The sequence below is a fragment of the Arvicola amphibius genome, chromosome 12 (assembly GCF_903992535.2).
Source record: "Arvicola amphibius chromosome 12, mArvAmp1.2, whole genome shotgun sequence".
NCBI classification, from domain to species: domain Eukaryota; kingdom Metazoa; phylum Chordata; class Mammalia; order Rodentia; family Cricetidae; genus Arvicola; species Arvicola amphibius.
Genome location: NC_052058.2, coordinates 88,261,848 through 88,331,696, shown reverse-complemented (window position 1 = coordinate 88,331,696; position 69,849 = coordinate 88,261,848). Strand labels below are relative to the sequence as shown.

The window sequence follows — 69,849 nt, the reverse complement described above, 5'->3', positions numbered from 1 at the left end:
ACCCACTGTGGACTCTTCACCTCCTTCCTTCTAGATGGGCTTGGGCTTCATGCAATTTGGCTTTGTTGCCATTTACCTCTCTGAATCCTTCATCCGGGGCTTCATGACAGCTGCTGGCCTGCAGATCCTGATCTCCGTGCTCAAGTATATCTTTGGGCTGACCATCCCCTCCTACACTGGCCCAGGCTCCATCGTTTTTGTGAGTTCAGAAACACTCTTTGGGGAGGGGCAGGATGGGAGCAGAGTTCACACCCTTAGGAAGTGGTAGATTAATTTATTCTGATAGCTGGCTGGGCCAGTGAGCAGAGGGTTTCCCAATGGGTTCTCCTTGTGGGAAAGAGGTCTAACACAGACCCTCACGCACTCACTCGGGCTCTGTAGTCAATGCCAGCAGAACAGGAGACCCCATTCCTCAAAGGCCTGAACCTCTTTACCCGGGAGCCCCTTCTCTTTTTGGTTTAAACTCTTAACAAGAGAAAGAAAATATATCATTTTGAAGTCCCCAGTCCCCACATCAGGTGGACCACAAGCCCCTGTAACTGTAGCTCTAGAGGATCCGACCCTCTCTCTGGCCTCCACAGGCACCCACACATGTGTGGCATACACTTACACATGCACACACACGAACAATATAAGAAAGCGTAACACCTTCGCCTTCACTCCTGACACCCCACTTTGGGAGAGGGTAGTGGGAGAGAGGTTGGTATTCACAACCAGGGCTGTGTTCTGCCTTTGTATGTCTCCAGCGGCATGTCTCCCCTGGGCCAGGCACCCAAGGGCAGGGCAGTATGGGAAGAAAGGATGGGAGCCTGTGATGCTCTCTCCCTTAGACCTTCATTGACATTTGCAAAAACCTCCCCCACACCAACATCGCCTCGCTCATCTTCGCCCTGGTCAGCGCCGTCTTCCTGGTGCTGGTGAAGGAACTCAACGCTCGGTACATGCACAAGATCCACTTCCCCATCCCTACAGAGATGATCGTGGTGAGGATCCTGCCTGCCTGGAGATGGGGTTCTGAAGGTCAGGATGGGGGGGCAGTGAGTAGAGGAGCCCCTGTCCATTCCTCTACCCACTCCTTCGGCAGCCAGCGGGACAGGAAGTCACATGTGAATACGTCGCATGGCCCTCCATGTGAATCCTCAGGCTGCCTCATACACACACTGCCTTAAGGTGGCAAGACTGTAGGATCCGGGAGTCCCAGAGAAAGGATTTAGAAAAGACCCCCGATTTAGCCCCAACTAAGAGTCAATATCCATTCTCCACTTTGGGGTTTGCAGGTGGTAGTGGCAACAGCTATCTCTGGGAGCTACAAGATGCCAAAAAAATATCACATGCAGATCGTGGGAGAGATCCAACACGGGTGAGTCCAGATCACTCAGAGGCCAACCCGGGCCCATTCTCCACCAGAGCCGGGGATGAGAGGCCCAAGTGAAACCGAATTGAAAACTGACTCAGAAAAGCCACATAACCAGCCCATAGTGGCCACTTCATGGAAAAGAAGTCCCAAATGCTACCCTCCCAGCCCCTGAATTTCATGCATTGAACACAGTCAAACAAACCTCTCTCAGGCCCACTCATAGCTGGCTTTCAGCTTTGCTCTCATGCATAATCTTTTACCCACGCAGAAAGGGAGCCACTGGGGTGGATCAAATTCTTTAAGCATCTGTTCTACGTCAGGCACCATACTGGATCTGGGACGGCTGGGACAAGGCTTGCCCTACAGGCTTGAAACAGGGGAGGGGGAACAAGCCCTCACAGCACCGCAGGTCTGTGGGCCTAAAAACTAGTGGACAAAGAGTCAGGATCTGGACACAAACAAATGAAGCCCCCCAGTTGACCAACTTGTTGACCTGTACAAGTTAATTCCTCCTTTCAGAGATAGGACCTGCCTTCTGATTGGAGTGTGTGAGATCACGTGGGGCAAGCCATCCAAATAAGACCCTGGCATAAGGTGGGGGTTCAGCTCCCCTCCTCTCACACCCCTGGGCCCTGCCTCTCTTTGGATCCTCTGCAGGTTTCCCACTCCAGTGGTCCCAGTGGTTTCGCAGTGGAAGGACATGGTGGGCACAGCCTTCTCCCTGGCAATTGTGGGCTACGTCATCAATCTGGCTATGGGCCGGACCCTCGCCAGCAAGCATGGTTATGACGTGGATTCTAATCAGGTATCTCCAGTTGCCCTGGCAGGGCTCAGGGGTAATGGGCCCACAGAAGCCTACCACTGACAGCTCAGGGGCGGTGGTGATGTGACTCCATGGTAGAGTCCTTGCCTAGCACACAAGAGGCCCTGGGTTATACCCAGCTCCTCAAAAAGGGGAGATAAAGATGTCTTGGGGCTCTGTGCTGAGTTGAGACAGTAAGGCTTGGGGGACTAGACCTAAGGGCTGGTGGACTAGACCTGTGGTTTTAGCTTTCTTTTTTCTTTATTTCTGTGGGGAGTCTTAGGGTGAGAGTTTACATGTGCATGTGTGTGCACATGTATATGCAAGTTCATACACATGTATGTGTGTGCTACATATGGAGGCCACAGGTTAACATCTGATGTCTTTTCCTGGAACTGCAGCTCATTGCCTGGTTACGTTGCCTAGACAGTGAGCTCTGGGAATCCTTCTGCCTCAGGCTCCTCAGCACTAGGATAACATGTTCACATTTTTTACAGGGGTGCTGGGGATCTGAACCCAGGCCCTCACGCCCATGCAGTAATGTTTACCTGCTGAACCCCGAGGCTGACCTTTTGAGTGGTAGTGTGTGGTCAGGTGGCATCACGGTCACTTCCACACCAGGCCTCAGAATCCCCCTTACACAGATGACGCTCCACATCTGACCCCTACTCCCCACCAACCCTGCCCTCTCTCCACAGGAGATGATTGCCCTGGGCTGTAGCAACTTCTTCGGCTCCTTTTTCAAGATCCATGTCATTTGCTGCGCTCTCTCTGTCACCCTGGCTGTAGACGGGGCTGGAGGAAAATCCCAGGTGAGCCTTGACTCAGGGGACTGGGGTAGGAGTGGAAACGGAGCAATGCCAGAGAATTCAGATGCCACAAGTGTGCCATCCTCACCCAGCTAGTTTTTAGTCCCTGGGAAACGGTAGAGTCATGAGACGTCCGTAGCCATTCACTCCCAGCAATTTCTCTGACTAGGTGGCAAGCTTGTGTGTGTCTCTGGTGGTGATGATCACCATGCTGGTCCTGGGGTCCTATCTGTACCCTCTCCCCAAGGTAAGAGCCCAACCCAGAGCAGGGAATGATGACAGCCTCCAGGAAGAATAACCCATACAAGTGGGAGGAGCATGTGATGGATTGGGGAAGTGGGAGGAGCACGTGATGGACTGGGGAAGTGGGAGGAGCACTTGATGGATTAGGAAGTGGGAGGAGCACGTGATAGATGGGGAAGTGGGAGGAGCATTTGATGGATTGCCAAGTGGGAGGAGCACTTGATGGATGGGGAAGTGGGAGGAGCACTTGTGGATTGGGAAGTGGGAGGAGCACTTGATAGATTGGGAAGTGGGAGGAGCATGTGATGAATTGCAGGCAGCCACTGTCACCCTTGCTGTTAGTTGCCCTATGAAGTAAACAACAGAGTGGTTTTTCCTCCCTTGTACTGGTGAGGGAGACTGAGGTTGACAGCCTGACTTGTCTGGTGAGGCAGCTCACCGTGTAGGACTGGTTTCTGGGAGCTGGATCCCTAGGCTGGAGGATAAAGGGCAAGGTGTCTGGGAGTGCACCGCACCCACACCCGCACCCCCACGGCCTCTTACGAGGATGTAAGGTGTGGGCCGCTCAGGAATGTAGGAGAGGGAAATACAAAGGCAGCCCCAGAACAAGTGGTGTGGCTCAAGAGGCTTCACTTCACAATCCTAGGACTGACGGGGGGGCTTAGGAAAGAAGCCCCAGAACTCTAGCTTTGTCTTGTGGGGCTCCAGGGTCAGCTGTGTGTGGGAAGGACAAGATGAAGGGGAAGCCTCAAATGACACAATGTTCTCCTCCTCTTCTTCTGCTTCTCCAGGCTGTGCTAGGAGCCCTGATAGCTGTCAACCTCAAGAACTCCCTCAAGCAACTCAGCGACCCCTACTACCTATGGAGGAAGAGCAAGCTGGACTGTGTAAGTGTGGGATGGTCTCCCGTTACCCACAGATGCCCCTGCCCTCCTCTCACCCAGCAGCTCTGGCCTGATGCAAGATGCTCTGATGTTCCCTAGTCCCCAGGGGCTGAGAAGCAGGCTCTGGAGAGAGCCTAACTCAGCCACTCCCTGGCTCTGTCGCCAATAGCAAATTCCTTTACCTCTCCAAGCCTCGGCTTCCGTGCCTGTGAAGTGGGCACATTCGACTTCGGGATGGCTTTTGAAGAAGATGGGATTAGAGAAGTGTGTGCGGTCTGACTTGACTGTGTGATCATCGAAATGCAGTAGCTACTCTTTCCATAATTTACTACCCACATCTCCCTGTTCAGTAAGAAAACTTAGAACGTAAAGCCAGAAGTCCAGGATCCTGAAAAATTGTCTAGCCTTTTCACGAGTTCTACTTCCTCACCTGTCTGTGGGATGGAGCTGTGTGCTGCGGCACGTGCTGGCCCTGAAGACGAGATAAATCCCCATGGGAAAGTGCCATGCTAACACAGGCCTCCTGCAACTGTGGCTTGGTGCTTCGGCTGCACAGATGAGGGCTCTAGCGTGTTGACAGGGCTGCCTCGGGTCCACATAAGCCCACCCACAGGCGCCCAGAGAGGAGACTGACTAAATACTGTGGAGGATGACAAAAATCAAGGCTCAGCATGGTTCAGTAAAAATCATCAGAGGCAGTGCAGGAAGCAAGTGCCAGAGTCTGGCTGGAAACTCCCTGCTGGGTTCCAGGCTTCTGGACTGTCCTGCCTCTCACAGGCAGAGGCTTGCCCATACCACGTATGGAAGGAAATCTTTTATGTCAGGAACTGTGTGGTCCCTCTGAGGACTCCCAGTGCGAGGTGGAAACGGGAAGAAATGAAATGCTCCCACCCAGCACATGATCTGATTTTACCACATGGCTCCTACCTCCTGGCTATGGCTGCAGTCCCTCGTAGCCAGATGGTGCCCTGTGACTTGATCTTCGCTGCATGTCTCCATAGAAATCCCAGCAGAGGCTGGTTCCTCCAGAGCTGTTTAAAGGCTTCTGAGGACCCTTGGGGGACAACCAGCACCCCTGGCCCACATTTTCTCTGTTCAGGGGTTGAGTTCCCATCAAGCACACACAATCCACTGCTAGGCAGGAAAAGGACTCTATTCACTCTATTCACTCAGGAGCACACTCCGTGACCCTCTGACCCTTCAGTCTTCTTGCAGAATGGACCTCATTTTCCCCCTATGAACCAGGAAACTGGCTCACACAGCCACACAGTCCAGAACCCAGCTTTGAACCTGGGTGCCTCTTACCCAAGGGCATGCTCTTCTTTCTTGGCTCACGCCGTCTCTCAGTGCACACTTCCATCATCTCTTAAAATAGAAGGCTAGAATTCTATTTTTAAAACTAGGCCGAGGACTGGGGTGGGGGTGGAGCTCAATGGTAGAGTGCTTGTCTGGGATGTGAAACCCTGCATTGAATCCCCAGCTCTGGGGGGAAAAAAATTCAAGAGCTGCACTCAATGTAAGAGAAATGGGCAAGGAAACCAAAGTCCCAGCACGTGACTCACTGCAAATATGAAGTAAGAACGGAAGGAGAGATCTGAGTTAGGCAGGCCAACTAGGGTCTTGGCTAATCCCAGGAGACTTCCTGAAAAGGGCGGTTTTACTCCCCCAGAACGCCTTTGACCTCTCTCTCTCTCTCTCTCTCTCTCTCTCTCTCTCTCTTTCTCTTCACAGTGCGTCTGGGTGGTCAGCTTCCTTTCCTCGTTCTTCCTGAGTCTCCCTTATGGCGTAGCAGTGGGTGTGGCCTTCTCCATCCTGGTTGTGATCTTCCAGACCCAATTGTAAGTGACAACCTCATCCCTTCCTGGCCCAGCATGGGTTTACTGGACCAGTCTGCAAAGATCTCCCATAGTACACTGTAGCTTCTGCCTTCAGGACCCAGCGAAGGGACATGCTGCCAGACCACAGAAGTACTTAACCTAGCCAGGACAGTGGGCATAGACTAAGCTATCTGACTTTTGCACCCTAAAACCCCAGAGCAAACCAGCATGGGTTCAGAGGGCTGGGGATGAGGAGGAGCACACAAGGAAGGGTGAGTGGGAGAGCCCTTCTGTGAGACCCTCAACTCAAATGGGACCCTCCCCCGGAGAACACTAGGTCAGAGCATGGACTCTGTACTCATCCTCCAAAAGAAGCGCAGGCTGAGGATGCCTCAGAGGAGATCAGGGTGGGGCAAGGGCAATGTTGGGTGTAAGAGAAATCAGGAAGTCCTGGCCTTGTCACCTGTGCACCCCTCTCCCTCCTCTTCCCTGAGCCCCAGTCTGGGGGATACACCAGCACATGCTGCTTATAAATTAGTCACAGACCACCAGGCCCACGACCCCAGGGCAGAAAGACTAACAAACAAAACCTGCATAAGCACAGGAGTCCTGGCTGGTTTTTCTCGTCCCCCACCCCAGCATCACTCCAAGCTACCAGCTTCCTTACTCTCTATCCTCCTCTTCCTCATCTAGTCGAAATGGCTCCACACTAGCCCAGGTCATGGACATGGACATCTATGTGAACCCCAAGACCTACAACAGGGTACGTGATCCAAGCTTAGGACCTCCCTGCTCCACCCTGTCCCCGCTCTAAGACCTATCTGCGACCTGAGCTCAGTCTCCCTGTCACAGGTCCAGGAAATTGAGGGGGTTAAGATTGTCACTTACTGCTCCCCTCTCTACTTTGCCAACTCAGAGATCTTCAGGCAAAAAGTCATTGCCAAGGTAAGCCTCCATCCTTGATGACCAGAGGGCTGAAGAGAGAGTAGCCAGAAGATGGAAGCAGAAAGGGAATAAGAGCCCAGTGCAGGCCACCCCACAAGGGGCTAGGCGCCCAGGGCAGGCTACCCCACAAAGGTAAAGGTTAAGGTTACTATTGGCCCTCTTCCCACAGACAGGTATGGACCCCCAGAAGATATTACTCGCCAAGCAGAAATATCTCCGGAAGCAGGAGAAGAGGACGGTGAAGCCCACACAACAGAGGAAGTCCCTCTTCATGAAAACCAAGGTGAACTGAGGCTGGAACCACCTCCATGCCCATTCTGGTCTTGCCCCTGGCTCCTAGCCTGCAGCAGCACATTGAGAGGCAGGCAGGAAGTCTCCGAGAGCACTGCTGGACACTCTCCTAGGGGAAGGCTGCCAGCTCCCAGAGGACCCACTGGCCCCCATCTCCAGTGGGAATTTTCTAGGTGCTCAGGCCATGGAGGGCGAGAGGGTAGGAGAAGCAAGCTTAGGCACAGGGAGTCCTACTGTCCCTAGAGAGCCTTCCTCTCAAGCGGAGTGACAGAGGCTTCAGAGAACTGGAGCCCCCCCCCCACGCCACTTGGATTGGGAGAGAAGCTAGCAGGCCTCCTATGGGAAGGGGCTTTAGGGGAAGCTGCATACACTACCTGCCTCTGCTTGGGGTTCATTGTCACAGTCCCTGACTGTCCCTTTCCCACCCACAGACGGTCTCTCTGCAGGAACTCCAACAAGACTTCGAAAGTGCTCCCTCAACTGACCCCAACAACAACCAAGCTCCTGCAGGTGACGCCAACATATCCTACATCACCTTCAACCCAGAAACCTCAGTGGCTGCCCCGTGTGAGCCGCCCACCTCCGCTCAGTCTCCCAGGGAGCCTAGTGATGCTCTAGCCAGTGTCCCGCCCTTTGTCACCTTCCACACCCTCATCCTTGACATGAGCGGAGTCAGCTTTGTGGACTTGATGGGCATCAAAGCCCTAGCCAAGGTGAGGGCTCATGGGGCAGGAAGGAGGGTGTGCGCCCTACCCCTATTCATGTCCCTCATTTGGACTAGCTGAGGGAGCATCCAGACCCTAGGGACCCCTGGCCCCAGATGTGAGCAGGGTGGATACATTGTTTAGGGCAATGAGGTGCTGGAGCAAGCTCCCTGAGCCTCCGCCCACCAAGGCCATTCTGGTTCTTTCTCAAGCCATCAGTCTCCAAAACCCACTTTGGGCCCTCTGAGTGAGTCCAGTTTGGCCCCTGGCTCTGCTACCCCTTCCTACACTCACCAGAGAAGAAAATGTAACGCTGCTGTGTCTCAGACTTAAGCCAAACAGAAGGACCCATCTGATCACTTTTCGGTGACCCTGTAACAGTCAGTTTGACAGCAAATCTCAAAAGGACTCAGACAGAGGCAAAACTAGGAGATCAGGGAGCAAAGACTATGTCAGGCCATTCTCGGGTGTTGAGCTCAGCTGGCTTCTCAAGGCTGGACCTGGATTCCCAAACTTCACTGACCTGCCTAATTGAGCCTTGGTCCCGAGCATTGTAAAAAGGCCATGTAACTTTAAGTGCCCGCCACACTGGCAAAGCCCCATTTCCGCCCCACTTTTCAGAGAGGCCTTGGGCCAACACTCCAGGGAGACGTGGGGTGCTCTCTGCCACTCATGCCTGTGGCTGCCAGGGCCCTCAGGGTTGCTTGCTTGTTTTCCCTTACCTCTGAAGTGTGTTTCGTGAGTCACTTTTAAGATCCACTCAGAACATTCCTTTCCTTTCTTTCCTCCCCGTTTCATTCCCCTCCCCTCCTCTCCCCAACCCCTCTAGCTAAGCTCCACCTATGAGAAGATTGGAGTCCAGATCTTTCTGGTGAACATCCATGGTAAGAAAAGTGGGGGTTGGGTGGGTTGGAGAAGGGATGCAGTGGGGACCGGTTGGTGAGCATCCTGGGGTGGGGTATGCTCACGTGGTTGAGAGCAGACAGGATTATAATCTGCTCACCACTAATCTGTATGCATCCTGACTCTAGTTAGCCAAGTCTCTGTACTGTCTTGGGGTTTGTCTCTACCCGTGTAAATTGGAGGGTTGGCTGGTTGAACCTGGAATCCTTTCCGTGGATCTGGAGAAGCACAGAAAGCCCACAGACCCCAACTTCCCAGGGACTTGTCTCCAAAGGGTGCTTTAAGCAGCCCCAAGAACTCAGAGCAAAGGACACTCGCTGAATTTGCTATGCCAAGCACAGACTGCACACAAGGGCACAAAAGAAACACCAAGGGGGTGCACACGTATCCAGACCCACCCAGCAAGACTCTTCCAGAGCCCCGTGATGAGCGTGCTCATTCCTCTTACCCTCGATGAACACTCCCAGAAAACCACCTCCAGAATGGGCTGTATTAACCTTTCCTTGACAAGCAACAACTCAAATCCGAAAGCTTCCTTCAGCACTAGGTTGAGGGCTCAGCATTTTTAAGATCATACTTCCCTCTGCTGTCCAGAACCGATATTGCAGGGTCAGTTGTCCTCATCTTTGGCAGCACCTCCCTCCAGCTAACCTCACCCGCCTCCTTCCAGCCCAGGTGTACAATGACATCAGCCACGGAGGTGTCTTTGAAGATGGGTGTGTCCAGCGCAATCACGTTTTCCCCAGCATTCATGATGCAGTCCTCTTTGCCCAGGCAAACACTAGAGAAGACCCAGCACGCAGCTTCCAAGGGGTAAGGTCTCCATACCTGAAGAACCCTAGGCTCCAGCTCCCACAAACAGGACCAATGCATGTTAGGAAGAACGGGAGATAATTTGAGCTCCATCACCAATTCTGCCACCTCACTCTCCTGAACCACAGTTTCCCTATCTGTAGAATGGGCACCATCAACCATTGCCCTTGACTGTTTTGTAGTAGTGGTGGGTGCCCCAGCTTGGAGACTTCAGGCTGAGATGGATGGAGGGGCTGCAGCTGAGTTTTGTCTCTGCATCTTGGCATTTAATTTACTAGCCCAGTGAACGGTATGAGAGGAAGACACAAACAACTGTCTAAAACGTCAAAAGCCAGACCCAGCCTCCCCTCACTTGCAGGTCCTGGGAGACTAGCAGAACGCTCTGACTCATGAGCCTTGCCCACAGGGACTCTTGGAGAACCCTGTTCTTTGTCATTACACCAATAATACCCAGCTATGTGGGTCCTGGGGATTAAACTTGGGTTCTTTAGCTTGGTGACACATGCCTCTACCCACTGAGCCATCTCTTCTAGCCTAGTTTTAATATTTATAAATAATTTATTACCTATTATAAATTTCACAAACAATGCATACACACTCCTTAGCGGTGCAGCGAGAAAGCCAGAAAAAGGAGTCTGATGATCCTACCTTTGTAGAATTCCGGAGAAAGGAAAGGAATTCCAAGTTCAGGAAGCCTGTGCCTCCCTGCCTGTAACACCCACAAGAGACACCAGGCCCTATGGGCATCTGCTGTTGCTGTGTTGTCTCATGAGGCCGGCAGAGGAGGACCAGGGAAAGGGGTGAGGGAGACAGCCTTCCCGCCACCGTGCACCCACCTCTGACACCCGGACTCACCCTGCACCCACTTCCTTCCCTTCAGGCTCCAGGAGACACTGAGTTTTCCCTGTATGATTCTGAAGAGGACGGTCCCAGCTATTGGGACTTAGAGCAGGTGAGTAGAGGGGCAAAGGTGGGGGAGGAGAGGAAAGAGGGCCCGTTTCTACAGAAGGTCTCACCCAGTTCAGAGCAGTAACCTTGAGGGGGGCAAGGTTTCACCTTTCTTTTAATAATAGATCTTGATTCTTCTCAGCATCAGCACCCCCACACCTCCCCACACATACACATGCACATACAAACACTCATACACACATGCACACATGCACACACATACACACAGACAGACATCCTGGGGAATGAGAGAGCCTCTGGACCAAGTCCTAGAGAATTGCTATCTATTCTTAACTCTCCAGTGTGCCAACCCTGTGATCGTGGCTAAGCCGCGTGACATCACTGGATCTGTTGATATTATCGGTAAAGTAAGAGACATTTAGTTAATCTGCCCCCCTGCCGCCAGGACTGACAGAAGGGGCCACTCATTTTCATCAACTCATGAGGTGTTTGTGGAACACCTACTGCCTGCCTGACACTGTTGCTGGTGGGCAAACAGCCGTGAACAAAGGCCCCTGTTCTTTGGAAGCTGCATTCTGGGAAAATTGATGTTTGGGGGCATAAATGAATTATTACCGCAACTGGTTAAACATTTAGAACTAACAGCTATGCAATACAAGCTGTTACTGCCTTCTTGGGGCCTGTGAAACTTATCACCATTCCAGTCGCTTGAGTTAAAAGAAAGCAAGTGACTAAGTTTAGAGAAATCTGGATCTGAGTCTGTTAAAAATAGCATCTGTCTTCCCATTCTTTTCTGGTTTGAGTTCCACGATCCTCCGAGTGTGGCACTCAGAGTGTTGATGACAAGTGAGGGACACCTAAGAGCTACCAGGCTGATTTTTGAGCTCCATTGGAATCTCCAGCACAAATAATACAGCTTCTGTAATCTTGACCTTGGTGTTGCCTCACAAAAAAAAAAAAAAAAAAAAAAAAAAAAAAAAGGAGGCAACACTCAGAGAAGAAAGTGTAAAAAAGAAAAAGAAAAACCACATAGCACAGGCCAACGGGACACAATTCACAATTAAATGCTACTAGCACTTTCTCCATCGCCCAGTCAGTTCGCGTCTCATGCTAGCCTGTCCCTCCTCTGCTTAGCTGCATACACCATCTCACTCGGTATGCTTCATTCTGGCCTGCGGTACACAGTGCCCGGGATGTCGGCTGCAGCCTCTGACTCCAGCAGGTCTATCACTCCCTGCTCTCACCCTTCCTCCCTGTGGTCTCTGCAGGAGATGTTCGGGAGCATGTTTCACACAGAGACCCTGACTGCACTGTGAGGGCCCGTTTGGTTCCCATACTGCCTCCTGAGCACGTGGCACCTGGGACTTCCAAAGACGATAAGCCCAAGACCACAGGGAGGGACAGAAAGAAGAGTATGTCCATCCGCCAAGGCTCTCGATCCTCTCTCAACTCCAGTCCTCTCTCCTGACTTGTCCTCCCTCCCCATCTCCCTGGGAGAGAGCCGTCTCAGCCTCTGCAGCCAGAAGAGCCTGTCCTGACAAGGATTGGCAAGGACGAGAGTCTGGTGAACCCACCCCATCACCTCCCCTTCTCATTCAAGCCCGGCCCGGCAGTAGCTTATTCTGCCCATCTACCCGTGCCCCGCCATGGCAGCTGACGGACACCTTGCCTTCTGGTCTTAAGAGCGGGCCAAGCAGAGAAAATAGGGGCAGCTGTGCTGAGCTGGAGTGTAGTCCAAACGGGTCTGTGGCCTGGGTGGTTTGGCCTTGGAGGGTTTCAGGCTGTCATGGGACTCAGGGATGCACTGGGTTAGAAGGTTGAAGCTTGTCCCTCCAATTGCCTTATAGTTGTCAGCTTTGTGCTTCAAAGACACGGTACTGTCCCCAATCCAGGCGTCTCTGTCTCTGTGCCCGCTTCTCTCATTGTCCTAAGACTGTTGAGGCCTTCATTGCTGTCCAGCACTTCAGCCCCAGTGTGGGCAGTGGGCAAGACCCACAAGACTGTCAGCACTACCTCTCCGGGGACAACCCACTGAGGGGCAGACTTGGCCTTTTGAATCATCCCCACCTGGATGCTGCTCCATTCTGGGGAACAGGTGACCAGCAGAATCCTCCAGCGATATGGCAACAGCCATTCTGCACAGAATCTTTCAGAATCCCTCTTTGTACTAGCGACACGGAGAGGGGAACAGGTTGCTACTGCAGACTCAGGACAACCTGGTGGTTCCTGCCCCTCCTTGGGAAATCTGCCATGGTCGTGTTCATTTGGAAAGAGACAGGCGTTGGAACTCTTCCTCATCAGCCTGTAGCCTGGGGTGGTACAGGGAGGTCCTGACACGGATGAGAGAGTCCTAAGGTACTAGCTGCAGCATCCAACTGGGTACAGATGTGAAGGACCAGTTCAGACTGGATCTCCTTCCACAGGGAGCTCTTAACCATCTCAGGACCTTTTTACCCCAGGAAAGAAATTAAATTCTCAGGAAAACAGAGAGGTAACTAGAGACATCCCACCAGTGACTTGAAAATAAATAGGTTCTCGTTTTCTCTCTCTCTCTCTCTCTCTCTCTCTCTCTCTCTCTCTCTCTCTCTCTCTCTCTCTCTCTCTCTCTTTCTCGCACGCACACGCGGTCTTGTAAAACTACCATTTTTACAAGTACACCGAAAATCTGGCCTTTCCTCATTGTTCTCCAAGTTCCTTCAGTAATGACCCCTGTGCCAACAGGCTGGGTTCAGGCTGGGCCGGCTCAACCTGGGAAAGCATCCCACTTACTAACTTGAGCCTGACCTTTGTTATGTGTCCATGTGTTAAGTAAGCTAGAGAGCAAGCGAGCGTCTCCTCCGTAGTTAAAGCCCAGGGCCCCGGCAAACAGCCAGCACATTCTTGGCCGCAGCTGTTACTTCTCAGTGAATCCATTATGCCATCTGGCTGCCAATGGAGCCCAGAACTTGGAAGGCTGAAAGACAACGTTATCTGGGATTCACTGTACCCAGCACTCCAAGTGCCAAATTCCAGGAGGAAGAGAACTCCAGCCAATGACAGTTTACCCTCCCCTACTCCGCCTCCTCCAAAGTCCAAGAAGTACTGGAAGGTCACAGAGCCCCAGGACATTTTATGAGTCCCCTTTGGACTGTCTCAATCCCATTGACCTGCAGGTCAGGCCTGGGACTGAGAGGGATTACTGGTTCATGATGGCCTGGGGTTTGGGCTTGTTTGGGAGGGGAGCAAGGATCTGCCACATGCTATATTCTCTCACAGACCACAGGCAAAGGTGTAATTAGAAACACAGGGGCCAGAGGTACCACAAAGGCGCTGAAGAGAACTCCACAGCTACAGCTCTCGGGAAGGTCGTGAGCATCACACAGACTGCAGCTCTGGACACGGCTGAGGCAGGAAGGGAGGGGGCGAGGGAACAGAAGAACCCAGATTTTCAACAGCTGCGGATGTCTTACAGACACTGACCTGTGACATAGGATCCCAGGAGGGCTGCAAACCTTACCTCTTGAGATATTTGTATAACTTATTTAAATGCCAGTCTCCTTTGTGTGTTTTGGTAATAAACTGGTCTTGAAACGTGGCTGTGCGTACCTAGTGCCGTGGTTTTAAAGAGTGGAGGAAAGAGCCCTCCAAACAAAAGGCTGACTTTTGCTCCGTGCCACTCTGAGAAGAGGTGGAAGGATTCTGAGGCCTCTCCTAGACAGCCTCCAGGCCTGCTTGCCCACTCCTCGCAATGAATGCATTCGCACGAGCCAGTCAAAAAGCAGACTGGAGGGAGGAGACTGAGCAGAGGGGCCACTTACTCCGGTGGGCGTCAGTCCTGCCAGCCAGCTCTGTGCTTCTGTAACCACAAAAGGAGGCTGAGCAGTTTAGTGTAATTGCACACACCTGTAATCCCAGTATTTGGGAGGAAGAGGCAAGGGGAGCAAGAGTTCTAGGCCATCCTTGGCTACACAGTGAGCTTGAGGCCAGCCATGACACACACAGTCAAACTCTCCTCATACCTTCTGTCGACCCCTCCCCTCATCAGCTCTTCTCCATTTGTGACATGACTATCAGAGATCACCACCACCACCTAGCAAAGCCTCCTGAGGGACACGATCTAACCCTGATTTCCCTTCCAAATGTGAAATGTGACACAGATAACAGGGCTTGGGTCTCACAAGCTAGACTGGCTCCCAACTTTGTTTACTAATAGTGGGAGAAAGGAGATGAGAGGATCAGAAGGACGGAGCGATGAAGGAGAGGAGACAGTGGGAAGAGACAAAGGGACCAGAGAGATGGCAAAGCAAAGAGAGCACAGACATGTCAGGGACCATTTTCCTAAAGGATAGATTTGTCAGAGACCATTTACCTAAGGATAGATTTGTCAGGGACCATCGTCCTTACAGGGATAGCAGAGGTCATTGCCCTAAGGATGTTTACGGAGAACCCACCCCTCATCCCAACTTCTTGAGGACATTCTGTTAACAGAACCTGCCCCTTACTCCAATGTTAATGAATCACATGCTTCGGCTTACACCAGGTGCTGGCTGATGACCTTCAGTTACCCCGGCAGAGTTCCTGCCTACCCCTACCTCTACCCCATTCAAGGGTATATAAGCTGTAACTTTCACCCCAATAAATGGAGACCTTGACAATAGAATCTTGCTTGGTTTCCTTCCTCTTCTTCAGCCGATGTCTTGCAGGTTAGCGCCCCTTCAGAGGACCCTGAATAGCTGACCCTGCCGGCGGGGTTACAGTGGCGCCTGAACACGGACCCTGAAGTACGGCCAACTAACAGGACGACGAGGCGCAGTCCCGGGACGAAGGAAAATAAGGTCCTGACCAGCAGTGATACTCGGACAGGTCTGCAGGATGGAGGTAGGCGCAGGTTCGTTGTCGTCTATAAGACATGGGACAATCGCTTCCAAAGGAAGAGAAATTCATATGGGAATTTCAACAGTCACTTAGGGAAAGAGGAGTAAGAGTTAAAAAGAGAGATTTAGCTGAATTCTTTTGTTTTATAGATGAAAAATGCCCCTGGTTAATTTTAACCAGCCCAGGAATCCATCCCCAGACATGGGGCAAGGTAGGGAAAAATCTTAGTAAAATGTTAAAAAAATGGAGACCTTGACAATAGACTCTTGCTTGGTCTCCATTTCTCTCTCCAGCCCATGTTCTTGCAGGTTAGCGCCCCTTCAGAGGACCCTGAATAGCTGACCCGCCAAGCGGGGGTTACAGTCCTGTATGTAAAAGCAAAGAGTCTTTATTTTTAAACAAGTTTGCAAACTCATACTCTCCGTGTGTCCAAGGTATTGGACTGATCAAAAAGCCCTAAGCTCAGTTGGGGCTGGGTTTTTATAGTACCAAAGGTAGGGGTAAGGGATTTCTAAGGTTCAGGACACCCAATTGGATGACAGTTTCTAGGGGTGTCCTTGTGAGTATTAGAAATTTCGTTTGGATGGTCCATCCCTGGGTGGTGCCAGTTTATGGCTTTTCCTGGAACCCAGTGATGTCTGCTGTAGCAGCTGTCTAGCCTGGGCCCCATATGTAGCCAGACTGCCCTGGACCCCCACATGTGTGGCCAGGCTGTTCAAGCTCTCTAGCCATCAGAGAAATGCATATCACAACTACATTAATGTTATTCTGTTTTACAGCCTGGTGTGCTGGAGCATGCCTTTAATCCCAGCACTTGAGAGGCAGAGACAAGTGGATCTCTATGAGTTGAAGCCAGCCTGGTCTATACAGTGAGTTTCATGACAGCTAGGGCTATGTAAAGAGACCCTGTCTCAACACACCCCCCACACACGTGCACGCACACACACATGTGCTCACACACACACACACACACACACACATGTGCACGCAGAGAGAGAGAGAGAGAGAGAGAGAGAGAGAGAGAGAGAGAGAGAGAGAGAGAGAGAGTCTTACCCCAATCATTAAGAAAATATGAGTTGGGCATGTTACTTCCAGAACTAGGAAGGCAGAGGCAAGTCTCTGTGATTTTGAGACCAGCCTGGCCTACATACAGAGTTCCAGGACAGGTGGGCAAACAGGGCCCCTTCTATACTGTTGGCGTGAATGTAAACCTGCTGGAGCCCAGCTCCTGTGGGCATTCAGGCCCCAGAGAGTAGGTGTGGAGATGTTAGGGGAAGGAAGAGACTGACAGGATCTCAGAGTAGATCAGGATGGCTGCCTGTTTATTGAAAAAAAGGTTGCACCTTTTTATACTCTGTAATTGCACAAAGGATCAAATGGGAGAAAAGAGGCGTATGAGTTAGGGTGTGGCTTGTGACGGAGTTGAGGAAGCTAGTATTGACACTGACAAGTTTATAGGTGCCAGTCCTATGTTAATGGAAGGGCCAAAAGTTCTGCTCAGCTGGAACCTCTGTATCATCCCTGTTACAGGATCCAGGAAGCCCCATTTCCCCCCCCCCCTCCTGCCACTCAATCTCTAAACAAAGGAAAGGCTCCAAAAATCCCAGTTCCGCACTCTTAGCAGATACTGTGGCTTCCTCCCCTGAAGTTGCCAGCTGCCGAAGCCACCTAAAGCACTCATCTTTTGACCATACTTGGGCACAAACCCAGTTTGATTTTCTTTGTGGGCATGGCTTCTCAATCTCTGGGACTGGAGAACCCACCCAGGAGTTGCTTTGCTCAAATAAACATGCTATACTTTTCAATTCAGCTTGATCTGGCTTACTATGTTGGTGGAGAAACCATATTATGGTGTTGGGGCGGGGGGGTGGTGTCAGAAAATCTATTAAGTTCCTCTCGCCAGGGATAAAAATGACTCCTTTTTTAGTGAGCAGGAGCTTTCTTCAAACCCCTAAGAGAACGGGGACTTTTGTCTAAATGCCTGACCTTGGGAAAAGGACTTTCTTGGGGGACCAGACTCTCCATTATAGAATATTGCAGTTTTTTGTATGGCTTGGTTTATCCAAATAGCTAACGCTTAAAGTGAGCAAAGATGAAGCTAGACAAATATTACTGCGAGCCTGAGTAGACCTTAGGAATTTATAAATCTTGATTATCTTATCAAATATACCTTATTTATGCTGCCGATCTACATTTCCTAGCAGCTTGGTGCTAACCTGTGTGGAATAGGCAGTTATCACACTATATGGCTCCACGGTGATGAGGATTTTTTCCAGAGAATTATTTTGTTTAAAGAGGCTTCCATTTTATCCATCTTTATCCTTTAAAGTCCACTTGAAATTTCCCAAAGGGAAAGGCATCATAGTAAACTGGGGGTCAGCCGTGATAAGCTAAGTATGGGCAAGCCACCCAAAGGAAGTTCTTTACTTCCAACCATTATCACCTGCCAGAGTAGAACTCAGCCTTAGATAAATCTAATAAGAGGCCAGGTCTCAATAGTTTACCCTGAGGCAACGCCTGGTTGCTGGAGGAACCACAAGCTGAGATTACCCAATTTCCACCCAAGAACAGACCATTTAAAGGAAATGCCTGGCATTCCAACATACTCACCAGGACACCCCTAGACAAATATCAACCTATCAGGAGTCCTGAACCTCAGAGACCCATAACCCCCACCTTTACTACTATAAAACCCTATTCTGATTGAGCTCGGGGCTCCCTGTTTATTCCAATACGTTGAATATGAAGAGAGACGGAGTTTGCAAACGTGATTAAAATAAAGACTCTTTGCTTTTACGTACAGGACTCAATCTCCTTGTTGGCTTTTGCAGGGACTTCATGGATTTGGGCATAACAGTAAGAATTATTAAAAATGAGAGTAAAGGGTGCTGGAGAATTATAATCCACAAGTTCAGAATTCTGGAACATTGTCAAACAGCAATGGTCGCCATTCATGTGGTCCACGCCGTAAACTGATCCAATCTCTATGGAGATTTTTCAAAACCTAGAAATAGGGGCGGCAGCAATGACTTAGTGGTTAAGAGCATTGACTGCTCTTCTAGAGAACCAGGGTTCAATTCCAGCACCCATACAGTGGCTCACACTGTCTATAACTTCAGTTCTAAGGTAGACATTGCCTTCTTCCGGCTTTTCCAGGCACCAAGCATGCACATGCTGCATACACATACATGTAGGAAAACCACTAGTACACATAAAATAAATAAATCTAATTTTTATTTTAATTTTTATACAATATATTTTTATATTCTGGTCATGTTCCTTCTCCTCCCTCAACCCCTCCCCAATTCCCTTCTACCTCCCTACCCATTCAACTTTATGCTCCCTCTATCTCTGTTAATTTTACAGTTTTTTTTCTTTTTTTATAATTTATTCTTCTCAAGCCGGGCTGTGGTGGCGCACGCCTTTAATCCCAGCACTCGGGAGGCAGAGGCAGGCGGATCTCTGTGAGTTCGAGGCCAGCCTGGTCTACAAGAGCTAGTTCCAGGACAGGCTCTAAAAAAAAAAGCTGCAGAGAAACCCTGTCTCAAAAAACCAAAAAAAAAAAAAATTATTCTTCTCCCATGTATTACATCCTGACTGAAGTTTCCCTCCCTCTACTCCTCCTAATTCCCTCTCTCCTCTCCCCCAGCTCCACTCCTCCTCCATTTCCCTTCAGGAAAGTTGATATCTGAGGGATATCAACTGAACACGGCATAACAAAAGACTAGGCACAAAACCTAATATGAAGGCTGGACAAGTCAACCCAGCAGGAAAAAAAGGGTCCTGAGAGCAGGCAACAGAGTCAGAGACACACCCCCTCCCACTGTTAGGAGTTCCACAGGAACGCCAGGCTATACTGTCAAACATATTTGCAGGGGGCTGGAGAGATGGCTCAGTGGTTAAGAGCATTGCCTGCTCTTCCAAAGGTCCTGAGTTCAATTCCCAGCAACCACATGGTGGCTCACACATCTGTAATGGGGTCTGGTGCCCTCTTCTGGCCTGCAGTCATACACACAGACAGAATATTGTATACATAATAAATAAATAAATATTTTAAAAAAACATATTTGCAGAGGACCTAGCTGTCAATCAGTCTTTTGAGTCTTTATGAGCCCTGCTTCGTTGATCCTTTTGGGCTCTGTTCTCATGCTGTCCTTGACCCCTCTGGCTCCTACAATCCTTCCTTCCCCCCTTCTGTTTGGTTCCCTGAGCTCTGCCTAGTGTTGGCTATGGGTCTCTGTTTCTGCTCCCATAGGTTCCTGAATAAAGCCTCTCTGATGACGATGATGCTAGGCTTCAATCTATGAGTATAACAGAATATTATTAGGAATCATTTCATTGACTTTTTTTTACTAGTCATGTTTGGTTCTATCGTAGGTTTCTAGCCTATCCAACCCCTGATTCCTGACTCTCCAGGCAGTGTCAGGCATGGGCTCCCACTCGTGATGTGGGCCTCAATTTAGACCAGTCATTGGTTGAACACTCCCACCAGTTCTGTACCACCATGACCCCAGCACATCTTGCAGGCAGGACAAATTATACATCAAAGTTTTCGTGGCTGGGTTGCCTGATGACAGAAGATGGCCAGTTTGAGCTCTGAGTCTCCCCTAACTAGGAGTATTTGCTAGGGTCACCCTCATAGATTCCAAGGAGCTTCTACTGCTCTGAGTTTCCATTCCACCCCTTCCCTTCCAAAAAAAACTAGGCAAGGTAGCACACGTCTTTAATCCCAGCACTCAGAATGTAGAGGTAGGTGGATCTCTGTGAGTTCAAGGCCGGTCAGGGATATGAAGACACCCTGTCTCAAAACAAAAACAAAAAAACCCACAAAAAGAAGCAAACAAAAAAAAAAACCAAAGAAATGCTCCCCCCCCCCCAATAAACACCACACACACATACAAAGAAGCATCAAGTTTACTTCATGTTGGCTAACTTTCTGGGCCTGGGGCCTGTCCTGGATCACTCCATAGAGGGGAAAAAACTGGATTTCCCTTTGCCAGCAGGGATCAGTTGCAAATAGCTTCTTGATAGGGGTGGGACCCTGTGTCCGCTTCCCCCCTTTAAGGGCTGGGACCCTCCCGGCTTGATAATAAACAACTAGAAATAGATTCGTCCAACGCCTAGCTATACCACTCCTGAGTACTTTCACCTGGAAGCCAGCAAATCAACAAAGGACATGGACACCTACTCAGTGGTGCCCATTGCAGTAACATTCACAAGTGAGGGACCCTAGATGACCAACAGCATAGGAATGGGTGAAAAGTGTGACGTATACACACAATGGATATTTCTCAGTCATGGAGAATAGTTATATCATTTGTGGGAAAATGGATGCACCTGGTGTGAGAGCCAAAGCTACATTTTGAAGATTGAATTACTATGCCTTAGAGATCTTGCTCTGCAAGCCCCTTGCCTGAGGGCAGGCAGTTCCTGAAAGGTTGGAGGCTATTGTTTATGGGAGATAACAAGCCATGTGATTTTCCCCCCCTCAAATTTGTTTGAATCCTAGGCGTCAGATGTGCTTGATCATGTGCGAGCAGGAGGTTCACAGGCAGGAAGTACGTCAGGATATACGTTTGCCCCTGATTGGATGTAGGCTAGATGGCCATCAGGATGTGCTTGCCCCTGATTGGATGTAGGCTAGATGTCCATCAGATGTATGCTTGCCCCTCATTGGATGTAAGCTTGATGTCCATCAGGATGTTTACTTGCCCCTGATTGGATGTAGGCTAGATGTCGACCAGGATGCATGTTTGCCCTTGATTGGGCCTGAGGGGAAAAGCAATGAATTATAGGATTTCCTTCTTAAACCCGTGCCATACTTGATTCTGGGTCATTTCCTGGCAATTTTGGTATGGACTTGGCCAGAGTCCATCTGCCTGGCTAGTATTTAATTAAAACTTGCTTCAAATTTGGCTTTGAATTGCTGTCGTAGTGAGATTAACACCAGAGGTAATTATATTGAGCAAATTAAGCCAAGCTCAGAAATATAAATATATTGCTCATTTGTGGTTCCTACATTTCGTACGGTCTCATAAAATCATGTGTGTATAGTCTAAATGAAAGAACTGAGATTGTCTAAGGAAATCATAGGGATCAACAGAACAGAAACAAGAAAATAGAGGGTAGAGAGTAACGGAGAGGAGATATATATGTTCAAAATACAATACACACCTGTAAGAAATGTGTTTATGGAGATGAACTTAAGAGCTGGGCGAAGGGAGGTGTGCTATGGAATGCTATCCTCCCGGCAACACACAGCCTTTGCACTCTAGACCAGACTGCCTGCACAGAACTGGGCGACATGCATTCTGTCATGGAGGAGGAAGGGATTCATGCAGGATCCCCACTTCTTGAGAAGTTATAAGCTGTCAATATTGCTAGGAAAGGAACAGAAATTTTCTTCAGGTGGTATTCACTGGTAATTTGCCCATGCTCCTTGAGTAGCCTTAATTAAATTCGCTGGATCACACACACACACACACACACACACACACACACACACACACACCCCAGAGGCAGACCAGTTGGGACAACAAGGTGATCAGTGGGGTGTGAGAGGGAGACAGGTCGGGAATACATTTGATCAAGATCCATTACATACATGTATAAAGTGTCATAATGACGCCTATATGATGCTATCTAAGGGCACAGGATGGGATTTCATTTTTTCTGTCAATTAAGAATTATTTTTTGGTTTTGGTTTTGTTTTTTGAGACAGTGTTTCTCTGTAGCTTTGGAGCCTGTCCTGGAACTTGCTCTTGTAGACCAGGCTGGCCACAAACTCAGAGATCCTCCTGTCTCTGCCTCCTGAGTGCTGTGATTAAAGGCGTGCGCCACCACCGCCCGGCTTCAATTAAGAATTAAAAAGAAGGAAAGAGTTGTTACCAGAAAAATTTCAGAGTCCCAGCAGAGAGATCATACCCGGGAAATTCGAATCTCCTCTGGGAATCACACACAGAAGCCAGAGAATTATAAAGGAAGACCCCCAAGGCAGGAAAGCTTAAACTCAAAGCTGTGGGGAAGGGACCTGTTGCCCAGGACTAACCCTTGAGGAGTGTAGGATCCAGCCACCACAAGCTCAAAAGAGACCTGAGTCTCAGTAGTTTGCCCTGAGGCAATACCTGGTTCCGATAAAAACCACAAACTGAGACTACCCAGGCACCACCCAGGAACAGACCATCCAAAGGAAATTCCTAACGTTCTAACCGGTGTAGATAGGATCACCTGCCAGCACACACCCAGCCAATCAGGGGTCCTGAACCTTTAGCAATCCCTCACCCCCACCTTTGCTACTATAAAAGCCCAACTCTGAGCTCAGGGCTCTCCTATCACGTTGGACACACGGAGAGACCGAGTTTGCAAACTTGTGCAAGAATAAAGGCTCTTTGCTTTTACATACAGGATTCGGTCTCCTAGTTGGGGGAGGGGAGCTCCTTAATCTGTGCGTATCAAGGAGAAATAAGGTCACATCTCCAACTACTGGTAGGTTCCATTGTTCGCACATTATTGTGTACAGCTATGCTAAGAAACGGTTCAAAACAGTTCCAGCAAGGTTCCTAAACAGGAGCAAACTGTCCCAAGCTGGTATGTCAAAACACTATCCCGTTAATAGCCATCCTGTGGCAGTTTTTGATGAAATTAAAGCCGGAAACCACCGAGTTCCTCCACAGAACCTAGGGACTAGGAGTCAAAATCTAAATCTAAACATACTCCAGACAGAGAGACTGAGGTCTAATAAACCTGGTTTATACACTCACTGAACTGGTTTGCTCTCACACACAGAAGATTCAGTGTCTCCAAGCCAACAATCAAGAGCAGTGAAGACCTAACCTTTGCCTAGAGCGCAGTATCACTTCATTTTGCTTCCTGACTCTACTCCCGCCTACCGTGGGAAACCACACACCCCTAAAGGCCTTGTGAAGCAAGGGCGGAGCCCTTCTGTTGATTGGTTGGCTGCCGTCCAGACCAAACGATGATTGGTCAGCGGCGAGTCAGGCCTTGGACTTTTAGGTCCAAACTCTGGCCGGACTGGCTAGGCCTCGGGAGAGACATGGCTGGGCAGTGCGTGAGCGTGTTGGCCCTAGTAGCTGCACTCTTGATTTTTCTCGCCACAGTCTCTGGATCCACCGGCCCTAGCAGCAGGGAAATTTGGGGAGCCTCGCGGATCCCTTCCCAGTTCAGCGAGGAGGAGCGCGTCGCTATTAAAGAGGCGCTGAAAGGTGAACCTCCGCCCCCTTGGGCTCAGACGTGGGTCCCTGAGTTCCCAGTCATCCTGGGACTGTCTCCCTTGGCAGAGGGATCGACCGCTGTTCAGGCCAGCGTTCCACCCGCCACACCGCGTGCTGGCCCGGTCAGCGTTCCCGCACACCTCCCGGCACACGGTGCACGGGTCTGGCACGCCCCTCGCGTCGGTGTCCCCTTACCTAGCCTGGAGGCTCCAGCTTCTCTCCGCTGGGCATAGCCAGCGCCCACCCTACCCCTGCCTGCCTCAGACAAGTAGTTTGTAGCACTTTCGACCTCTGAAAGGTATCATGTTTGTTAAATCTCCGAGGTATCTTAAAAGTGATTTGCTTTGTTAAATGATCTTCCCCAGGGCTCCTGCAAGGACTGGGCTCTGGGTAGCAACATTTAAGAATCCGTGAGACTCGCTGACTCTGAGGGGAATGCATTGTTCCTGGCGTGTAATATGTATCTAGTTGCCCGGTAATACGAGGAACCTAACAAGGCAACCAACTCATTGGCCTGTGCCTTTCAGGAGGAAAGAGGAGCATTTATGGGCTCACGTTATGCTTTGTGACCACTGGGCTCAACTCTTTTCCGTTCATTAGATACTGGATTAATAAAAAACTGCATACGCAAACATGTACAGGTCAGGCCGACACAGGGACCAAATGCCCCCACGTGGGAGATGAATTGTGCTTATCCTGGAGTGACCTGGAGTGGCCTGGGAAGAGCTTTCCCATCGTGCCAAAAGCCCTTTGCAAACTGGTGGACTGTGGCAGAGTCCCTTTGCACAGAAGAAAACAAAAGCTTAGCAAGACCTCATAGCATCATGGCATAGAACTCCTTAACAAGATGCAAAGCATCAAAGTTCAGATGTTGGATCTGCTCTCAGGGGCGCAATTTAATCTTTTTGGACTTAAGATTCCCCATCTGGGTAGTAGGCTGTGGCGTGATAGAGTTCATCCTTAGCTAGAGGTGACTGTCTTTCAGACAAAATTTAAGTGACTTAAAATCCAAAATTTTCTTAATGTCATGTTGACCCTCAAATTTTTTTGATTTCATTTTTTTTGTCTTCTTTTTTTTTGGTTTTTTTTTGTGTTGGTTTTTGTTTTGGGGGGTGGGGTTGTTTTGTTTATTTGTTTTTGAGACAGGGTTTCTCTGTAGCTTTGGAGCCTGTCCTGGAACTAGCTCTTGTAGACCAGGCTGGCCTCGAACTCACAGAGATCCGCCTGCCTCTGCCTCCTGAGTGCTTGGATTAAAGGCATGCGCCACCACTGCCCGACTTTTGTTTTGTCTTCTATATGAGACTTTTCTGCTATCCCAGCCTACTGGGATTACAGGTGTGCACTGCTACATTCCGCTATGGTTTCAGGTTTTTTTGATTTCAGGACAGAGTTTCTCTATGTAGTCCTGGCTGCCCTAGAACTAGTTCTGTAGACCAGGCTGGCCTTGAACTTAGAGATCCACCCGCCTCTGCCTCCCAAGTGCTGGTTTTAAAGGTGTGTGCTACCACACCTGGTGGTTTCAGATTTTTTACTAGAAATATCCAACCTCTATCAACTTGAATCCTCCATCTCTGTTGACAGGTGCCATCCAGATTCCAACAGTGTCTTTCAGCCATGAGGAATCCAACACCACGGCCCTCGCTGAGTTTGGAGAATACATGCGCAAAGGTCAGCTGCAAACTGAGGGAAAGGGTGACAGAGACACACTGGAGACTGTCCTTGACAAAGTGATAGGAAATACACTTTGTCACTAATAGAAGACAGCCACATTCTGGGGTGGGGAGTGCTTTTTACCTTTGTACATAGAATGTATAAAAGGGAGACTCTGAAAGTTACACAGTAGAGGATAAAGTGAGGACCGTAGATTCGTCTTTGAAGAACTGAGAACTAGCTGTAGTTCTCTAAATATGTATCTGTCTGATCTAGACATTAGTAGGTAAAGCAAGGGATTCCTTCTCGTGTGCAGATGTCTAGAACTCTGTCCCAGCACCTCCTACTCCTACTCCCACACACCCATTCATCCAGCTTTCAAGGCACTCCACCTAGTGGGCTCATTTATGCTGATTACTAACACACTCTTAAGCCTCTGGGCAGCCAACATCCTTGACCTATCCTAGCACCTCCCCCTTCCTTCATCCCTATGACCCTGGAGCCCAGAGAAGAATGGATTGGGAGGATGTTAGAATCTTAAAGTGAAAAATAAAAAAAAAAATCTAATGGAGAATAGGGAAGCCCCCCCCCCCCCTTTCAAGATGTCAGAGGTGGGAGAAGCCGGCTTAGGAGCATCAAGTAGTCCCCTCTTTAACACGCTGGGACAAATGGATCTAGGACTAAAACATTGTCACCAAACCAGAGGTCAGGCAAGGAGTCATTATCAAAGGGAGGGGATGAGAAGGAGAATAAGCTGGGGGCCTGGTGATAGAGCTCCGTGGTAGAGTGTTTACCTAGGATTTGCAAGACCCTGGATGCAATCCCAGTCTCTCTCTCTCTCTCTCTCTCTCTCTCTCTCTCTCTCTCCTCTCTCTCTCTCTCTCTCTCTCTCTGTGTGTGTGTGTGTGTGTGTCTCTGTCTCTCTCCCCCAAAATAAAAACAACACACTCTTCCTCAGTGTCTCTCTCTCTCTCTCTCTCTCTCTCTCTCTCTCTCTCTCTCTCTCTCTCTCTCTCTCTCTCTCTCTGTGTGTGTGTGTGTGTGTGTGTGTGTGTATCTAGATGTGCACACAGGAATAAGTGCATTCTTCCCAGACGGTCCAGGGGGGATTAGTTAGCCCACCTGCACTGAGGCCTGCCAGTAATGTGAATAATCCACCCTGAGAACATCCACTCCCACATAAAGAAGTATGGCCGGACACAGCAGAGTTATCTCCACAAAATGCAAATAGTGAAAACACTGTTTTCTTTCTTCATGGCAGCATTATGTATTTATATATATATTTTATAAATATATAATATATATAATAGCCTCAAATGGAAAATCCCAAATATTTATTACTTCATGGATGGTCAATTAAAACAAAGTACAGGAGCTGGAAACTCGGTGGTTCAAGAGTACTTGCTGAGTTCAATTCCTGGCATCCTCATGGTGACTCACAACCATCTGTACTTCAGTGTCAGGGGATCCAACACCCTCTTCCTCTCCCCATGAGCTCCAGGCACAGGTTTCCACATGTGGCAGGCACACCAACATACAATCACCCAAAACACACATATACTTAAAATCTTACGTCCTGAATAGTTTAATGTCTGTTTGACCCAAGCTAACATATGTGAGAGGAGAGAAACTCAATTGAGAAAATGTCTATAGGTGGTGAAGGTAGCACACGCCTTTAATCCCAGAACCTGGGAGGTAGAGGCAGGCCAATCTCAGTGAGTTCAAGGCCAGCCTGGTTGGGGGTGGGGGGGAACTTTCAGGACAGCCAGGGCTGTTACACACAGAGAGACACTGTCTCAACCCCGTCTCACCCTGAAAAAAGAGGAAATGCCTCTCTAAAATTGGGCTGTGAGGAAGCCTGTAGGGCATTTTCTTTGTGATTGATGGGAGAGGGCCCAGCCCATTGTGGGTGGTGCCATTCCTGGGCTGGTGGTCCTGGGTTCTCTAAGAAAACAGGCTGTAGCTGGGTGGTGGTGGCACATGCCTTTAATGCCAGCACTCAGGGAGGCTGAAGCAGGTAGATCTCTGTGAGTTCAAGGCCAGCCTGGTTTACAGAGCTAGTTCCAAGACAGTCAGAGAAATCCTGTATTGAAAAACTTAAAAAAAAAAAAAAAAGTATGGCTAAAGGGTTTATTGCATGACTCACTGTGTCACACTGCTGCCTCCATGACGAGAGGGGAGGAGGGAGATGGGTGGGATTTGGAAGCATGACCTGAAAGACATGAAGAATGGATAAAAATAGAGTAAAAAGAGAAGAAAGCAGGCTGAGCAAGCCAGTAAGCAGCTCCCTCCATGGCCTCTGCATCTGCCTCTGCCTCCAGGTTCCTGCCCTGCTTGAGTTATTTTCCTGATTTCCGTCACTGATGGACAGTGTGTAAGTCAAGTTAACCCTCTCCTCCTCCGCTGCTTTGCTCATGGAGGTTCATCACAGCGACAGTAGCTCTAACCAGATACTTGCGTGCATCCGTCTCTGTGTGACCTAATAGCTTCCAAGTCAGGTTCTCCTTCCTCATCCTCCTGCAGGTACATGCCCATGGTGTTTTCTTAAAAGGAAAAGATCCTAGCATCTTTCAAATAGATAGTGATTATGTTTTCCTCTGAATAATTTGGATATTAGGAACTATTACATTCAGATTTTAACACAACCCTCATCTATAAAGGTGTCAATATGTTAGGCTAGAATGAGCCAGATCTTGAACTATTACCCATTGTGTGTGTGTGTGTGTGTGTGTGTGTGCACGTGTGTGTGTGTGTGTCTGTGTGTGTGTGTGTAAGAGAGAGAAAGCGAGAGACAGGGTGTGATGGTTTCCACTGCATGTTTGTCTATGCACTATGTATACAGTTCCCTCAGAAGCCAGGAGAGGGCATCAAATCTCCTTGGAACAGGGGTTACAGATGATTGTGGGTCGCCATATGGGTGCTATTAATTGAATTCGGGCCCTCTGCAAGAGCAATTAATACTGTTAACTTCTGAGCTGTATCTCCAGCTCTAATATTTAATGGTACAATTTTAAATAGCACATTAAAATAGGGCTTTGATCCTGAAGGGAATGATAATGTACACAAACACACACACACACAGAGAGAGAGAGAGAGAGAGAGAGAGAGAGAGAGAGAGAGAGAGAGAGAGAGAGAGAGAGAGAGAGAGGAGAAGAAACTAGACAGATTTATATCTGTAAGGGGAATTCATATTCTATATATCTATATATATATAGACAGATTTATATCTGTAAGGGGAATTCATATTCAAAAAATAGAGAAAGAAAAGGATTTGGGAGCAAGAAATGGGAGGGAAACAGAAGGAAACTACGGCCCTGACAATCTCACCGCTTCTCATCCCTTTCCTTTGCCTCAAGTGTTCCCGACAGTGTTCCACAGCAGCCTTATCCGACATGAAGTCGTGGGAAAGTACAGCCACCTGCTTACTGTGCAAGGCTCGGACCCCAGTCTGCAGCCCTACATGCTGATGGCTCACTTTGACGTGGTTCCAGCCCCTGAAGAAGGATGGGACGTGCCCCCGTTCTCAGGCCTGGAGCGTGATGGCTTCATCCATGGCCGGGGCACACTGGACAACAAGAACTCTGTGATGGTTTGAAGTGCTATGCTTAATAACTTCCTTAGAGCCCAAAAGTTGCTCCAGGGTGGGAGAATTTGGATGGCTCTGGGAGAGAGGAGATTGTGGTTGAAAGAATTGGCTGGAGCTGGGCAGTGGTGGCCCGTGCCTTTCATCTCAGCACTCAGAAGGCAGAGACAGGCAGATCTCTGAGTTCAAGGCCAGCCTGTCCTATAGAGCAAGCTCCAGGGCAGCTGGGACTACATAGAGAAACCTGAGAGAGAGACAGAGACAGAGACAGAGAGACAGACATTTTCTGGGCCTTGATTTCTCAACCACAGAGGAATAGGGGGTAGACAATCCGCTGCTGCACAGGGACCTTTCAGGTGGCACAGATAAAAATGCGTGTTTTTCTCAGGGAATAAGGGTTTTCTACTGAGCTCTGAACCACCTGAAGTTGTTCTCTCTAAATCCAGTCTATCAGATCTTAGTTCCACCCTTAGTGATGAATGACTCTGACTTCACCTACTCCGATAGTGAGCCCTTTTCTTCTGAATCCCAGGCAATCCTGCAGGCCTTGGAGCTCCTGTTGATCAGAAACTATAGCCCTAGAAGATCTTTCTTCATTGCTTTGGGCCACGATGAGGAGGTAAGCGGTGTGCCCAGTACCTGTCTCAGGGTCTTTTGGAGGTGGGGTGCGATCCAGATGTCCATCAGACGCAGGGGCTCCATGAGATCCTGTGTAATATCTAAGCCAAAAGATAGTCTGGCAATTCTGCCCCAGGAAACCTAAGTACAACAGAAAGAGAACTGAGTGTTTCATTCACACTGATGCCACCAGCCTTAAACCTTGCCCAGCCCTTCACTGTTCCCAGTTCCTTCTTTTGTGAAATTAACGGGACTCTGAAATTGGACAATTCTGCGAGACAGAATTATCTCAGGACCTGTCCCATTTAAAAAAAAAACTAGGAAGGAAGGTGGCAGGCTGAGTGAGTCTACAGTCCGCTGTCTGTCTGTCCGTTCCTGGCTGAGTGAGCCTACAGTCGCTGTCTTGTCTGTCCATTCCTGGCTGAGTGAGTCTACAGTCACTGTCTGTCTGTCTGTTCCTTGCTGAGTGAGCCTGCAGTCGCTGTCTGTCTGTCTGTTCCTGGTTGAGTGAGTCTACAGACGCTGTCTGTCTGTCCATTCCTTGCTGAGTGAGTCTGCAGTCGCTGTCTGTCTGTCCATTCCTGGCTGAGTGAGTCCACAGTCGCTGTCTATCTGTTTGTCCGTTCCTGGCCGAGTGAGCCTACAGTCACTGTCTGTCTGTCCGTTCCTCCTGTCTGAGAAGGACTGTACTTTGGGCTTACTGTCTACAGGTGTCTGGGATAAAGGGCGCTCAGAAGATCTCAGCACTCCTACAGGCTAGGGGCGTTCGGCTGGCCTTCCTTGTTGATGAAGGGAGCTTTATCATGGAAGATTTTCTTCCGAACCTCAAGAAGCCTTTTGCCATGTAAGTGAAGCGAAGCGCCGCACCTTCCACCCTGAAAGAGTTATCACTGCATCTGAAATTACCCAGCCTGCCCCCTGTAAGCACACTCAGATATTCTGTTGTATTAAGCAGCCTCATCTCACCATGTCCTGGACTTCCCCCCATAGCCTTCTTCTATGAAGCTAACCCCCCAGACCACGAGGCTATCATGTAGATGAGCCTGTGGGGTCTACGGAATAGTTTAGTGGGAAGCAGTCTGAAGACTCACCTCTGATCCTCTCCCACAGGATTTCAGTCGCAGAGAAGGGTGCCCTTGATCTCATGCTGCAAGTAAACATGACTCCAGGACACTCTTCAGCTCCCCCAAAGGAGACAAGCATTGGCATCCTTTCTGCCGCTGTCAGCCGGTAAGCAGCTCCTGGCTCCTCTTCCGGGACTGCATGGGATGGAGGACCTGACACTTGGCCACTCTGAGACTGAGGAGCCAGCCTGCCTATGCTTCCTGCCATAAAGCTGGCCCAAGGAACAGAGGTGCAGGCTGCAGGAGGGACAAAGCCGCCAATACTTAGAACAGGACTGGGTCCGAAGGATCTGTCAGTACAAATAAAGGATGTGCAGGAGCCAGGAGACAAAAACCAAGTCAGAGAGCTGGATAGTCCGGAGCTCAGCCAAGCAGTTAGAATTACAAGTTGGCAGGGACAGGTAACACTGTCTAAATTCTCCTGCTGATCTGGCAGGAGTACAAAGATAAATAATGGGCCCTGGCTGTGGATAGAGATCAAGGTTTGCAAGAACAACACTTATCTGTGTCTGGGTTCTCTTAGCAAAGTAAAGAGAAAGGGTGCTAGCTAGTTTTGTCAACTCGACACAAGCTAGAGTCATTGGAGAGGACGAAGCCTCAATTGAGAAAATACCTCCAGAAGATGGGGCTGTAGGCAAGCCTGCGGGCCATTTTCTTAATTAGTAGTTGGTGTGAAGAGGGCCCAGCCCATGATGGGTGGGCCATTCTTGGGCTGGTGGTCCTGGGTTTAGTAAGAAAGCAGGCTGAGCAAGCCATGGAGAACAAGCCAGTAAGCAGCACCCCTCCTCCATGGTCTCTGCATCAGCTCCTGCCTCCAGGCTCCTGCCCTGTTTGAGTTCCTGTCCTGACTTCCTTCAAGGATGGAAGTGTAAGCTGAATTAACCCTTTCCTCCCCCAGTTGCTTTGGATCGTGGCATTTGATCATAGCAACAGTAACCCTGACTAGGACAGAGAGCTGCTTTGTGTCAGGGAATACAGTAACACTTGAGGTGGCCCCTTGCCCTAAGGAAGCAGAGGAGAGGCCCCTCCTGTGGCCCCAGCTCCTGCTGATGCTCTGGATCTTCACCTCGGGTTGCTGGAGGTGGTGGGCAGGTGGGTGACTGGGCAGGCTCATTGAAGCTTGCACCCATCTCCCTCAGCTCCAGGATGCTGATCTTGGTCCTGGGGGAGGCCTGCTCTTGAGAACTCTTTCTCTTCCAGACTGGAGCAGACACCCATGCCGAATATGTTTGAGAGTGGGCCGCTGAAACAGGCGCTGAAGCTGCTGTCAAGAGAGGTAAGGGAGGGACGTTCCGTGCTCTGGGCCAGCTATAGACAAGGAGCAGAAAGTGGGTGGGGAAGGAGCTGTGGAGTAATGAGAGGGCCACTGTGTCAATCAGGTCTCTGCCCGTTCTCACCCAGTCCCAGGAGCGGCTGAGCGAGAAGGGGCATGTTGTCTGAAGCTGAAAGGATTTATCCAAGGTCCTAGCATGCCCAGGTTTCCCTCGAAAGCTGTTTCCCATGCAGCCTGTGACTGCTGAGTAATTGTTCTGGATAGTCATATATGCCCGCCCAGGGGGAACCACCTCACTCCAGCAGAGATTGGGGGTGGGGTGGGGGGAGCACTGTACCCTGGAGTAGACCTGAAGTAGAGACTCAGGCCTCAGCAACAGCGGCCCTGTTGTGCCAACCCCTTCGCTCCTGCTGACCTTGTTCCTTCCCTTTCAGCTTTCCTTCCCCGCCAATATAGTCTTGGGGAACCTGTGGCTGTTTCAGCCCATTGTAAGCAGGTAAATGTATTTTGTTTCTTTGAAATCTCCCTCCCCAGATGTCCTCCCTCCACCCCCTCCTCATTTCTTGGCCTACCTGGCCTGACTAGTCATCCTTCAGTCATAGATATTTATTTTGTGTTATTAATGTATAGGCTGATGTCTCTCTCAGCCTTAAAGGTCTCCAGGGCTTAGGACAGAGAATGACATTCTGTGACTTCTTCCTGATGTCTAACCATAGCCTTTTTGCTTTAGGCTAATGGAGAGGAATCACATAACCAACGCCCTGGTCAGAACCACCACCGCCCTCACCATATTCAATGCAGGAGTCAAGGTAACATCATCTGGCTCCTCCAACTGCCCTTGCACCTCCGGTCCTTGAGTTTGTATGTGGGCTTTCTTCTCCTGCTGTGGCTATAGTAATGGAAGGGGCAGTGTCGTCCCGTGCCACTGTTCTGGCATCAGTAGGGTAAGCCTCAAGAGCAAAGGCTCCAACCAAGGTCTGCACCCAACTAAGAGTGTGGGTGCATCTATCTATGCATGAATAGAAAGGGCTTGGGGGAGTTGGGTCTCCTAACCCATGCCCTGAATGTAATTCTGCATGTTTTATATTTTCCTAGCATTTTGATCATACAGTCTAAAACCTTCAAACCATTTTACCATCAAAGATCTCTATTTTTTGTTATTTGCTTGCTTTTTTTTTTGTAATGCTATAAATTAAGCCTATACCTGGTGGTTGCTCTACCGTTGAGCAACAGCTCTGGCACCAAGTAGAATCTTTTTCTTTTTCTTTTTTTTCTTTCTTTCTTTTTTTTTTTTTTTTTTTTTTTGAGACAGGGTTTCTCTGTAGCTTTGGAGCCTGTCTTGGAACTAGCTCTTGTAGACCAAGCTGGCCGCAAACTCACATAGATCCGCCTGCCTCTGCCTCTGCCTCCTGAGTGCTGCCATTAAAAGCATGAGCCACCACCGCCCAACCATAGAATCTTTTTAAAAAGTCTTTCTTTTCAAAGCTCGACCCACTGAACTAATTCAACGGGTGATTAATGTGCGTTCCCCTGGTGTAAGTTCAAAGACACTCATTTGCCACTTGTAAAAATCTTTGATATCCTTTCCCAAAATCTGCCTCAGGGACTATCATTTCTATATGGGTCTTATTCTTCTAGAAATAAGAATCAATAATGTGATAAGCTTTTATCCTATAAAGAAAGCATTGAGTTGGGTAAATTGGCCCACTTGCAGCTGCTCTGTCTACTAAGGGGTGTCTCTTGTTAAAGGACCAAGCCTGGCCCACGAAGGCATAGGGCTTTGAAAGAAGTTAGACCCACCCCTAGCCATCAGTGACACTCGCACAACTTCAGGGGCCACCATTTTCCTCAAGTACAATATGGTCTTAATCTGGAAAAGAAGATTGATTTGGGTTTGCCGTTTTGTTTGTGTAGCCCTTGATAACCTAGAACTCATGATGTGGACCAGGTTGGCCTAAAACCCACAGACACCTGCCTGCCTCTCTTTCCTGAGTGCTGGGATTAGAGGCATGTGCCACCACATGTGGTCCCAAATTCTGATAGAAGTAGATGATGCCTCCAAATTTACTTCTGGCATAACAAACCAGAGCCAACCCAGATAATCTTCCCCAGCTGCTGTTCAAGATAACATATCTGTCCAGCTATTGCTTTAGCACCAGCATATTATGCTCCTGCATTTGACCTGTGATTTTCTGTCCATTTGATTCTTCTAGAACCATGCAATAGCACCGTTAGAATTATGCAGTAGCATCGCTAGATCCGTGCAGTAGCAGCGCTAGATCCGTGCAGTAGCATCGCTAGATCCGTGCAGTAGCAGCGCTAGAACCGTGCAGTAGCAGCGCTAGAACTATGAGGTAGCATCGCTCCAGCTACCAGCTGGAGAAGCAGAGTTACGGTGAAGTAGCAGCTACTCAGAAATCACACTGCCAGTTTGCAACAGCCCAGCATGTTATTATACCTGGAGCTTTTGGGCATCTTGCCAGTTCAAAGAAAGATAAAGGAAATCTCTCTCAAGACATCAAGGAAATATCCCCCTGTAGCCTGTCTTCTCCAACTAATCATAAGTTCAGACAAAAACTAGGTAGATTTTTGTACCCAGATATGCAAAACAACCACCACTACCATCCCTTCAGGGATTGAACACAGTGTGCTATGGAGACCTTTGAGACCCTGGCTGTTCCATCACAAATAAACCTCAATATTAACAGAAGTGCCCAAGGTGTCCTGGGAACATGCACACAGAGGGCTCCAATGGCACAGCAGAGAATCATCTGGGCAGGCACAAGCAAAACAGTCCTATTCTGAACTGCTCTGTGACCCCTCCAGGACCAAGAAACACAAAGATCTCACCTAAAGCAGAGACCCTAAAGTGAATGTACCAGCAGGTGGAGGGCCGGGAGAAGACAAGGGCAGACTCTGGATTAAGCCCTGGCTCCTTAAACCAGAGCAGTTGCTTCTCCTCCTCCTGGTTGGTGTTTCCTGGGCAGGGGCCAGCTGTGAAGACATGAGGAGGGCTCAGGCCAGGTTTCTGGTTCTCTGTCTAGGTGAATGTCATCCCCCCACTGGCTCAGGCTACAATCAACTTCCGGATTCACCCTTCGCAGACAGTACGTGAGGTATGTACCCATGTTCCAAAGAGCAGATCCAGCATCAAGAAGTAGGGCCCTCAACATCTGAGGTTTGTTTCATTTTGTTTTGTTTTGTTTTGTTTTCCAAAATCCCCTATGCATCAGCCACGTAGGATAGGACATGTCTGGTTTGGGAAAACTTGGAATCTAAGGCTGAAACACAAATACAAATTAATGGTAGTAGGTGGGCTTATACAAATTAATGGTAGTAAATATTTATAGTGGGCTTGCTGTGTGCTTGGCTCCATCCTTGGGTATACAGATGCACACTCTCACTCATTAGCACTTACACCACCCAGTACGGTAGGATCTCTGCTGTCCTCACTCGCCTAAGGGAAGCTGGTCTGGTCTGCAGAGCAACAGAGCAGGTAGGCAGTGTGCCTGTGAGTACATATCTAACAATCTGGCTCCGGGGCTGCTGCCGGCTGCAACCCTTTGCTGCTGCCGTAATAATCAGGGGTGGAGAGTCTCCCCCAGGAACCCTGCAAAGCTACCTCCAAGGCCAAAATAGCCTTTCCTTACAGTAGAAATCTGAACTGGGTGTTAAAGAACCATTAGGATGTTGCGAAGACTGAAGAGTTGGGTAAATGAGAAAGTAGGGAAGTCTGAGACTAGCTGCGGCTAGAGACCTTGCCTCAAAAGCAGCGGCAGCACAGATGGGCAATTCTAAATGAACTCAGCTGGTTATATATGTGTGTGTTGGGGGGTGAGTATGTAAGACAATAGTAATTAAGGAATAAGAGAGTGTGGATTTGATAAAGAGTGGGGGGATGTGGGAGGAGTCAGAGGGGGATGATATAAATATAGGACTCATGAAATTCTCAGTAAAAACCAAGTAGATCAATGAAAAGCAGAACAGGAGGCGGGGAAATGGCTCAGTGGGTGAGTATGTGCCGTGTAAGCCTGTGGATCTGTTTGGAGTCCTAGTTCCCACAGAAAAACCGGGTAAACGGTGCACCCCTTAACATAGCCCTTGAGGAGCAGAGTTAGGATCCTTGGAGCTGGCTAGGTACCTAGTCAGTCTAGCTGAACTGGTGAGCTCTAAGTTCAGACCCTGTCCTGAAAACATAAGGTGGACCAGGATGTGATGGTGTGTGCATTTAACCGCAGTGCTTGGGAGACAGAGGCAGGTGAATCTGAATTCAAGGTCAGCCCAGTCCATATAATGAGTCCCAAGCCAGATGTCTTTCTTAGTCAGTGTTCTATTGCAACTCCTATAAAACAAAGTGTTTCACTGAGGCTTGCTTACGGTTTCAGAGACTTAGTCCATTCTCATCATGGCCGCACAGGCAGACATGGTTTTGGAGAGATCCACAGGCAGCAGGCCTGGTGGCACACCTCCTCCAACAAGGCCACACCTCCTAATCCTTCCAAGTAGTGCCACTACTGATGACTGAGCATTCAAACTTATGAACCTGTGGAGACCATTCTTATTAAAACAACCACAGCAGACAAGGCTACATATTAAGAGCTTGTCTCAAAAATAAAATAAAAGAGCCGGGCGGTGGTGGCGCACGCCTTTAATCCCAGCACTCGGGAGGCAGAGGCAGGCGGATCTCTGTGAGTTCAAGGCCAGCCTGGTCTACAAGAGCTAGTTCCAGGACAGGCTCTAAAAAAGCTGCAGAGAAACCCTGTCTCGAAAAACCAAAAAAAGAAAAATAAAATAAAATAAAAACTAAGGCAGAGAATAATAGAGAAACACACCCAACATTAACCTCTGATCTGTATATCACACATGCACACACATACACACACATACACACACATTGAGAATAACAATAGCAACAGCAAGAAAGAAAACCCCAGGAGGGCAACCCAGCATCTGGGAGATGGATAATACATTCTAGAACACAGTAGGGACCCTGGCCCATCTCCTCAAGGCTCAGACACACGTAGATTTCTGCTTGTTAGTTTTTGAGAGTTCTTCCTGTTACTGAAAAGGAGGTGAGGACACTAGTCAAAGAATCTCAAGCTAACTCCAAAAGATTCCAGTCATAATTCTTTATTATAAGGGGCAAACTCACGGAACAGAACCGAGAAGTCCAGCCTCAGGTGTGTAACATGGGAACGATAGAGAGAGAGAGAGAGAGAGAGAAAGAGAGAGAGAGAGAGTGCTCTGGGTGGGTCAGGGGTTTTCTCTAGGTACCCAAAGGTCATACTCTAACCTGGTCCAACCTCTTAAAGGTCATTGACTGAAGGAGACTCCCCATCACCTCCCCCTTTTTTCTAAATAAGAGAATTCCAAACCCAATACAAAACTATATACACTAGGAACAAATATCAAATATAAAATTAGGATTACAACCAGCATAAACAATATTAAGCAAGGAACGTATGCTAAATATTTTAATAAACATTTTATCCTAAGAAGTCTAAGTTTTGCATTGGAAATAGCTTGGCTAAATCATAAGAGGAAGGTAACTATGTCTATCTAATCTTTAACCCCATAAAAGGCCTGAAAAGGGAGATAATATTACTTGAGTAGGCAGGAAGTGCAATCAAGCAGCTTCCAAAATATGCAGTAGATGACAGAGACAGCTGGCTACTTGGGCAATCACCTAAAGTCTCATTTGCAATGTTGAAGCAACTAACTTTGGCTAAGGCCTAGAGTAACTGATAGACCATTTTTAGAGGCAGGAAAATTTTTAGAACCATCTTACCATGTCTTGGTAAGGTTTGGCAGTCGTGTGTGTGTGTGTGTGTGTGTGTGTGTGTGTGTGTGTGTGTCCCCTGCTTATTTAGTCCGGACACCATGCATTTTGTCAGTGGTTGAGGTATGGGCAGTTTCTTGCCCAAAGACCAGTTGTGACAAGAAGAAAAGAAACTCCAAGTGGAGTGTTTTTGGTGTTCAACATTCTCTCAGGAATAGATTGGTGCTGTCAGGAGCAATCATGTCTCATGTCAACAGAACCTTAAGTTATTTAAATGTCATGTTTTACAGATCTTTGAAGTGGTTGGAGATTACTTATCTATGCAGAATACAGTCTCTATGTATTTAAAGAACCTAATTCATCTGACTATATGTATAACGAACATGAATGACTATTGACTTAAAATACTTAATATCTGCATAACTTAAAGACTAAGACTTCATATCAGAATATTAAATAATCTGTAAACAACTGTGCAGTAAATGAGGACAATAACCTTAAAAAGTAAACAATGTATAATTATCTTGATCAGAGGTAGAAATATATAATGTAATATGATAAATATATTCTAAAAATTGTATCAATATACAAAATGTCTTAAACAGAGGTAGAAACATGCATGCATGCAATCTGACAAAATAACTTTGCATATGTGTATAAATATTGTAAACAGAAATAACAAATATAATTTGAACTTGTATCAATATACAAGAATCTATACCAATTATATAGGCCCGGCAATCTCATGGACTCAGTGGGTTAACAGCCAGCCTAGCCTCGGGGAAGGGGTCTGAGCTCAGTGTGAATCCTGGATCTGGCTGCTTTTCAGCAGGTGCCAACCCCGTGCTCTCCCTGGAGGCTCATAGCTCCAGGAAATCACTGGATTTAATCAGCTGAGCTTTCCACCTGTTTTTTCCCAGCCCATTCAAACTCCATCCTTTTCCAAAGGCTGTTTTCCACCCATTAGGGCTTTCATCTCCCTGGTCCTGGCACTCTCTCCTCCTAGCCAAAAGGTCTTCCCTCCTAGTCTGTCTGATGACACTCCTGGAATCTCCTGAACTCATCCTGACCACCTGCCCCAGTGAGGGCTGGAAAACCTCCATTCTTGTTTTTGGGAGGGTCTTTTCACTCATCATCTCTATGAGGTTTTTTTATTGATATTTATTGAGCTCTATATTTTTCTCTGCTCCCCTCCCTGCCTCTCCCCTCCCCTTTCAATTCTCCCCCAAGTTCCCATGCTCCCAATTTACTCAGGAGATCTTGTCTTTTTCTATTTTCTACTTCCCATGTAGATTATTTCTATGTGAGTCTCTCTTAGTGTCTTCATTGTTGTCTAAGTTCTCTGGGATTGTGGTTTGTAGGCTGGCTCTCTTTACTTTATGTTTAAAAGCTACCTATGAGTGAGTACATGTGATAATTGTCTTTCTGTATCTGGGTTACCTCGCTCAAAATAATGTTTTCTAGCTCCATCCATTTTCCTGCAAAATTCAAGCTGTCGTTATTTTTGTCTGCTGTGTAATACTCCATTGTGTAAATGTACCACATTTTTCTTATCCATTCTTTGGTCGAGGGACATTTAGGTTGTTTCCAGGTTCTGGCTATGACTAACAAAGCTGCTATGAACATAATTGAGCACATGTCCTTGTGGCACGATTGAACATCCTTTGGATATATACCCAAAAGTGGTATTACTGGGTCTTGAGGAAGGTTGCTTCCTAATTTTCTGAGAAATCGCCACACTGACATCCAAAGGGGTTGTGCCAGCTTGCATTCCCACCAGCAATGCAGAAATGTTTCCTTTTCCCCACAACCTCTCCAGCATAAGTTGTCATCAGTGTTTTTGATCTTGGCCATTCTTTCAGGAGTAAGATGGAATCTCAGAGTTGAGTTGTTTTGATTTGCATTTATCTAATGACTAAGGATGATGAACATTTCCTTAAGTGTCTTTCAGCCATTTTAGCTTCCTCTGTTGAGAGTTCTCTGTTTAGGTCTGTACTCCAATTTTTTATTGGATTATGTGATCTTTTGGTGTCCAATTTCTTGAGTTCTTTGTATATTTTGGAGATCAGACCTCTGTCTGATGTGGGGTTAGTGAAGATCTTTTCCCATTCTGTAGGCTTTTTGTCTTGTTGACTGCTTCCTTTGCTTTACAGAAGCTTTTCAGTTTCAGGAGGTCCCATTTATTAATTGTTTTTCTCAGTGTCTGTGCTGCTGGGGTTCTATTTAGGAAGTGGTTCCCTGTGCCAGTGCGTTCAAGTGTACTTCCCACTTTCTCTTCTATAAGGTTCAGGGTGGCTGGTTTTATGTTGAGGTCTTTGATCCATTTGGACTTGAGTTTTGTGCATGGTGATAGATATGGATTTATTTTCATTTTTTCTACATGTTGATATCAGCCATGCCAGCACCACTTATTAAACATGCTTTCTTTTTTCCATTTGATATTTTTTGCTTCTTTATCAAAGATCAGGTGTTCGAAGATGTGTGGATTGATATCCGGGTCTTCTATTCGGTTCCATTGGTTCTCCTGTCTGTTCTTATGCCAGTACCAGGCTGTTTTCAGTACCGCAGCTCTGTAGCAGAGTTTGAAGTCAGGGATTGTGATGCCTCCAGAAGTTCTTTTATTGCCCAGGATTGTTTTGGCTATCCTGGGAAATCTTCATTCTTTAGGAAGCTCAAAGGACCCATTTGTCCTGGTCACTCTTGTCCAGGGGCCAAAGCTCAGAGCATTATGCTGGGTCCAATGGGAACATGCGTGGGTGCCACAGTTCTCATCTTCTGTCTGCATCTATTCTTCCTCACAACATAGAAGTAGGCAGCTTGGGCCACACACATACACAGGCAAGACCCCTCCCCAGTTTTTCTGACTTTGTTATTTTGAAACAGGGCCTGGCTAAGTTGCCCAAGCTGGCCTTGAACTTGTCACCCTCCAAAGCAGCTAGAATTCAGACCTGCACCCCTAGACCCAGCTAGACATTCTTCTAAGCACTTGGGATAGTGGTAATTCAGAAAGACAGGATTCCCACTCTAATTGTACTTGTGGTCCAGTGAGAAGGGGCAGTAGCCAGCAATCAAACGAATGAACAGAGTAACATAAGCAGTAAGTAGTATAAAGGTAATGGGCTGCTGGGTCGCACAGTGATTGTGGAGCGGCAGTGGGAACATGAGCAGAGTTAATGCAGGGGCAGTGAAGTATTAGCAGGACATATTGACAGGCTATTTTTTTTTAAGACAAGGTCTCACTGTGTAGCCCCCGCTGGTCTGGAAGTCACGTGTAAATCAGGCTGGCCTTGAACTCACAGATCCTCCTGCCTCTGCTGGAATTAAAGCTATGATCAACAACAAAACCAGCCAGGACAGACCTTTATCCCTGTCCTCAAGAGGTTTGATACAAGATAGTAAGTCAGAGGCCACTCCGGACTATAATAATGGTTTGTGTCTGTTTGTAATCAAGGAACACGACCCCTCCAGCAATAATCAGAGGCACAATAATGGGACTAGAAGAAGGGACTACCAGTGGAGAGAGCAGCCTCCAAGGGTGCTATAGAGCCTGACCTTCTAATTCTCCAAGTACAGTCCCGGCACATTGCCAGTCTATGGTGTCTCTTTTATGTGTCGAGATATTTCCCTTTTACTTGTGTGTTCTCTTTGTTGACGGTAAGAACACTGGCTGTTTAAAATTTAACCAGGTCTTTCTGGTGAGAATCCAGCTTCCATCCAGCTGTATAGGCTGCTTACTGGAAGAATACCCACGACAAGCTGCTACCCGACAGAGACCGTCCCCCTTTTTTAGCATCCTGATTATGAATATCTTCCTTGTGATGAGTTTGGGGCATGTAACACCTAACCCCATTCCTCTCTTCCACACTGTGCACACCCGCACTGAGCAGGATGTAATGCTAGACACGTCTTAAACACTGAGAAAAATCTCGACTCCTGGTAACAGAGGAGCAAACAGGTACAGAGAGGTCTGGGGGCTTGGCCCCAAGTCACACCACTGTGTGGAATTATCCAGAGCACAACATTTTTGTCATGCCTCATTTTTTTTTAACCCATCCTTCTCCACCTTAGGAATCTCTTTTGCCTTTTCCCTACCAGTACTATATCCTCTCCTCAGACTCGAAATTCCTAACACCAAACTACACACCTAAGAAGAATGCTTCTCTAATCCTTACTTCCGGTTGTACTCGGGCCTCCGCAGAGCACCTTCCTTAGGTAATCAGGTAGACACTCAGCCCAGTACTCCTAATTGTATAGCATGGACAAGGTACTTAGGGGAACAACACCTGTTATCATTTTTGTTGGTGCTTGTCTTTTATAGCTCAAGTAGCTGACATTATTGCTTTTTACTTTCTCAAGACAATAGACAAGGGAGAGAGGCTGACATGGTCCCTGCCTTGGGATCAGGCTCCGGCCTCTCACTGAAAGGACCCAGTCATCATACCTTCCTCAGTTTCCAGATGCAGAAACCTCTGGAGTGGCTGAAGCAAGAAACAGCAGGCACAGCCCCTCTCTACTGCACAGGGGATAACTTAGGAGCCTTGCCCTGGATAAAACAATGTGTGAGGACTAGATATACATTTTTTTAAGGTACTGAGGCTTGAACCTAGGGCCTTGTGCATGCTAGGCAAGCACTCTACCATGGAGCCATACCCGTGGTGAATTCACTAGTGCTGGAATGAAACTGATCTCTGGCTGAAAATGAGTTCTTATAAGCCTCACCCCTCCCCGAAGGGCATTTGCTTTGATTCCGATGGAGTTTCTGAGCTAGACGTGGGAGCCTTCGCTGCAGATGTACCCTCCACATGCAGCTTCTGCCACATTTCTAGGGGCTATTGGCCTAAAATGAGTTCTCCAGTTAGTGCCCCCATTCGGGTGATCTCCAGCTGTGACACACAGCCCTTCCTAGGACAGGAGCAGCTTCAAACTAACCACTGCTCAAATGAGGTTTTCCTTCTGCAGCTGACTGGGCTGGGGGACCACTGGAAGCCTCCGGATCCATTCTGCATCCTTCCTGGGACCAGAGATTTCTGTTGGATACCCCCTAGTCACCTCAGGCTTGATTCTTCTGGGAATTTCCTTGTGGTCCTTCTCAATAAAAAGAGGCAAAAGGGAACCCTTCAGCCACAGCACCACACTCCTGATTCTGTGTGCATGTGAGCTCATCTTTCTGCTCAGTGTATTTGGTTACAAACAGGCAGCAGCTCAAGAGAGGAAAAGGAAACCTGTGTGGTGTAGCCCTTTGCAACCTGTGTCACCACCCCAAGGCTCTCAGGTTGGAGCAGGATCATTCTCTTGAGATGGCTGAGATTCTTCTCATCCTACTATCTCGTATACTTTACCTAAGCCTATGGCTCACACGACCCTAGGGGAAAAAACAATTTCCGGATTATTCCCTGTCTGACTCAGAGCTGTAAGACAATCCTCCTAAACACTTAGCTGAATTCTGCCATGCTTTCTAGGAAGTGCCAGCTCTTACATCACTCACAGCCAGGCAGCCAAAGCTGGGGTCCTGCTGCAAAAACCAAGTCTTTGCTCTTGACTCTAGAGTGCTACCTTGCTGAAACTTGGTGTTTACGTAGCAGATCAGCAAGAATTGTAACCCTCTTGGTTTCTACCCTGAAGGTCCTCGAACTTGTCAAGAACATCGTGGCTGATGACCGAGTCCAGTTACATGTGCTGAGGTCTTTTGAGCCCCTGCCGGTCAGCCCCTCCGATGCCAAGGCCATAGGCTACCAGCTGCTTCAACAGACCATACAGTCTGTCTTCCCGGAAGTCAATATTGTTGTCCCCGGTAATGACTTCATCAGATGTGGTTGGTGGGTGGTGGTGGCCGGGACCGCTTCCTATCTGATGTTCCTTTCCCTGCCCCCAACCCAGCCATTCATCCTGGAAACAGCTGGCTGCTTCTGTCCCTGGAACTGTACTTTTCCCCCAGGGTGGAAGTGAGAAGGGAAACAGGAAAGGGACAGAAACAATAAATTAGGTCAGCCGAGGATGGGTCCTTGCTTAACCTAGGGCAGTAGTGTTCTATGTCCCTCTGACATAGATGAGGGATTGGCTTAGGATATGCCTCTCCTGGAGGAGTTACCTTGTCACCAACCTAGAATAACTGCTGAGTAGCAGGACTTAGAACGACTGCCCAGAAAAGCCTCTGAGCCCACAACATTCATACCAGTGCTCCTCCTGGGTCTCACGCCTGCAGGCCCCTCGGCATTTCCCTCACCTGTGCTAATGCCATCCAAATCTAGCAGTGGTCCTCCCAGGGAACTTCATAAAATGTAGAACACCTGGACCCACCCTCATATCCCAGCAGAAATCTGCCTTTTTGAAAGATGCTACCAGAGGATTTTGGCGTAGTGATGACTGAGCAGTTCCCAGGTCTCTGGTCTCCATGTGGACAAATGTCCAGTTCCCTCTATGTGGGTTTACTTGTGGCTTTCTGTGAACATCTGGGAACCCTGGTTCTCACAGTCTATATCTTCCTCTTTCAGTCTCGAAGGCTCTCCCTACCCGATCCTTGCCCCTGACCATCATCCCAGCAGTAGGGTCAGACTGCCATAGGGGTAGAGAAAGTCAACAGGAAGAAATCCACAAAGCATGGGATTAGACCCAGGTACCCAGTGGAAATGAGAGGAGGAAAACAGAACAAAACACAAAATACCACCCTGTGCTATCTCACCACCCTTGCACTGTGGCTGGGAATGGCTTTCCCCAGAGGTCCTGCCTATCCAAGCAAATCCAAGCCCAGGTGGGGGACCTATCCAGGGGGAGCTTCCTGGGACTCTCCCACCTGAGCTTTGCCTCCCAGAGTCTCCCTCAGAAGATGAGACCAGCAGAACTCTGCTCCATTTTACCTCAGTAAAATGCCCCCGCAGTTGTTGGCTTCTGCCCTAAGTGGTGCAGAATACAGAACAAATGATCCCTCTAACTCGTGAGTCCTCACACAACAAATACCTTTGGCTGTAAGGACAAAATGGAAAGCCTCCCCGGCCATCATGGAATGAGAACAGATTAGCTTTGGGCCACTCAGGAATATCTCACACATACTTCCAGGAGGTTCTATGTTCCTGGTTACAGTTACAGTTTTTGTAAGGATTTGAAAAGAGGCAACTTAGACAATAAAAAATGTCCTAGGTGCTGGGTGGTACATGGCTTTAGGCCCAGCACTAGGGAGGCAAAGGCAGGTGAATCTTTGTGAGTTCCAGACCAGCCTGGTCTACAAAGTAAGTTCCAGGACAGCAAGGGCTACACAGAGAAATCCTGTCTGGGGCGTAGCGGAGGGGAGTCCTAGGCTCTTAGGACATCCCAGTTATCACTCTAGGTCCTAACTGGCTCCCAGTCAGTCACCCAGCTTCCCCTACTTCACTGGACAGGTGGCTCACAGGAAGTCCATTTTCTCTCACTCTTCCCCTTCTAGGTATTTGCATTGCCAATACAGACAGCCGGCACTACGCCAACCTCACCAACGGCATCTATCTGTTCAACCCTGTTTTCTTGCAGCCTCAGGGCTTCAGTAGGTAAGTGGAGCAGGCTTAAGCAGCAAGGCAGAGAGATGTATCTGAGCTGTCCCTTTCCGTTTGGGTGACTTACAGAATAGAGAAAAGCCAGGTCAAGAGAGATTCTAGAACCCAAGTTGGCATCTTGGCTCCGGGAATTGGGAGGGTAGCCCCCATGCACACTCCTCTTTTAAAAAGTGGAGAGAGTCAAGTAACTGGTGAGAGCTTGTTGAGAATAAGAGTAGCCTATAAGCCTGGCACTTAAAAGACTGAGGCAGGAGGATGGCCATTTTAAAAAAAAAATTATTCTTATTTTATGCATGAATGTTTTTGTTTGCTTGTATAGCTGTATGACATTTGCATTCATTGTCTTTAAGTGTTGGAAGGGGGCACCCTAGAACAGATGGTTGTGAGCCACCATGTGGTGCTGGAACTCAGGCCCAGGTCCTCTGGAAGAATACCCAGTGCTCTTCACTGCTGAGCCATCTCTCCAGCCTAATGCATTGCCAAACTTAAATCCAGCCTGAGCCATGTGACAAAACCATGTCTAGAAAAGAAGGAGGGGATCCTTAGATAATCTTTCTCACTTTGAGAGAATACTCATCCCTGGACCTCACTTCCTCCACCTGTAAAATAAGGAGGCCCTCCAACATTCTTTGATAAGCAAACACACACAAGTTTAAAGGTGAGCATGTTAGTTGGCCTTCTCAGAAGAAATACTGTGGAAATCCAAATGTGAGTATCAATTTTTAACTGTCAAGTATGACCGTTATTGTGACTCTTCAGGCAATTTTAACTCTCGAAGTTTGAGAAGATAATTTCCATTTAGCCTTCTGCAATCTATTACCTCAGACCTGATTTCTTCACCACATCACAAGTCACTTGAAACAGAATAAAAATGTTTGAATGTGATTTTAAGACTAGCACTCATACTGGGCAGTGGTGGCGCATGCCTTTAATCCCAACACTTGGGAAGCAGAGGCAGGTGGCGCTCTATGAGTTCAAGGCCAACCTGGTCTACTGTCTACAGAGTGAGTTCCAGGACAGCCGGGGCTACACAGAGAAACCCTGTTTTGAAAACCAAAAAAAAAAAAAAAAAAAAAAAAAAAAACTAAAAAAAAAAAAGTCTTCATTAAGCAAGGCATGGTAGCCCATGGCAAGAGAGGCAGGAGGATCTTTGTGACCTTGAGGCCAGCCTTGTCTACTGGCAAGCTTCCAAACAGCCAGGACTATATAAAAAGACTGTCTCAAAAAGCATAGTATTTATGTTTGGGGAGTTGTTAAAATTGGGGGTAAGTGTCCCCTCTGTTCCCTGTCATCTTTGCACTTTGGGGGTTGAGGGTAAACATGAGATCTGATAGCAAGGTTCCTAGGTAGAGGCTGGAGAGGTGCCCTGAGCTGTTGCCTTCCTGCCCTCCCTTATCCCTGGTGAGCAAAACCTTAGGGAAAACTCTAGCAGGAGACTCTATTCTAAGAACATAAGAATTAGGAAGATAATTCTACCAGAGGAGAACCGACCTCAGAAGAGGAGACTAGGCTAAACTCCCCAGGAGTTACTCATTGTTCTCCCCACTGTTCTTAGGCGGGAGCACGGGTCCTTGAGAAATAATGGGTGTGTCACGCATGAGCTGACGAATGACTTTTTGTCACCTTGGCCCCCAGGAGAGCCAAAGATCAGGCATATTGTGGGGGGGGGGAGACCAAGAAGGGTGTTCTGTACCAGCTCTTGTGCTACAGCATTTGACCCTTATCTCCTCCCCCCCCGAAAATGCTTCTTCCCTCAGTATCCATGGAATCAATGAGAAAATCTCCGTGCGGAACTACGAGAACCAGGTGAAGTTCATCTTTGAGTTTATCCAGAATGCTGACACCTACAAGGAGCCAGTTCCTCATCTGCATGAACTCTGAGGCCAGGATGCAGCTGGGTGAGGGGTGTCCGACACTGGGCAGGACTAACCTACAGGGAGAGACAGAACTGGTGTTGACAAAAGGTTTGGTGGAAACACCTTGCAATGCGGAGTTCATCTGCCTGACTCCCTCCTCTGCTCGTCACAGAACAAGCTCCACAGAGGAGATGAGCAGAATCCAGCCTATTTCCGACGACGTCTGCCCTCTTCCCCTGAGTGGCCTTAGCTGCCTCTGTCCTGCCATAGAAGGTGTTGGCCTGTCTCATGCTGCCTATTTAACTAGTCTGCTTTCCCAGCCTGCCATAACAAATGCAGATTAAAAAATAAAAAATCTCAGGAAGGTTTTATCTAGATAGAATGTTAACTTAGGGTACTTGAGCTGGATTGCCTCTTAGGATTTCCATTCTCCTGCCATCTGCTCCCTTCTTGGATGTGGGAGCTACCTTCCTCCCCTCTCCTGTCTATTCCACATCTGAGTAACTCGGTCAAACGGAGACGCTCCCACAAGCCCTGTCAGTCTGTGTAGCGTCAGCTGCTCTCTAACCAATGCCTCTCACAGTCTCCACCCCACAACTCCTGGGTTCAGAGACTGGGGCCTGGAAAAGCTCTCCTTGGGTTCCTGGAACTTTGCTCCCTTCCCTGCCCTGTTCCTGCCACCTGCTCTGGTGACCGCACCCCAGGAGGCACTAATCTGTGGAAACATTTCCCTGGCACAGCCTCTCACTGGAGCCCAGAACCAGCAGAGCCTTGGCCCTGGCACCATATCCTGTTTCAGAATGACCAAGGGGAAGCAGAGAGCAAGGTGGTAGTGGGGTGCTAGAGGGGCTGCTCTTCCCTGGGTAAGAAAGGCAAGGGGAGGTAGCCCTCACTAGAGGATAGCAGAGCTCCTGCCTTCTCTCTGGACTCCAACCCTAGGCGGTTTGATTCTGCCCAGTAGCTGCCAGGTGGGGGACTTTGGAAAGCAGCATTTCTTGACTCAGGGCCAGGATCTGTGCTTTGTGGATCACAAGGGAGTCGAGGTCACAAGGGAAGACACAGAAGTGGGACTTGAAAGACTCCCTCTTTTTCCCTCTCTGAGTGAGACTTTTTAATGTCTCCTATGGGCTTGATAGCACTGGGTTTCCTTGCTCCCTCAGAAGCCCCGTTCTCCCTTCCTCTGGAGCCCTTACCTTCCTCCCATGGATGTGAACTGCTCCTTGCAATGTGAACTGCTCCTTGCAGCTCTGGCTTAATTGTCAGTGTTAGAAACAGTGTGCGAATTACTCAAGCTTTTTTTTTTTTTTTTTTTTTTTTTGCTAAGATTCACATTCCTTCCCTCACTCTCCCTTTTTGGCCAATTCAGTACTTATTCAGCTTTTGCTGGAGGGCAAGCTTAAGAGCAAAAATAATCCTTCACTTTTGTGCAGAGCCCTACAGAGTAGTTCCCTACACCCCATCTCAGCCCTGTAACTATGCTGTTGTTACTCCTTCCTACAGAGGTGGACTTGATTCTGAGTGGGTTCCACATAAAGCAGGAAACAGTGGCTTGGAGCCACGTCGCCTGGCTCCCACACTCCCCATTATCCTCTGACATCACCTCCTCCCCACTGATGTCTTATTTAATTCCCATAACGACTGCTGAGGCGCGAGTGTGTCCCCCACATTTGTCTGTTATGAACTTAATCCTATGAGAAACGTATCCCGAGGGAGGAAACCTAACCGATTAGGGTCTGTCTTTGTGGGGTTGTTAGCATTAGACAAGGCTGAGCCTCATCCTTGACTTACTGACGGTTTTTTAAGAAGAGAGTTTGAGGAGATAGACAAGTTTAATCTGATTTGGACATCATCCCATGAATACATGTATCAAAATATCACACAGTACCTCATTAAAAGAAGGGGGGACCAGAAGACACACAAGTCCTGGAACTTGCTATGTACACCAGGATGGCCTAAAACTCACAGAGATCCTCCTGCCTCTGCCTTCTGAATGCCTCAGATTTACTGTCCTGCCTTCTGAATACTGGGATTAAAGGCATGCACCACCACCTCTGATTTAGTATTCTTTTCTTCCATTAAGAGCTGAACATTTCACCAAATGTTTTTGGAACTATAAATATTTTAATTGAAATGAAACAACTTGAAATTCTTGTGTTTGATGTCCGGCACACTGTCAAGAATGAAATTACGCCTTTGCATATGTTACTTTTAGATCTACGAATATAAAAATTTCAGAATTGAATAAAATGTTTAATACTAAGAAATGTTCTTTGGCCATTCTGCAATATTATAAAAACTACACTAACTCATGAGTACTCCAAGCCAGGGATTAGAACTCAAAGCCCTTCAAGAAAGTGGACGTTCAGTACTACTAGTAAGTAACACGTCTCACAAGGATCGTTGCCTTCTTCCTATCCAAAAGGAGGGTATGACAGGCTTTCCTTTGTATTTTTGTCCTAAGCATTTTGACAATTCAGTTCTACCTTGTACTTCAAATCCATGCCTGCCTTTAGTTCACAGCAACCCACAGCCTTTAGGACAACCAGGCATCAACTTTTGCTGAAGATGGAGAGCATGCTTGCTTTGGCAAGCACATACACCAAACTTAGATGCCAGCAAAGATTAGTGTGCCTCCCTCCACCCTGCAAGGATTGCATGGAGTTTATAAGATGATCCTTATTTTTAAAATTAATTTTCCTTTATTTTATGTGTATAGGCATTTAGTGTGTATGAATGCTTGCCCACCACATGTGTGCAGTACCTGCAGATGCCAGAGGATGTCACCAGATCCCCTGGAACTGGAGCTATAGATAGATGGTTATAAGCCACAAGTTAGGTGCTGGGAATCAAACTCTAGTCCTCTGGAAGAGCACAACCATTGAGTCATCTCTCCAGCCCCTCTTATTTTTAATGTATAACTACTTCAAAACATTACAAGATAGACCAAAATATTTCCTATCTTATCAATTTAAATAAAGACTTAAGGCAAGATAAAGAAATCTTTCCTAATCTCTCAGGAATGTATGTTCAACAGTTACTAACTGCTCTATCAACACCAAAAATTAAATGCCAAGAGACAGAGTGTTAAACACATCAGGGCTATGACATATGGCTCATTCTAAAGCAAGAAGCCCAGGTGAGGTGTTTCTGTTCCAAGTGTAAGAGATAAAGCCTTATTCTTTTTTTTTCTCCCCCCCCCACCGCAACAGGGTTTCTCTGTAGCTTTGGAGCCTGTCCTGAAGCTAGCTCTTGTAGATCGGGTGGCCTCGAACTCACAGAGATCCGCCTGCCTCTGCCTCCCGAGTTCTGGGATTAAAGGTGTGCGCCACCACTGCCCAGCGACAAAGTCCTATTCTATATGTGTCACGGTGCCTCCACGATGAAGAGCTAGCTCACTGTTGCAGCTGAGACCTCAGGACTGAATGAGAACCAGGCAAAGAACCGCGAGCAGAGGCAAAGAACCATGAGTGCAGGCTAAGATGCTGAAGCAGATGCGCTTGTGAGGCCTTCAGAAAAATGAATGATGCCAGTGTGGGCCTTTTAAGTCGGGAGGGAAAGGGAAGTGCAGTAAAGACCCTTTCCCGGGTCCTATCTAGTTCAGGTCCTTCTTTCTAACCCTTGTACAGAATTTACTATAACGGGGCACTGTAATATATGAAGGCATTCGGTGCTGATACAATTAACCTACGATGTGAGCTGTTACAATGTGCCAAGTGGGAAACAGAGGCAGTGGAAGGGAAAGAGATCTGTAAATGTAAACGTTGCTAGTGGCTGGGGAGGTGTGAATTAAAACTACAGGGAGCTTTATGTCCACCAGGCTGGCCGCAATCAAAAAGTGGAAGATAACGATTGCTGGCAAGGATGTAGAGAAGTTGGAAATCCCGTGCTTTCGCTGGTGGGAATGTGGCATGGTACAGCAGCTGTGGAAACGGTTGGTGTTCCCTCGAAAGCTAACCAGAGAATTACCATATTACCCCACCATTCCCCTTCAGAGTATGTGGTCAAGAGACATGAAAACAACAGGTGTTCAAACATCTTTTTGTTGACTCAAAAAATGACATCACGGAAAATTTTAATTATAAAAATTTTAATGTGCGCAATATAAAATATATACACGTCTGTGCTCGAAGGCCTTGTAATGTAGATCGGGAAACAAAATGAATGTAATAAAACAAGACTTTCATGGACCAGCAAGATGGTTTAGTGGGCAAAAGGTGCTTCCTGCCACGCTTTGCCACCAGAGTTCTGTCCCCAGGACCTACATGAGGGAATGAGAGAAGTAAATCCCACAGTATTCCTCTGGCCTTCATATACACAGCGTGGCACATTGTGCCCTGCCTCCTACACACACACACACACATGCTTGCCTGGCATGCATGGAGCCCTGGGTTCAATCCCCAGCAACTGAGAGAAGAGGTGGGGAGGCAGTGGGAGAAGGAAGGAAGGAAGAAGAAACATCTGAGAGAAATCTTGAGCTGGTAAGGGGCCATCTTGCATCTGTTCTCTTCAATACACCCAGCCACACACTCATCAGTGCTGCTCCTTGCATCTGCCCCGTTCTCCCTTGCCTGCCTGCCTGCCTGCCTGCCCGTCATAAGTCTTTTCCTTTTAACCAGAATGATGCCTCCCCTCCCTGCCCCGCTTTCAATTCTCGGCAGGCACTTAGGAGTGAAAATGCTTGGTTACGTGGAAATTCTGTCCTTAACGTTGAGAAAACACCACGTGTTCACTACAGAAGCCAAGACTGTATCACCTGCCCAGCAGATTGCCCTGGCAGGTGTGGTTTTCTGGGGTTTGTTCCCCCACCATGACCTAGATGACCAATGTAGCGGATGCAACATGTTATCTTGTGGTTTGAATTTGCATTTCTGTAATGACTAACTTCAATTACTTTTGGAAGCTCCCTATTTTGTTTTCAAACCGCTGACTCCATTTTCTACACCTTATACTGCAGCAAGCGTTGTCATAGTGTGATTACTGAGAGTGACGGGTTTTCACATGAACCACCGCTGTCAGATTTGGTCAGAGAGCCACTCTGTCACCGGAAACTCTCTGAGCCTGGCTGAGTCCTCCCAGGCACAGGCAAGGGTTTCTTCCTAAAAGATGTTTCTCTGAAAGTTCCCTGGGGAAATCTAATATGAAGTCAGGACCGAGAGCCACCAAGCAAGGGCTAACTTGATCCAAATAGTTGAATCATGAGTGAATGTTATCTGGGGTACCTTTTAAAAATAGATTTTTTTGGTCTGTCTCCCCAAAGTTTTATAAACAAAATTTTCAGGAAGCCAGAAAACTATATTTTAAAACAAGTGCCTATTTTGTGATTCCTACGACCAGGCCAGTTTAGTAAACTAAAGGTAGGTAAGCAAAGGAGAATAAATACAGAGGATAGTTTGAAACTCGATCGTTTGATTTGCAGGATATATTCTTCTTGAACGCTAGCTCTTACAAGATGACGTCTCCAGTTTCTGGCTTGTGACCCACTGAAGGAATGCAGTCCCTTTAGCTACTTACCAGCACCCATATTCTGAGACCATCCATCCTTAATTCTTTGCATTGTGCAAAATTTAGAATTCAACATGAAGCTCAGAGAGTGTGAGCTGACCCTTCCTGATGTCTCATGCTTGCTTTTGGCTCTTTCTTTCTACTGATATCAGAACAATCCTCCTGTGTGAGGGAATTCTCCAAATGCAAAGTTACCACCGATCCAGAGTCTCTGAGAAAGGCAATCAAGTCTCCTCTTTGGAGATGTGGCTCAGAAATATGAAGGGGCTCACTCAAGGCCGCATACCTAACACGTGGCTAAGCATGACTCAGAGCTGTGGCACATTCCGCCCTGCTACACTGTTTTAGTGACAACATGGCCTCCTGTTACAGGTTCACTGAGCAATTTTGCCTGCTGTGCTCAACAAAATGCTGTAAAATACCTTGAGCTCTTCTGCTTGAAGAAACCCCAGTGTGGCTATCAAGGAGGGGTTGAGAACCCAGAGTTCATTTAGAAATGAGCCAAGGTAAACGTGACAGCACCCAGCTCTGAGGACAGATGGCCATACTTCCCCATACGCCCTCATCCCTACATCCTTTTGGAGCTGAATGGAGCCGGAAGGGGATATCACCTCAGCTCCAGGCGGCAGGAAAGAAGTTGACCTCTGGGAGGGTGGCAGCAGGGGGAAAAATGGGAGGGGGCACACATGCTCTGAAAAACAACAGTCAGGAAACTTTCCAGCCATGCCGGGCTAGTCTTGTGACCAGGGCACACTGGCGAGGGACTCTGGAATGTTATGATGCTTCAAGATGACTCTGCAAGTTGGTCTTGAAGGAGCCCTTAGTGGTCAGCATCTGGACCCAAGGGAAAACCGTGGCGTTGGGAGAACCACAGAACAGAAGGCTAAATGAACTGCGTATTAGGATAAGTGCTGAAGAAGGCTGCTCCAAGAAGTCTTTCCTTGTGGGCTCCTCACAGGACCCTAACTGTGATCAACAATTCTGTTTACCCCATAAACCTTCCTCATGCCAACCAAAAGAAAACTCTGTGCTTTCTACACCAATGCTGTGACACCCCTCTTCAACTTAGCGGCTGTCCCAAATTCATTTTGTTAAAAATTTCTGGGGCTACTATTAGCCTCTGGATCAATACCACTCTGCTTCTCAAGAACCTCAGCAGAGGACACCGAGAGTTTATTCCAGCATTTTGGTAGGACAGTTTCTCCACCCCACAGTGACAGGAACTACTCAGAGACTCCAAACCAGACCTGTGTCGGTGCCGCCACTGAAGCAGTGGGAAGAGACGCAGGAGGGAAAGGCGCCAAGGAGAAGTGCTCCACAGGACAGCAGGCCTGCCGAAAGACTGTGGGAAGTAATGGGCTTCTGCATTCAGAATGAACATTATAGGCCATGCAGCAGCTAAAGACAGATCTAAACAGGAAAAAGGGAGGTCTCCAATGAGAGGTCGTGTTGAGACTGTCACCAAAGTGTCAGGGAATCTGCTTTGAAGAGTGCTTACTGCTCTTGCAGAGGACCTGATTTTGGTACCCAGCATCCACATCAGCTGACACCCATTCCAGCCCCAGGGGATCTCATGTCTTCTTCTGGACCCCATGTGAACCTACACTTACATATGCTCAGACCTACACACAGCCACACACACGTAAACAGATAATTTTGAATAAAAATAACACTTTAATTTTTAAAAACAGACTTTTCAATGTATCTATTATTAGTATGTGGGTAGGTATGTGTGTAGAGGTCAGAGGACAGCTTTGTAAAGTCAGTCCTTTGCAGGGGTTCTAGGGATTGAAGTCAGCCACCAGGCTTGGGGAGCAGGTGCCTTTACTCACTGAGCCATTTCACTGGCCCAAGAGTGGACACATCCACAAGGCCAGATGAAGAGCACGGCACGTGAGAGTCTTGTGCACACGGAGGTTCCTGTCTTACAAAAGGCTGCAAAAATGCTCAGAGACCTACCTTCCCATCTTCCTGCCACTCATGACTGGGTCTTGCCTGAAATCTCTGGCTGGCTTGCTACCTGCTGCTAATTCCTGCTTTTGCCTCTGTGACCTTTGCCCCCCACATCTGTGTTTCTCACTTCACAGACTGTAGCTATTTCTGCTCTTTCAGTAGAGAAGGGTGAGATGCCTTCCTCTTCCCAAGGTTCCAGCCGGCTGGACTGGAAGGAAACGGGCTTCCCCCAGGCCCTCTTACTGTTTACCCCTAGGAGTCGGTGTGACAGGCCACGCTAGCTAGGCAAATCTCCTCTGTCTCATTCATCAGTCATTCACCATATTTCCTGGGTTCTTACTGTGTGCCAGGTGCCAGAGATACATAAGTGATCAAAACATGGAGGTCATAACCTTGTCCCAGGGGTCCTGACACTTCAGGATACCCCAAAGTAAGGTCTTCTGTACTTGAAGTCTTAAAAAGATGTTTATAATACTCAAAGCTAATGAAGAACTCATATGCAAAATATATGAGCTCCTGAAAAGCGATAAGACAAAAACCCCAGTGGAAAATTGACATAGTACTTACCAACTATTCAAATGGCAAAGAAATATGTGGGAAAAGTTCTCAACCTCATTGGCTATCAGGGAATACAAATTTAAGCCACAGTGAACTACCACTACACATACACCAAATGGCTACAATTTTTTTGTTGCTGTTTGTTTGTTTGTTTGTTTGTTTGTTTTTGGACAGAGTTCCAGCAGCAGCCTTGGCAGACCTGGAACTCACTCTATAGACCAGGCTGGCCTTGAACCCATAGAGATCAGCTTGTCCCGGCCTTTGGGATTGAATAGCTACAATTTCAATCTTTTCGCCTTAATAGTACCAGTATTAATAAGGTTATGAAGCAATAAAACATCACTAGCAAGACTATAAATTAGTAAAAGCACATTAGAAAATCACTTAGTAGCATTTACTAAAGCTGAACACTTGCCTGCCCTATGACTCCATCCTGTTCCCATTTGCAAGTGCAGACTGGGTGTGGCGGGATGCACTTTTCATCCCAACACGTTAAGAGGCAGAGGCACAGGTACGCCGATCTCTGGAAGTTCAAGGTAGCCTGACCTAGGTAGCCAGGGCCACACAGAGAGACCCTGCTGGAAAAACGGACAAACAAGACTGTGAGTGCACCCAATGGCATCCAGATGCCATATAATAATCACATAATAAACTCACATGATAATTACACCTGGAAACAACTTAAATGTCCATCAACAGATGCAAATCGCGTATGCTTGCTTAGTGACATTACACGGCAATAAAGGTGAATTAACTGATGGTATCGTGTGTCTGCAGGAGTGAGAGGAACCAGGCACAGACTCCACTCATCTCTCCTGAGCGGTTCCGTTACATAAAGTCCAAAAGCTGGAGGGCAACGCTAACGGTGTGAGACAGAGGCTCTTAGGGAAGACAGGTGAGGCTGTGACCAGGGGGTTTCTAGGGTGGCAGTGATGACTGAATTCTTCCTCTCAGTGGTGGCTACATGGGCCTGTTCACTGTGTCTCAACTTGTTCTAAACAACAGGTTTTATGTGCTTGCCCATATGTTTAGTTTACTCCAACTGAAAGGAGAGACTTTTCAAGCAGATAAAAAGTGAGGAGGTTGAGAGAAAGAGAGAGAGAGAGAGAGAGAGAGAGAGAGAGAGAGAGAGAGAGAGAGAGATGTTGTTTTTAGTCTTTTTTTTTTGTTTTGTTTTTTGAAACAGGGTTTCTCTGTAGCTTTGAAGCCTATCCTGGAACAAGCTCTTGTAGACCAAACTAGCCTCAAACTCACAGAGATCCGCCTGTCTCTGTCTCCTGAGTGCTGGAGTTAAAGGCATGCGCCACCACTGCCTGACTAAGTTTTTAGTCTTCTTGAGATAGAATCTCAACTACATAGCCCTGACTATCCTGACACTCTCTTTGTAGGCTACAATGCTCTCCCTCCCCCCACCCCGCGTGCCTTTTTTGTAGAGATTCTCCTGCCTCTGCCTCCCAAGGGCTAAGATTACCAATACTCACCACCAGGCTGGGCAGGCACATCAACCAGTCTTAATTTCCCTCCCAATCTATACTCACTATTCACAAGGCTGATCCTTCAGGAGGAGACCTAGTATTGCCCAGTTAAGAAGTAACTTCTGTCTCCAAACACAGGCTCGGCTTTTAAGAAAAAGCTGGGGTTCAACTACAGTGACATTTGCTTTGCTGGGTTCTTAAGAAAATGTAGGCCTTTGATGTCCCAGCAGCTGAGCTGAAGCAGGGATGCGGATTAGCAGGTGGAGACAGGATTTATGGATACATATGTCATCATTATCTAAAGGAATGCCTGCTTGGGTTGCTATAGAGCATGTGCACCAAAAGCTTGGTTGCCAGCAAGATAATCTCTGCTCCCATCCTCCCTCAAAGGTATGTTCAATAACCCCCAAGCTCCTTTCTAGAAGGGAAGGGGGCAGGAAGGAACCACTGGTCACAGGTTCCACCGACAAGAGGGGAAAGCCTGTCAGTGGGAGTTCCTTTATGGCCAGGTCACATCCCCTGCACAAAAACATCCCAAAGAGAACTAGTACTGATTTGGGGTTGATGAGGTGGAGACACCCCAGGGAGGAAGTGGCAAAAAAAAAGGCGAGGGTGAAAACACTCTCCTTCCTCTTTGATCCCACAGGTGCGTCAGGGAAAATTGGACTTCATTTCGCCCGGGATGGAGCCATCTCTCCCATGGGGCCACGAGTTGGTCAAAGCAAACCTGTTCCCCTCCACCCTTACCTCGGGTGGTGTGTGTGTCCCCAGCCGTGAGTCTAACAAATTTTCCCTCCAGCCTGCCCATCCCCACCCCTTTGAAGGCTGAAACTTTATTAAAGCAGATTCGTTTAGGGTTCGGTCAGACGCCCAGAGAGGAACGCGGAATCTGGAGGGAGAGATGACGAGCCTGAGGAAAAGAAACTGTGCCCAAGAAGGTAGGGACTGGGCTCGGGGAAGGAACACGCGATGGCTGCCGGGCACGGGCGATCGCCAGCTGGCCGGCCCACGGGGGTGGTTTCGGGTCTTCCGGAAAGCCAGAGGCTCACGAGAGAGAGTCAAGATGCAGGGGTACATGTGTACAGGCTCGCTCGCCTTGCGAGGCCACGAGAACTCAGGCGCGCACCACCGGCCCGCACGCCCTAGCGCCGCGAGCCCACGCCACCCTCTGACTCTGAGTTCCCGTCTCTCTGCTGCGTTTCTCCCCCCGCCCCCGCTCACGGAGCGCGGGAAATGGGCGGGGCCTGGGCGGGGCCCGCCCCTCTTCCTGCCCTGATTGGCTGATGCAGTTGTCCATCCTGAATCTATTTTTTGATGGAGGAGGGGGGTGCCACCCGCTCTGCCCCAGATCACGTTTGCCACCCACAGCCAACCACTCTTGTCCAAGTTCGTGGGCAAGAGGCGATTGGGGGTGAGCGAGCTCGGCACCCCAAGCCCCGTCCGGTCCTCGCCGGCCCGAGGCGGAATATCCTGCATTCCAGGCCACTTCCCCATCGTGGAATCGGAGCGGCGGCCTCGCAGGAAGGCAGAAGCGAAATGTAGCGAGCCGGGTGTCGCGGTTGGACGCTCGCCTTGGCTGGGAGTGTAGCGGGGCACACGCTGGGGCTCGAGGAGGACGGCTGAGGGGGAGGAGTGATGAGAAGAGGGGGTACCCTGCACCCCCCGATACCACGGGCCCCTGCTGCCACTCTCCAGGCGCCCTTCATCCCCATCGAGGCGCAGGTCAGTGTTGTTGGGTCTGGGGTTAGGTGGGGGGAGAGCGGGGACTCCAGCACGCAGCGCCTTTGCAGAGTCTGAGTTGCAAGGAGGCGGCGGAAGCAGGCCAGTTACTCTTCCTTCCCACCCCTGTAGTTGGGGATGCCCAAACAGGTCTTTTTGTCCATCGCCGCCTGGGAAGGAGATGGGGCATCCTAGGGCCTCAGGCCCATCAGTAGTGGCCTTACTGGTGATGTAGTTGAGGGACTGGCCTGCCCCCTTGCTAGCCCCCTTCCAGGTCAAAGTGGCCTGCCAGCGAGATGGGAGGGGTAGTGGTGTCAGGTTTTAACGAACGAACTCAGAAACTTTTCTGGCATGGGCGCTGTGGAGTCACAGTGAGGATCTTTGAAAACAACGGTGCTGTGTTTAAGGTGGCTTGGCTGGCGACCGAGTAGATGGAGGACTCATAACTTGGGCCCTAGAGTTTGAGTCTGCCTTAACCAAACTGGAGTTGACTAATCGTGAGTGTTTGGAATACTAACAGCCTGTTCATCATACCTGCAAAACCCTCTGGAATTCTTTTTCTTTTGCAAGCCATGCTGGTGAAATGCAACAAGTTCCCAACTTGATTCCTCAAGGCCGGGGGATTCCTTTAAGAAAAGTGGAGCGGGGGAAGACAGACACAGGATTTGGGAGTGAATGCATGCTTATTAGCTTGTGACATTTGGATTTGCCTTCCTTTGTTTTTCTTTCCTCCTTCCCCACCTTTTGCTGATACTTCTGTTTGTTTCTAAGAATTGCACTCTGTCCAGCTGTTAGTAACTTTCCGCAACTGGGGGAGCCTAGGTAACCAAAATATGTAGGTAATAACCGGTAGTTTTATTACTCTCGGTCTCTTCAACCTAGTTAACTGCCATGTCCTAGCTGAAGCTCACTCGGCCAAGCATAGAGGGAGAGAGAAAAATACAGACAAGAGCCCAGACCAGGGCCAGCCTCTGAGGTCTCTGTAATGCTGTTGACTCTCAAGGGCAGGAGTAGGTAGTAAGTAGGCCTCTGGCTCTTGGCCTTGGTCTGGCAGGCTTGCCCTACCCCGCTGCCTGGTGAGTCCTGCTGGCATTTTCCCTCTTGGGGAGCCAGGGCAATTAGAGGTGTGGGGATGCTTCTCTGGACAATCAGTCTCCCTGTTTGTTTGCCCTGACTTGCCACTGCTGTCTTGTGATAAGTCATTCACAGAATAGTGACTGGGTAGGGGATTTGTGACTTACCACTAAGTAAGTAAGTTAACTACACTTAACACTGAGTTCTGATCAAGATTTGAGAAGACAACCCCTGAGAACATCTCTGCCCACCCCAGGCAGCTCAGAAGGCAATGCCAAAGTCTCCTATACAGCATCTTCCTGTGGAGTCATGGTTTGCTGTCTGGCGGGGGGATTGTTGGGACGAGAACCTATTGAGCCTCCACATGAAGTGGGCAGGACAGCGTAATTTTAGTCGGGGGAAAAAAAACAGCAAATAGCCACCTCTGTAACAGACTACATCATGCGCTGGAGATTGTCCTTGTAAGAACTGGTTTTTGCTATGTACTGACATGCTCCTCTCTCTCTCTCTCTCTCTCTCTCTCTCTCTCTCTCTCTCTCTCTCTCTCTCTCTCTCTCTCTCTCTCTCTCTTTCCCTTCCTCCCACATAAGGTGTTCCACACAAATTCTTGTGACTTTAAGGACCAGGCAACTGAGAAAGTACAAGATCTTCTCAAGAAGGGAGGAGACCTCTGGGAGAGAGGAGAAAGACAGCAGACACTGTCCTGGGACCAGCTGAGCCCAAGGTGCTGCGGGAAGCTGAAGGCACCCAGCAGGAGTGGGAAGAAGCCCCAGCCCCAGATTGAGGCTGTGTTCTGAACAGCCGGAACTCATTCAGCGTTCACAAGAGAGGGTTACAGTATCAGCACTCCAGACTCAGGTTGAGCCCTCTTCTTCTGTATGCCCCTGCTCTGAGGAGCTGGCCATTGAGAACCAAAGATTTAACCCCCCTACATAGTGCAGAGCTGGGGGTAGGCACCCGCACCCCTAGTGGCAGCTGCTGCATCTGGAGTGAAGAGTTTGTTTCCTTCCAGCCCCAGGCTGCATTGCTTGATGGGGCTGCCTTTTGGTAGATCAGTTTTTACAGTGCCAGGCAGGAGTGGAGAGCCGTGGGAAGAGGTCCTGCGGCACTCAAGCCTGGGTTCAACCCAAGACTAAGCTCTTTCCCAAGTTAGAGTCGGAGCGAGAAAGAAAAATAAATAATTCTCCCCTCCTCTCCTCCCTGCCTGTCATGTCCTCTAAGCCAGAGCCAAAGGACATCCACCAGCCGAATGGTACTGGCCCTACTCCCTCACCCTGCTCTTCGGATGGCCCTGGGCGAGAGCCCTTGGCTGGGACCTCAGAGTTCCTGGGGCCTGATGGGGCTGGGGTGGAGGTGGTGGTGATTGAGTCTCGAGCTAACGCCAAGGGAGTTCGGGAGGAGGACGCGCTGCTGGAGAATGGGAGCCAGAGCAACGAAAGTGACGACGTCAGCACCGACCGGGGGCCTGCGCCACCCTCCCCGCTCAAGGAGACCTCCTTCTCCATTGGCCTGCAAGTGCTGTTCCCCTTCCTCCTGGCGGGGTTCGGGACTGTGGCAGCTGGCATGGTGCTGGACATTGTGCAGGTAAGACCCGAGGAGGATAGCTTCTGCTCGCAAGCCCTAGCCTCCTCGGCCTTCTGGGAAACTGACTCTTGGAACTTCCTCTTCATCTCTGTGTCAGAAGCAGCTGCTGCTTCCTAGAATACTGTTTCCCTTTGGAGCACATCCTTGGCTTCATCCTTGTCTCTGTTACTTTCTACAGAAACCTCCGAGAAGCCAAGTAGCCCCAGGGAGGTGGTCAGGGCAATATTGCCTAACAGTAACAGATGAAACTCCAGTTCTCAGGCTGAAAGGAGGAGAGAGGGGCAGGGTTGTTGCTTGCCATGACGCCACAGTGCTGTTGAGATGGCTCTCCCTTCAAGTCTGCTTTCTCTTACTTTTCAAGCTTTCTCTTCCCTTCCCCTTATTGGCGGTTTCAAGGATACCCATGATAGAAAGCGCCTTTTCAAGCCTTCTCTTCCCCTGCTGGGCAGGAATTTACTCAGCTGTTGGGAGAGTCTCTGATCCTGTGAGAAAGCTCTTAAGGCAGTTTGTATTGTTTATCTTCATGCATCCTTGGCACGGTCTCCTTGGTGAGTGAGGATGGTCTGGGAATGTGGCAGAAGATCTGAAAAGGCTGTAAGTGCTGGGGATGGCAACAAAACGGAACCAGACCTGCGTAGGGTAGAACCGTCTCTCCTTGTCTGTCACCAACCTGTTCTGGGCCCCGGCAATGGGAGGGATACCGGGTAGAAGGAACAGTAAGAGTTGGTAGGACCTGGGGCCTGCTGTATTGAGTGCATTGTGAGGCAGGGCTTACCAAGAGCCTCCAGGTCAGAGAGAGAAAGTCTTGTTTCTAAGTAAAAGTTTTTTGAAGCTCAAGGAGGCATACTGTGCTTTCTACCAGTGCTAAGTTCGTCTGAGTTAATCAGGATATAGCTAGTGGCTGCTAGATACTGGCTCTATCCAAGTACAGAGGCAGGTGTTGGCCCGTGCCCATGGGGACCACTCCTCCCCCATCTAGGCTGCCCTCACTATGCTGTCCCCCAAAAGGCTATGAAGCCGTAGGGATCCCCAGGCCCGTCTCGGGGCTGAAGGGGGTTGATTGTAGATGCTGTCTAAAATGTGTGTAGACCCTGAGTCTTCGAGGAGAACCTTCCAGCTTTGGAAGCTAATGAGGATATTTGTAGCTGGCAAGAGTGCCTGGTGCTGGCCGCCTCCCCTCTCCTCAGACCTGTTATTGTGAGGACTGTTCCTACACAGAGGTTAGGAGGCCAGTCCAGAGCTTGGAACTCCTCCCCTGCTGGTCGCTTTTCTTCCTAGGCCAAGAGCAGGAGGAGGAGGAAGGAGGAAAGACTTGAGACTGGTTTTGGAGTCTGCCTCACCTCTCCTTTCTGAGGCCCTCATTCTCATTACCACTCTGTGAGTTCTAGATTAGTCCCATAAAGAGCTGCAGGGCTGACAGTGCAGTTCAGTGGTCCAGTGCTTGCCCAGCGTACACAAAGCCCCCGTTTCCATCCCCAGCACCGCAAGGCGAATACCAGGGGGCTACAGAACCATCATCCTGGGGTGAACTAGGAGACACTTAGTTTCTGGATAATGATGATGATAATGAGAAGGAGTATTGGGGGGGGAGGCTTTTCTGTAAGCCTAAAAAGTAGGAAAAAGGCATTGATCTCAATTCTATAGATGGGAAACTGAGCCATAGATATGCTGCTTGCTCATCTCCCAGAGCCTATGTCAGTGACCTTTGTTATGGCTGGAATTTGCAACCTGGCTTAAGACTGTGAGGAGCCTGCTGTTTTTGTCTTGTCTTGAAGAACAGGGCAGACTGGGAACCAGGACAATTGGTGTTGGCTTTTAAAGTGAATCAGAGCCAAGGGCCAGGAGGATCAGTCCCTGCCCTCCCACAGGTCAGGGATCCAGGAAGGGAACAGTCCTCTGATGTCTCGCGTTATGCCCATGGACCTGAGACATTGAGAGACTTAGGTAATGGGGACCTGGAACCCCCCAGCTTGCCCACAGAGGGCTGGCATCTCCCTGGGTGTGACATCTTGGCTCCTACCAGAGCTAGGGTTCAGTTGTTGTAGATAGCAATGACTGGCTTGTTCCTGGGCCCCTCCCCCTCTAGTCCCACCACAGCTGGCTGAAGCAGGGCCCACAGCAAGATGGCTGGAGCTAGTGAATGGGAGGACAGGGCAGGGAGCCACTCCACATCCAGGGTAGTGACGGGGGCGACAGATGCTCTTGGATACAGGAGTCACACCTGTGCTGCTCTCCCCTCACAGGATAAAATAACCTGCAGCTAGACAGTCTAGAAGGGCCCAGGACGGGGCCCTCTGGTGGTTGTTCAAGGTCCCTGCTGTTCTGAGCACCTCAGTACAGATGCCTCCCTGGCCCAAGGTTCCATTGCAACCAAGACTGGGCTTTTCCTAGAAGACCCGCTCCTGTCTCTCTGTCTGACCTCTCGCTTCACTCCGTGTAGCCCCCACAATGAAATAAGGAGCCCAGGTTTTTCTCCGGAGTATGAAAGGAGAAGGAGACTGTAGTCTGTTGTGACTTACCCACTGCGGCCGGTATTTGCAAGGGAAGTAGAACCAAGCCCAGCGTTGGCTTCAGAAAAAGACTGCATGAAAGCCTCAAGCTGCCCATGCTTTGTGACCCTCCCCCAGCTCTGTCCTGGGCTCCTGCAGGGTATCACGTCCAGTGTCTGTCAGCCTTGGTGAGGAATGGATGGCAGAGGGCGGTGCGTGATCTCCATTAGACTTCTCAACTAGATTAGAAGAGGGGGATTCCCTCTTATTTTAATGCACTCTTTACTTGCTGAGTACCCACAGAAAGTAGGCCCCTTCTCTAGTATCTTCAGAGATGGAAGTGCATAGCACCTTGGCCTTGGGGAAGAGGTGTGGGCGGCGGCTGGAGCCCCTGGGCAGGACACTCAGATCCTGTTTCCCTTGATCACCTCTGCTCTGCCCATCTTTGCCTCCCGAGTGCTATCAGGCTATTTCCTTTTGTTACGCTGTGTGCTGTGTACAGCTCTGTCCGTTCAGGCAGTGCCCTGAGGCCCTCTGCTTGAATACCTGCAGGATGCCCGGGACAAGGCTCTAGCAGATGGAAGCAATGATCCAGCCTGACCTGAGATGGTGCCTGGCCCTAGAATCAGAGTTTGGGCCCATTGAATGCCTTCATTCCATTTCTTCCTGCCTTCGCTGCTTGCTGGTGTGTTTCTGGAGCAGGAGGCTCTGCCAGATGAGGTTGCAAGTGGAGGAGCAGGTTGGATGGCCTAGGAAGGAGTCACACGCAGCAAGGCCTCTGAGCTGTGAGGCTCGGTCACTGGCCTGAGTCAGGGCGAGCTTTGAGTGTGGAGGCTGCTGTCTCATCGCATATCAGGGCTCAAAGAGAAGAGGGGCTCGGATTCTGAGGAGCGATTAAAAATCCATAAGTGTTCCTCGCTAACCTTCAAGCCAAGCAACTTGCTATACCCTGTTCCATCTCCACTGATACAGGGAGGTGTGGGTGGTAGCTTGACTGACAGCTTAGCTGACTGGTTTGGCTTCAGGGGCAGGCGCTCCAAGTCAGGGTGAACAGGATGAGCCTGAATTAGGCCGCCACCCTCATCCACAGCACTCCGTTCTCAGCCCCTGACCTCAGGACTGCCGTGCTTTCTGGCTGGCTCTGCTTCCCATGCATCCATACAGGCCATAGACCCCCCCAGCCTGACGTACATTTTCAAGAGGGTTTTGTGGGTAGGAAAAATAGATGTAGGAATTGGCTCTTCTGTTCCAAGTGCCATCTTAGGGCTTTGCTGGGTCATAGGGTCAGGTCTTGCGAGTTCCAGGCTATACTCTGTGAGTTGGGAAGACTTCTGCTGGTCCTTTTCCTTGCCCGTCTGTCCCATCTCATCCCTTCCAAAACCCCACAACTTCTAGATGCCCCTGTAGTTAAAAGCAGAGAGCACACATGCATTGGAAGGAGAAGATTAGGGGTGTTCATGGTGGCAGCTGGGGGTGGGTTAACTGAACTTTATACATTCTTTTCTTCAGGATCGTGTTGCTGTGTAGCCCAGGCTAGACTCAAACTCACAACCTTCCTCATCATCCTGAATGGTAGACTTACAGGCAGGCATATGCCACCACTAGGCCCAGCTGCACCGTGTGTGTGTGTGTGTGTGTGTGTGTGTGTGTGTGTGTGTGTGTGTGTGTGTATGTATGTATGTATACACATATATATGTATACTCCTTACAGACAGTTCAGAAAATGTCCATTGCGTATACTTCAAGTGTTCCTTCCTGGACTTTTCTCTTTTACTGGCGTATGCCCATCGCCCTCGCTGTCTGGAGAGCTAGCAGCTTGGGCGCAGGTAGGCAAGCATTTGGGTGAGGATAAAGTGTGGGGCTGTGTTCTGAGAGCGCTCCAGAAGCCCACAGTCAGCACACTTGTCAAGGGAGGGGAAGAATTCTTCCTTCTCTGAAGCTGCTTATCCAGTTTGAGAGGGGCCTCAGCTAAAGGAAGCTGAATCCGTAGGGGTGGATGTTCCAGCCTTGTCCGAGAGTAACACTCCCAAAGCTCATGAGGCACCTCCCAGGAGCTGCCTGGGAGGGGAGATGATACTCACTTTTCCTAGCATTTGAAAGGTGATAGCTGAAAGGTGGGAACTGCTGTGGAGGGGAAAGTGGAGGAGTGCTCTTCCCCCACAGGAGTCTTCAGAGAGTCTAGGTCCCTTAGGAGACGCTAAAAAGGATCCTAGGCCCAGGAGCTCAGACAAGGGAATGCCCTAGCCCTGAAGAAATGAGCTGTTCTCTGGGTCCTACTCATGGCATACACACCCCATGACAAAAAGTCAAGTGTTTTAGCCTCTGTTCCCTGTCCCTCATGCATCTTGGGTTTTGGTTTTGGTTTGGTTTTTCTCAAGACAGGGTTTCTCACTCTGTAGACCAGGCTGGCCCTGAAGGTATCCGCCTGCCTCTGCAGTGCTGGGATCAAAGGCTTATGTCACACCGCCCGGCTTTGTTTTGTTTTTTAAGATAAACTCTGTCTTTGTACTTTCAGCTATCTTCAGACTCCCAATCCTGCCCAAGCCCCTCTCTGAATGCTAGAATTACAGACATATCATCTGGATTATTTGTTTCTTTCTAAGATTTCTATTTATTATGTATTATATAATGCTTTATCTATGTGTTTTGTATGCATGCCAGATGAGGGCACCAGATCTCATTAAAGATGGTTGTGAGCCACCATGTGGTTGCTGGGAACTGAGCTCAGGACCTCTGGAAGAGCATCTCTCCGGCCCCTGTTTGTTTGTTTTTAATGTTGCAGGAAGTCGTGTGACGTGAACTACACTGGGACCTTGAAGTGTGTAAAGTGTGCTCTCAGTTCCCTTTTCTCTAGCTTACACTCTGCATCCACATAATGCTAGTTCCCTTCTCCAGGTCCGCAGTCCTTCGCAACCACAGTTCTCTTTTCATTTCTATGAATCCGATGACCACTCCAGAGTGGGGAATAAGTGGAATCACACAATATCCGCCTTGTTGTGGCTGGTTTGGTTGGTATAATGTCCTCAAGAGTCATCCATGCTGGAGCACAGGACAGGATTTCCTTTTCAAGGCTGAGTCATACTTCAGTATTGTGCCATGTTGGACTGGCCCACTCAGCCGCTGATGGACAGTTAGATTGCTTCCCCCTCTGTTCTGCCATGAACAGGAGTACATTCCTTCAAGATCCTGCTTTCAGTTATTCTGGATAAACACTTAGAACTTGGGAGTAAGTAGTCAGGGGAAGTGCTAGGGTTGCTAGATCATAATCAGTCATTTGTTTACTGTGTGTGTGTGTGTGTATTGTATGGATTGGGTACATGTTATATGGGCATGTGTGTGTGTGTGTGTATTGTATGGATTGGGTACATGTTATATGGGCATGTGTGTGTGTGTGTATTGTATGGATTGGGTACATGTTATATGGGCATATGTGTGTGTGTATTGTATGGATTGGGTACATGTTATATGGGCATGTGTGTGTGTGTATTGTATGGATTGGGTACATGTTATATGGGCATGTGTGTGTGTGTGTATTGTATGGATTGGGTACATGTTATATAGGCATGTGTGTGTGTATTGTATGGATTGGGTACATGTTATATGGGCATGTGTGTGTGTGTGTATTGTATGGATTAGGTACATGTTATATGGGCATGTGTGTGTGTGTATTGTATGGATTGGGTACATGTTATATAGGCATGTGTGTGTGTGTATTGTATGGATTGGGTACATGTTATATGGGCATGTGTGTGTGTGTGTGTATTGTATGGATTGGGTACATGTTATATGGGCATGTGTGTGTATTGTATGGATTGGGTACATGTTATATGGGCATGTGTACGTACATGGAAACCAGTGGTCAACATGGGACAATTGTCTCTGCTGCTCTCCACCCGTTTGTTGTTTTTTATTTTTTTTAATTTTTGGTTTTGGGGTTTTTTTTGTATTGTGTGTATGGGGGGGCGTGTTTTACCTACATTATATGTCTGCATCACATGCATGCCTTGTGCCTGGAAAGGCCAGAAAGGGGTGTCAAATTTTGGGGGGTTATAGACGGTTGTGAGCCACCATGTGGGTGGGTATTGGGACTAGAACCTGAGGAACCTGAGTCTTCTGCAATTACAGTTAGTGGTCTCAGTCACGTCTCTCCAGACTGCCTCCACTTTTTTTTTTTAGATAGAGTTTCTCATTGAACGGGGAGTTCACTGGTTCGCTGAGCTGGCGGCTTAGTGATCCTCAGGGCCCCGCTAGTCTTAGTACTGAGGTTACGACACGCACGACTCTGCCTGGCTTTTTATGTGAGTGCTAGGGATCCATACCCAGGTACTTGGGCTTGTACGACAGGCACCTGACTGACAGAGCTGCCTCCCCAGCTTGTTTGGTTGGTTTGGTCTGGAGACAGGATTTCTCTCTGTGTAGCCCTGGCTGTCCTAAAATTCACTCTAAAGATCAGGCTGCCTTCAAACTTAGAGATCTACCTGCTTCTGCCTCCCGAGTGCTGGCATTAAAGGTACACGCATGCTTGTTTCTTTTTTAAGACAGGGTCTTGCTTTGTAGATAGCTGGCCATGAGCTTTCAGCAAAGCCTTTGCCTCCTCAGTGCTGGGGATACAAGCATATCCACCACATACAATTCATTTTCCGTGTGAGGAACTGCCATGCAGTTTTCATAGAAGCTATATTTTATACTCCCACCAGTAATGCAGACGTGTTCTGATCTCAATGTCCGTACAGTCCGTGGTGTTTTCTGTCTGTCTTCTTAGCCACCCTAACCGGTGTGCGGCGACATCTCACTGTGGTTTTGATTTACAGCCTTTTTCTTTTTTGGTTTTTCGAGACAGGGTTTCTCTGTAGCTTTGGAGCCTGTCCTGGAACTAGCTCTTGTAGACCAGGCTGGTCTCGAACTCACAGAGATCCGCCTGCCTCTGCCTCCCGAGTGCTGGGATTAAAGGCGTGCGCCACCGCCGCCCGGCCTTCTTCTTGAGCATTAGAGTAGAGGGACTAGAATTGCCTGGTGGGCTGTAGTCTGACCCCTGAACTGAATGCTTGAGCAGGAACTTGATGCCTTCAGAACCTGTCTAAGGGTCCAGCTGGCCATTGTGAGGAAACATGCTGAGAAAACAGCATGAGAACCCTCCCTGTATCTGTCTGTGCGCCTGTGTCTGTGCATCTGTATCTGTGCGCCTATGTCTGTCCGCCTGTGTCTGTGCATGTGTGTCTGTGCGCCTGTGTCTGTGCGCCTGTATCTGTGCTCCTGTGTCTGTGCACCTGTGTCTGTCCGCCCGTGTCTGTGCGCCTGTGTCTGTCTACCTGTGTCTGTGCACCTGCATCTGTGCGCCTGCCCATCACAGCACCTCGTCTCTAGACGCCCAAACCAGCCTTCATTCATCCGCCTGCTGTTCGCCCTCCTCCCTTTACAAACCTGCAGACTTTCCATTCTTAAAGCCCCGTGGCCCTTTAGGGCCAGGAAGGAAGGCACAACCTGGACTTCTTTAGGAAAGCCTTAGTTTTGGTTACAGCTTGGGGGCTTTCAGTCTCCAGCCTGGATTCCTACAGTAACTGGGGTAGAACTTTCTTTTCTTTTTTCTTTTTGGTTTTTTGTTTGTTTGATTGGTTGGTTTGGTTTGGTTTTGGTTTTTGGTTTTTTGAGACAGGGCTTCTCAGTGTAGCCTTGGCTGTCCATCCATCCAGGAACTTGCTCTGTAGACCAGGTTGGCCTCAAACTCATAGAGATCCACCTGCCCCTTAGTATTTTTCTGAACCTCCGGTTTTCTCATGTACAAAATGGGAATAAAAATAGCTCTTCATTGGCTTGTGGAGGTGACTAGATAAGAAAATATACATTAACATATGTCAGCCGAAGAAGTCGGTGGGAGAGCCAGGACCCACTGACCTAGGACTAGAACCCGCGTCTCCCGAGGCCCAGTCTCTCCCAACAGGGGTATATGTGCTTCTGTTAGCTAAGATAATGGGAGCATAGAGAGGAGTCAAAAATCTCTTGCCAACTACCATAGGAGAAGCACCCTCTAATTGCAGAGCTTGCTAAGGAAAGTACTCACTGTGGCTGAGTCCCAAAGCCCTTGGAAACAGAAACCAAACAAATGTTCTAATCACCCCAGCCCCAGTCCTGTGGAGCCCAGCTCTCCGCAGCTGAGACAGCACCTCCCAAGGCTGAGGCCACAGAGAAACTGGATGAAGGCAAGGAGGCTGCAGAGTGCTGTTTGAAAGGACATTACCAAGGGGTTCTGGGGCAAAGCCAACTCGGAGTGATTCCCCTGTGTGTCCCCTCAAAAGCTTACAGAAGGGACAATCAGACTAGGAGTTTCTCTTGTTCTGGAAGGAGGTTGGGCTGTGCTTTCTGGAATTCTTGGGCTTATTGTACTCCCAGGCTTCTCGCAAGGAGGTCAGGCGCCTTGTGTGCTCGCCCCTGCTGGTCCTGTTTCTCCCTCCTGTCCCCTGACCCCACACTCTGTTCAGCTTCAATGCCGCTCCTTTGAGGTACTGAGGTTCTTGGACTCTGTGTTTATC

The 69,849-nt window shown here is 48.7% G+C and overlaps 3 protein-coding genes across 3 annotated transcripts in view; all 3 read left to right on the top strand.

Annotated features, from left to right (window-relative positions):
• Slc26a9 (solute carrier family 26 member 9) overlaps positions 1-11,793 on the top strand; it is a 16,726-nt gene extending 4,933 nt beyond the window's left edge. Inside the window, exons 5-20 of the mRNA XM_038349784.1 lie at positions 35-199; positions 831-983; positions 1,278-1,360; positions 2,015-2,162; positions 2,858-2,971; positions 3,138-3,215; positions 4,003-4,098; positions 5,827-5,933; positions 6,606-6,675; positions 6,765-6,857; positions 7,027-7,140; positions 7,580-7,861; positions 8,682-8,736; positions 9,426-9,568; positions 10,449-10,520; positions 11,746-11,793. Coding sequence (XP_038205712.1) covers positions 35-199; positions 831-983; positions 1,278-1,360; positions 2,015-2,162; positions 2,858-2,971; positions 3,138-3,215; positions 4,003-4,098; positions 5,827-5,933; positions 6,606-6,675; positions 6,765-6,857; positions 7,027-7,140; positions 7,580-7,861; positions 8,682-8,736; positions 9,426-9,568; positions 10,449-10,520; positions 11,746-11,793 — 1,821 coding nt within the window. The remainder of the gene's footprint in view (positions 1-34; positions 200-830; positions 984-1,277; positions 1,361-2,014; positions 2,163-2,857; positions 2,972-3,137; positions 3,216-4,002; positions 4,099-5,826; positions 5,934-6,605; positions 6,676-6,764; positions 6,858-7,026; positions 7,141-7,579; positions 7,862-8,681; positions 8,737-9,425; positions 9,569-10,448; positions 10,521-11,745) is intronic.
• Positions 11,794-23,362: 11,569 nt separating this feature from the next.
• Positions 23,363-49,232, top strand: Pm20d1 (peptidase M20 domain containing 1). Its single transcript, XM_038349685.2, has 13 exons — positions 23,363-23,553; positions 25,144-25,230; positions 28,569-28,801; positions 29,328-29,414; positions 30,124-30,257; positions 30,524-30,643; positions 31,738-31,813; positions 32,245-32,306; positions 32,541-32,619; positions 34,855-34,926; positions 43,212-43,380; positions 45,007-45,106; positions 46,870-49,232. The coding sequence occupies exons 1-13, from the start codon at positions 23,385-23,387 to the stop codon at positions 46,991-46,993; spliced, it is 1,512 nt and encodes a 503-aa protein (XP_038205613.1). The 5' UTR covers positions 23,363-23,384; the 3' UTR covers positions 46,994-49,232.
• Positions 49,233-57,788: 8,556 nt separating this feature from the next.
• The window catches only part of Slc41a1 (solute carrier family 41 member 1), a 21,758-nt gene continuing 9,697 nt past the window's right edge, over positions 57,789-69,849 (top strand). Inside the window, exons 1-2 of the mRNA XM_038350127.1 lie at positions 57,789-58,178; positions 59,840-60,833. Coding sequence (XP_038206055.1) covers positions 60,459-60,833 — 375 coding nt within the window. The 5' untranslated portion in view covers positions 57,789-58,178; positions 59,840-60,458. The remainder of the gene's footprint in view (positions 58,179-59,839; positions 60,834-69,849) is intronic.

Bases quoted from the DNA above. Each gene is read 5' to 3' on its own strand.
- Pm20d1 (XM_038349685.2), top strand. From the start codon at position 23,385: ATGGCTGGGCAGTGCGTGAGCGTGTTGGCCCTAGTAGCTGCACTCTTG. The intron at 23,554-25,143 runs GTGAACCTCCGC...CTCTGTTGACAG, and splicing joins TATTAAAGAGGCGCTGAAAG to GTGCCATCCAGATTCCAACA. The intron at 43,381-45,006 runs GTAATGACTTCA...TTCCCCTTCTAG, and splicing joins AGTCAATATTGTTGTCCCCG to GTATTTGCATTGCCAATACA.